This window comes from Equus przewalskii, unplaced genomic scaffold (genome assembly GCF_037783145.1).
Source record: "Equus przewalskii isolate Varuska unplaced genomic scaffold, EquPr2 ChrUn-13, whole genome shotgun sequence".
NCBI lineage: Eukaryota > Metazoa > Chordata > Mammalia > Perissodactyla > Equidae > Equus > Equus przewalskii.
In genome coordinates, this window is record NW_027228750.1 from 8412185 (window position 1) to 8484273 (window position 72089).

At 42.9% G+C, this 72089-nt stretch overlaps 1 long non-coding RNA gene across 1 annotated transcript; it reads left to right on the forward strand.

Annotated features, from left to right (window-relative positions):
- Positions 1-25383: 25383 nt before the first annotated feature.
- Positions 25384-39115, forward strand: LOC139081587 (uncharacterized). The gene is made up of 3 exons (XR_011536714.1): positions 25384-25672; positions 30550-30627; positions 33813-39115. It is a non-coding gene; the product is annotated as an uncharacterized lncRNA (long non-coding RNA).
- Positions 39116-72089: the final 32974 nt, after the last annotated feature.

Genomic DNA, 72089 nt, shown 5'->3' on the forward strand with positions numbered 1-72089 from the left:
CAATGGAACAGAATTGAAAGCCCATAGATAAAACCACACATCTATGGACAGCTAATCTTTGACAAAGGAGCAGAGGGCCTACAATGGAGAAAAGAAAGTCTCTTCAACAAATGGTGCTGGGAAAACTGGACAGCCACATGCAAAAGATTGAAAATTGACCATTCTTTTTCACCACACACCAAAATAAACTCAAAATGGATCAAAGACCTAAAGATTAGGCCCGAGACAATAAGTCTTTTGGAAGAGAATATAGGCAGTACACTCTTTGACATCAGTTTCAAAAGAATCTTTTCGGACACTGTAACTCCTCAGTTGAGGGAAACAATAGAAAGAATAAACAAATGGGACTTCATCAGACTAAAGAGCTTCTTCAAGGCAAGGGGAAACAGGATTGAAACAAAAAAACAGCTCACTAATTGGGAAAAAATATTTACAGGCCACTTATCTGACAAAGGGTTAATCTCCATAATATACAAAGAACTCACACTGATTAGCAACAAAAAAACAAACAACCCGATCAAAAAATGGGCAGAGGACATGAACAGACATTTCTCAAAAGAAGATATGAATATGGCCAATAGACACATGAAAAAATGTTCATCATCGCTAATCATCAGGGAAATGCAAATCAAAACTACACTAAGATATCACCTTACACCCGTTAGATTGGCAAAAACATCCAAAACCAAGAGTGACAAATGTTGGAGAGGATGTGGAGAAAAAGGAACCCTCATACACTGTTGGTGGGAATGCAAACTGGTACAGCCACTATGGAAAACAGTATGGAGATTTCTCAAAAAGTTAAAAATAGAAATACCCTATGACCCAGCCATCCCATTACTGGGTATCTATCCTAAGAACCTGATATCAGAAATCTCAAGAGTCTGTTGCACCCCTATGTTCATCGGAGCATTATTTACAATAGCCAAGATGTGGAACCAGCCTACATGCCCAGAAACTGATGATTGGATAAAGAAGATGTGGTATATATACACAACGGAATACTACTCAGCCATAAAAAACGACAAAATTGGCCCATTCACAACAACGTGGATGGACCTCGAGGGTATTATGTTAAGCGAAATAAGCCAGTCAGAGAAAGACGAACTCTATATGAGTCCACTCATAGGTGGAAGTTAGTATATTGATAAGGAGATCTGATTGGTGGTTACCAGGGAAAAGGGGGGGTGGGGGGAGGGCACAGAGGGGGAGGTGGTGTACCCACAACATGACTAACAAAAATGTACAACTGAAATCTCACAAGGTTGTAATCTATCATAACATTAATAAAAAAAAAAAGCAAAAAAAAAGATATGTATTTGCTGATCAGCTCCTATCATCTACAACTGACTCACCTCAGAATCAATCCCAAAATTTTAGGCTCATTAAATAGATGCAGAAAGAGTGAATCCCCAGGACCTCTATAAAATAGGGCAATGATACTCAATGTCTTGGTTACTGCCTAGTTAGGGATGCTACTTCCAAAACTGTGGGTGGATTTCACCCCTTACCTTGTAGCTTGAATTTAACAAACAAAAAAAACCTCTCTCTATGGGGTTGGTCCCATGGCCTAGTGGTTAAGTTTGATGTACTCCACTTTGGTGGCCCAGGATCATGGGTTTGGATCCTGGGTGTGGACCTACACCACTTGTCAGCCATACTGTGGCGGTGACCCACATATAAAGTGGAGGGAGATTGGCAAAGATGTTAGCTCAGGGCTAACCTTCCTCCAACAAAAAAAAGAGAAAGATTGGCAACAGATGTTAACTCAGTGCTAATCTTCCTCACACACACACACACAAAAACCCTCTCTACTCCAGGATCTGAATCTCCCACACAGCCAGTTTCCTCTCCTCCATAACACCAGGAAGTATCTAAACTCATCCACAGAAAAAGCAGCAATAAATGAAGATACCAAGATAATAATGAAAATGGACTTGTAACCAACACAGTCATTTTCTTTTTTTAGAATTATCCTCCTCATGTGTCCAGCTGAATAACTTGCATCCAGGAACTCATTTTGAAGGCACTTCCTTGGCCAGAGGGGGAAGATGCAAATCCTGTCAGCCACTGGGATTCCATCTCTGTGTCTTAGTCACCAGCATTTCGCTTTCAGGTCAAAGTTAGCCTGTGATGATTAAAGGGGAAAAGCAACTGAACCACATGAGGGCCAAAGGAGGAAAACCAGACCAAGAAGAAACAAAGAGAAAAAGGAGGTAGAGATGATGGTGAACATGGTTTTAAGTGAGTTGTTCCACAGTCTCCCTCAGACTGCTCTATTCTTTTCTTACCCTCCAAAATCTGGGAAGCGTCTCCTCCTCACTGATTCTTGGCTAGAAACACACCTCTCCAGTTTGAGATTTTCCCACAAAGTAATGAGATATTGCCTTTTTGCTTATAGGAAAATCTAAATTTTTATATGGTGAAAAAGCAGAAAGGGCTTAACTTCTCTTCAAGATTGTCTAGAGTATTAGGTCTAGGTATTTGTGAGATGTTCAGCCTCTTTTTGGCTCTAACAGAGGCTCTAGGCAGTATAGCATAGTGGTTAAGAGCCCAAAGCCAAAACCCAGACTAACAGGAATCAAATTCCAATTCTACCATTTACTAGGTAATGGGTGGCCTTGAGCAAGTTACTTAACCTCTCTTTGCCTCAAATGCAACCTCTGCAAAATGACAATGATAGTAGTACTTACCTTGTAAGGGAGGTAAAGTTTAAAAGTTTGACAGTTCAACAGTTGGCAAGCACATAAAGGTAATCTATCATTATTATGTCTTTTTCTCCAGAAACTGTACTTTGAACCCTTGAATCCCATCAATGGTCCTCTAGGGAAGTAGTGCTGGTCCAAGTGGGCACCCTGAGGATTTTTTAATTCTTATTATTTTACTCCTTTTCTTTCTTCTGACCCAGAAAGACAGCCAGCATGGTGGTTAGGGGAATGAACACTGGAGACACATTATCGGGGTTGAAATCCTCATGCCCTCCTCTGTGTGAGTGACCATAGGAAAGTTATTTAACCCATGACTCAATTTCCTTAACTACAAAATGAAAATGGTAATGTTAACAACACATCACAGGGATGTTGTGAATGTTACATGAGATAATCCATGGGAAGCCCTTACAAGACTGCCTGGTGTGCTGTAATTACTCAGTACATATTAGTTACTATTGTTATCCATTCTACATCCTGAAACCATTTACTATGCACCTACCACGTGCAAAGCACTGCTGGATGCTGATCACTATTAAAACAATCCTTATCCTCAAGGAGCTTAAAAGTTTCCAAGTTAAAATTTGTCAAGCCTTGAGTGATGTCAGCAACGTGGCAGAGTGAGTTGTTCCCCTTGTCTCTCCCACTTTTCAACTACAACTAAATGGACATTCACTGACCAGTGGAGGTAGCCCACACAGCACAACAAGACGCCTGAGAGACATACGCAGCTATACATCTAAGGGTGGATTGACTGGCCCTCCGAGAAGTGGTGGAGATAGGTGAGCACTCTCTGCCCTCCCCCAGCAGCCCTGTGCACATACACGAGTGCTTTCCAGCCTGGCATGAGCACCCCAAAAGTGGGAACATGCACCAGGGTGACTGTACGAAGAGGTGATGGCAGCCCTTAGTCTGCTTCTGATCACTTTCTAGGGGGGAGCCCACCATGCCCCTGCAGCCCCAAGGAGTGACCCTAGGTCAGTCCCAGCTAGGAAGTCCTGCCCACCAAGGACAGCAGCCGACAGGACTGCAAGCAGAGCAGCAGCAGATCTATATGCTGGGGCAAGTGCACTCCAGGCCCATGCAAGTGCCCACAGTACCACTAAGCCCTGAAAAAGGGAATGTGCCATGGGGTGACTGTAGGAAGAGGTGGCAGCAGCCTTAAGCCTGCTTGCGATCTCTTTCCTGGCAGTGAGGGGGAGCTCACCGTGCCCCTGTGGCTCCAAGGAGTGGCCCTAGCTCAGTCTTGGTGAGGAAGCTCCACCCAAAAAGCACAGTACACACAAGTGCCTGAATGCTCCCCAAGCTGGTGCAAGCACCCACAGTACCCCCACAGCTTCCAGCAGATGGGGTGGGACCAGAGACCCCGCTCCTGCTTCCACCTAGTGGTAACAGGTGGAATCACAGACCTACTACCACAAATGCCCCGACAAAAGATCAGTTCATCAAAAGCCATGAGAAACTGCAACAACAATTCAGACCAGAAGGAAAAATGACAGTTCTCCGGAATCCAACCCTGAAGCCATGGAAAATTACAACCTAAATGGCAGAGAATTCAAAATAGCTGTTACAAAGAGACTTAATGATTTACAAGAGAACACAGACAGACAGTTCCATGAGCTCAGGAATAAAATGAATCTCTTCACCAAAGAGATCAAAAGTATTTTTAAATATCAAGCAGAGGGGCCAGCCTGGTGGTGCAGCAGTTAAGTTCACACATTCCACTTCAGCAGCCTAAGGTTCACCAGTTTGGATCCCAGGTGCAGACCTGCACACTTCTTATTAAGCCATGCTGTGGCAGGAGTCCCACATATAAAATAGAGGAAGATGGGCATGGATGTTAGCTCAGGGACAATAGTCCTCACAAAAAAAAAAAAAAGAGGAGGCTTGGCAGCAAATGTTAGCTCAGGGCTAATCTTCCTCAAAAAAAAAATCAAGCAGAAATTCTTGATATGAAAAACACAATTAATGAAATAAAAAATAATCTAGGATCCTTAAGAAATGAAGCCAATGTTATGGAGGAAAGAATTAGTGATTTAGAGGATAAAAATATAGACATTCTACAGGTAGAGGAAGAGACAGAACTAAGATTTTCAAAAAATGAAGGAATTCTTTGAGAAATATCCAACTCAATTAGGAAAAGCAACATAAGGATTATAGGTATCCCAGAAGGACAAGAGAGGGAGAAAGGGAGCTTGTTCAAAGAAATAATAGCTGAGGACTTCCCAAACCTGGGGGAGGATCCAGATTTACAAATACATTAAGCTAATAGAATGCCTAATTACACCAATGCTAAAAGACCTTCTCCAGGGTATATAATAGTAAAACTGGCAACAGTCAATGACAAAGAAAAAATATTAAGGGCAGCAAGGCAGAAGAAAATAACCTACAAGGGAAACTCTATCAGGTTTTCAGAGGATTTCTCAGCAGAAACTCTACAGTTTAGGAGAGAATGGAATGATATATTCAAAATACTAAAAGACAAAAACTTTCAGCCAGGAATGCTCTATCCAGTGTAAAACATCAGTTGCATTTCTATACACTAATAATGAACTAGCAGAAAGAGAAATCAAGAATACAATCCCGTTTACAATCTCAGCAAAAAGAATAAAATATCTAGGAATAAACTTACCCAAAGATGTGAAAGACCTATACACTTAAAACTATAAGACTTTATTGAAAGAAACTGAAGAAGACATAAAGAAATGGAAAGATATGCCATGCTCAAGGCTCAGAAGAATAAACAGTTAAAATGTCCAACTACCTAAAGCAATCTACAGATTCAATGCAATTCCAATCAGAATCCCAATTACATTCTTCACAGAAATAGAACAAAGAATCCTAAAATTTATATGGAACAAAAAAAAGACCCCGAATAGCCAAAGCAATCCTGAGAAAAAGAATATAGCTGGAGGCATCACAGTCCCTGACTTCAAAATATGCTACAAAGTTATAGTAATCAAAACAGCATGGCACGGGACAAAAACAGACACACAGATCAAAGGAACAGAATTGAAAGCCCAGAAATAAAACCGCACATCTATGGACAGCTAATCTTTGACACAGGAGCAAAGAAAACACAATGGAGAAAGAAAAGTCTCTTCAACAAATGGTATTGGGAAAACTGGACAGCCACATGCAAAAGAATGAAAGTAGATCATTATCTTACACTGCACACAAAAATTAACCCAAAACGCATTAAAGACTTGAAGGTAAGACCTGAAACCAAAAAACTCCTAGAAGAAAACATAAGCAGTACACTCTTTGACATTGGTCTTAGCAGCATCTTTTCAACTACCGTGTCTACTCAGGCAAGGGAAACAAAAGAAAAAGTTAACCAATGGCATTACATCAGAAACTAAAAAGCTTCTGCAAAGCAAAGGAAATCAGGAACCAAATGAAAAGACAACCCACCAACTGGGAGAAAACAGATTTCTCAAAAAATCAAAAATAGAAACACCATACAATGCAGGTATCCCACTGCTGAGTATTTATCCAAAGAACTTGAAATCAATGATCCAAAGAGATTTATGCACCCCTATGTTCATTGCAGCATTATTCACAATAGCCAAGACGTGGAACAACCCGAGTGCTGTTCTACAGATGAATGGATAAAGAAGATACACACACACACGCGCGCGCACACACACACACACACACAATGGAATATTACTCTGCCATAAAAAAGAGAAAATCGTCCTATTTGCAACAACATGGATGGAACTTGAGAGTATGATGTTAAGCGAAATAAGCCAGGCGGAGAAAGACAAATACTGCATGATTTCACTCATATGTGGAAGATAACAAATACATGGATGAAGAGAACAGATTAGTGTTTACCAGAGGGGAGGGGGGCTGGGAGATTGGTGAAAGGGATAAAGTGGCACATATGTACAGTGACAGACAAAAATTAGACTACTGGTGATGAGCACGATGAAGTCTATTCAGAAAATTGATAAATAATAAGGTACACCTGAAATTACACTATATTATAAACCATTATGATCTCCACAAAATTACTGGAAAAAAATTGTCAACCCTTGACTCATCTTGGGAAAGCCATTGTTATTAGAATCTTATTTGGAGACAGACCCTCGGGGGGTCCATCTCAGATGACACTTCCCTGACAGACTCTGTTCAGAGAGGCCACTCAGCCTTTGACTTCCTCCCTTTGTGGATCCAGAAATCCTACTGTTCCCTCAGGCAGTTCCAGCCTCTAACTCTAGCCACCTCTCTGCACCCAGGCTCTCTGCCTCCACTAACCTACGATTTTGAGTCAGGAGAAGTAATAGAAGAAGGACAGTATAGTAGTTAGAGATGTTCTAGGTTCAAACCCCAGTTCTGCTGCTTCTACCTGACAGCCTCTCTGAGCTTGTTTCCTCATCTGTAAAACGGGGGTAAGGCAGCCCTACCTCATAAGGCTGTCGTGAGCAGTAAATGAGCAAACATATGACAATTGCCTAGAATATTGCCTGGCACAGAGCAAGCGCTATAGAATAATTTGCTATTATGGTTATCATTAACTTTAAAGAAGGTCAACATAGCAGGGAATCTACCTGACCAACCTGGAGCATTCCTCCCACAAATGTGGCTAATGATCGTGTTCTTCCAACCCACCAGTAGCTTTCTCTGACGCCATCTTGACAAGTCCTAGTCCTAGGAGACAGAAGAAGAGAACCCAAGAGGACTGAGAAGATGGAGGGGAGGAATAAAATGTCCATATGAACACGGATAGCTAGGAACATTCACCTCCCTCTGTGGCACCACAGGAGTTAGAGGAGACTGCTTCTTTAGGCAAAGCCTGCCATTGTTTATACAACAGTGGAGCTGCATGTCCAGGTGCCCACCTCCCTGCGTACCCCGTCTCTCCTGCCTGCCTGCAAGAAGCCAGTGGGAACAAGGCTCTCCTCTGGAAGCTTTCAAGAGAACCCAGCTCAAGTTTGGGGCTCAAGTCCCAGATGCTCTTCCAATCAGGCCGCCAAGGAGACGTGAATTTCTACAGATCCACCACCAGAGGGCAGAGCGTCACCGCAGCAGATCTTGAGTCAGCAACCGATGAGCCCACCTCCAAGAGCGCTGGGAGGGGAAAATCCTCCAGAACGTCTGTTTGCACTTCTTCCCAATTCAGTTTCCCTGGGGCTAGGCCCAGGATCTTGGAGATCACTTTATGATTACCGACATTCCCCCTGCTCTGGGTCCTCGCATCCGGCCACGCCCACAGGTGTCCAGAAGTTTCTGTCCCAGGCACCATTTGCTCGATGGGGAGAAAGCAGCGTGAGGAAGGAGGGTGTGTGGGGGATGGGGCAGAGGGACCCTGCTGTTAGCCAAACATCATCCCAGGCCAGGAAATGTCACTCCCTGGTCCCTCTGGATGTTGACCATTTTCATCTGATGCAAAGGAAGGGAGAGGAGGCAAATCCAGATGAGGGTCTAGTTTGCTCCTCTCTGTTGCTGCTACCTTTTCACATTTGGGCCCCCGAAAGTCTCCCCTCTAGTTGAGGGCCCTTATCAGGGCAGATTTAGTTGTATTGCATTTGGGCAGTCCTTCCTTAGCTGGCATAAAGTGGTTTAATTCCTAAAACAGCATCCCGTGTCCCCCATCCTCCTCACTTACTTTACCTTTTAAGTCACATTGATTGTGAAAACAAAGGTCAGAGTGGGGTTTGGGGTGGAAGGTTACGGAAGTCTTTGCACTCCAGTTCCTCTGTAGGGATTTAGTAGGTGGGTTATCCATGGCCTCACAGACAAGGCCCAGGGTGGTCCCACACAGGTGACGTAACTCTCGGCTTTCTCATCACGTCTCACACAGGCAGCATAAGACGACACGTTCACCCCAGGCAGGCACAGGGCAAAGCATCTTTGACCAGGGAACAGGGAGCCAAGTTCCAGCTCCAGATTCCACCCTTGCCTACTGCCCTCTTCTGGGGAAATTACTAAACTGGTCTAGGACTTTCGTTTCTCACATTTGAGAATGATAGTTCCTCTTGCAGGGCAGTACTGCTGGGGAGGAGAGGTTTTTTTAATCTGGGATTTGTCTTTCCCATTTCTAAATGATTCCTGCTCAAGCCTTAGGGAGAAATATGAATGAAGAATGAGGAACCAGGATTCAATGAATAGAGATTGTCTGCCAAGGTCATGGACAGAGTGTGAAATGTCAGATTAGCCTGATTTCACTGTCTGTTCTCAAACACAAACACTCTCCACCCCTAGAGTTTAATTAGTTTCTTCTGGCACAGGAAACGTGGCACATCTGGAATATTGTTGATTGCTCTGCAAATAACTCATTTTAGTGTATTATTAACCTGCTATGCAACTTCTCTTATTGAGACAATCACCTTCAGCAATGTCTCATGGGAAAATCTCTTGTGGGCAATCTTGAGAGCAGTGTTTTAGCCGTATTCATACCCACCTTGCTCCCAACACACTTTTGGGTCGTTTTTTTCCAATTGCAATCTTGAGCAAATCACTTACCCTCTCTGGTCATCATGATATTTACAGTATTTTTTTTTTAAAGATTGGCACCTGGGATAACAACTGTTGCCAATCTTCCTTTTTCTTTTTTTCCTCCTTCTTCTCCCCAAATCCCCCCAGGACATAGTTGTATATATTCTAGTTGTGAGTGCCTCTGGTTGTGCTATGTGGGATGCCGCCTCAGCATGGCCTGATGAGCGGTGCCATGTCCGTGCCCAGGATCCAAACCAGTGAAACCCTGGGCCGCTGAAGCAGAGCACGCAAACTTAACCACTAGGCCATGGGGCTGGCCCCAATACAGTAGTTTTAAATTGCAAGTCAGAAGAAAGTTCTTTTCTGCTCCCTTGCTTCTCCTCTTGGTGCTCCCTTCTTCTCCCTCCTTGCCCCTACATCTCCTGCAGCAAAGTTCTACACCCAGCCATTCTCGATGGCTTGTCTTCCCTGACGCAGCTACTCTTTCTTGCCCTTGATACGTGCAGTGCCCTCTGCTTTGAATTCCCTTTCTTGAAACATGAATTTTCCCACTGACTCTTACTGATCCTTCAGAACTCGGTTTTGACATCATCTTCTCCAGGAAGATCGCTCTGCTCTCTCCCTGACACCACCTCACCTGGGTTTGATGTCCCTGTTCTATGCGCCCATAGCACCTGCACGCCCTCCACCATAGACTGACATTGTCTAACCAATTCGTCTGCTCTTCTGGACCAACAGCTTATCTTTGTGCATTCAACATCAAGCACAGTGCCCTGCTCTTCATCGTGCTGTCTTTCATGCTGGGTTCAGTTTTTAACAGAGGTTTACATGCTTCTCCCCCAGACCCTGATTTGTATGTCAAGTAGAAAGTCATGGCTAGGCTCTTAGATACTCCTGCCACTGTGGCAGAACTGTACCCCTGGGAAACTAATGCTTTAAGTCTCCGTCCCAAAGACCAGAGGTATGTGTAAATCATTTCTGTCAAGCACTGGAAACTTCCCAAGAAGAGGAAAACCACATCTATCTCATGAAGTTGACAATGTAGAAGGAGCTGTCACAGCCCTTTAATACTCCCACCTAGCCTCAGATACAATTGTCTTCTTTAATAGATTACGAAACCAAGGCCCTGAGAGGGACTGACTCAGTGTTCCAGAGACAAGAAGTAGTGAAGCTGTGACTAGAGTCAGTGGCTTCTGTCCCTGGACTGCAGACCAGGGAAAATAGTTCTTCTTCACTCTTCTCCCCTCCTCCCACTGTCCTCCAGACAATGGTGTCAACACTGGGCCTGCAGAATCCCCAGGAAGAGTAACAGAGGCAGGTGACTGAAGCAGACAGCTCTGCAAGGGCCTGCCCTCTGTGGTCTCAGGAAGAACACCATGTACTCTTCCCCTCTCCATCTCAGCAGTGCATCGATCCCACACTTGGAAAAATCAATGTTGGCGAGGACAGGAGAAAGATTTGCTCAGACACATTTGTCATTTGAGGTGCCTACAAATATACTCACACAGCAGTAGCCCATAGCCTCTGTTCCCCCATCACAACCACCTACTCAGACCAGAGCACCTGCTATGGGCAGGGCTGAGTGTGAGGAGTCAGGACCGTGGGATATCAGGGTCAGAGGACCCTTAGAGGCCCCCGGGCCCAACTCCCTTCTGCACAGTGGAGGAGTCTGAGGCCAAGAAGTGAGTGACCTGCTCAAGATTACACAGCTGGGAGGCGACAGGGCCAGGATATGAATTCAGATGTCTGGATGGCATTCCCACACCCTCAAACCTGGATCGCGTTGTACACATATGATTGGTGATGGGAGGCCTCCTTTCCTGCCCCACAGACAAAGTGTCATCCCATCCTTGCCCCCAGTGCCCAGCGTGCCTCTCTCAGGATTCAGTGGCTTCAAGGAGGGAGTTAAGAACGCAGGCTTGGGGTCAGACGAACCTGAGATTGTGACCTATTCCTACCAGACGATTATGTAGCTTTTCTATCTCATCGTTGCCATATCTGTAAAAATCACATCCTGCGCCAAGAACTGTTTAATTCCATGTATTAACGCCTAAAATCATTAAAACAATCCCATGAGATCGGTCTATTGCCTATGGTTGCTTTAGGCACAGAGAGAGATTCAGAAGCTTGCCCAAAGTTGTACACCCAGGAAGTGGCAGCAGCGGGCCTTGCACTCTAGAGCACACGCTTTAATTACGGTGCTGTCATACTGCACACCAAACTCTCATCTCCTTCATGCCCACCCCACCCAATCCAGCAAGCACAGCCCCTGCTTGCAGGTGACAACACACCTAGATCATGTGTCCCCTGCTGCACACCAGGCAGTTGGTCAGTTTGTCCCATCGTTGGCCTGTGGGTACAGAGAAAAGGAAAACCATTGGCCACCTTGGCTTCGTTGGGATGCCACAGACCATGCTCCTTGAATGTGCATTCCCAAGACATTCTGTTATCACCAGAGCCTGGTTTGCTTTGGGCTGGTTTATTTCTAAAGCTGAAGGATTCAGAGGCATTTGGGCATATCCAGGAAAGGCCTAACAAACAGATGACTGCTTTTGACCCAACAGAGTCCCACAGTAATTTGGTGCCACAGTGAGGGTGGCCCAGGCTGGATACTCTCAAACACCTCTCCACTCAGCATGTTAATTATTCATCACGTCCTTAAATAATCTTCTGTGAGGAAATGCTAAGTGACACATTAAATATTCATCAGGATGCACCTAGCACGAGGCCAAGGGTGGAATTAGGCAGAACAAATGTGATTTCTGATTACGTCTCTTTAATTCTAGGCACTGAACACCCCCAGGCAGCTAGGACTCCATCCCATTCTGAAAGAAAGCCAGGAAAGTAGATTCCACAACATCCCTTTATGTTCTGCCAAACTATCTTTAGAATCTTGGCAAGAAGTTCTTTCCTTTTTCTTTCTTTCTTTTTTTTTAGCTTTTAAAAGCTGAGGTATAACTTATATGCATATATGTATGCACCCACATAACCACCACCCAGATCAACACATAGAACATTTCTAGCAGTCCAGAAGTTTCCCTCATGCTTCTTGCCAGTCAATACCACCCCACATACACGTATAAGAAATCACTATTTTGACAAGAAATTGTTTTTATCTTTAAGTATAACTCACATCCTTCCTTCTGTCATTTCTGTTCACTTCCTCTCATTTTCAGTTTGAAGGCAAAGGCCAAGCAGTAATCTACTGCCCATAGATTTGAAGTTCACTAGTGTGGGAGCATGGAAAACAAGAGGCAGTCCAGGGAGAGGAGATGCTGGCTTGGTCTGGAGCAGGAGTGGGGAAGATGGAAAGGAGGAGAAACTTGTGGAATGTATTCTGAAGGTAGAGGTGACAGGATTGGAAGCGACAGTGAGGGAAAGTGTGGAATCAGGCATGATATATAGGTTTTGAGTTTCTTGTTGGAGGGTGCTACCATTTGTTGAAGTAAAGAAGATGGAAAAGGAGCTGCTTTGGGGGCAGGGCAAGATCAAGAGCTCAGTTTGGACCTGTTATCTTGAGATACTTACTAGGCATCCACACGTAGAGCCCAAGTCATCTAGAGCTTAGGGAAGATGTCAGGCCTGGAAAGAGATATGTATTTGGGATTAATCAGCCTACAGATGGATTTCAAAGCCTGGGGATGGCATGGAATTACCAAGGGTAAACAGAGCAGAGAGCAGGACCCATGATAGAGCCTTCTAATGTTCTTGGTGATGCTGATACTTGCCTTCAAGCTCTAACAAATGTTAGAAAGGAGAAAATAAGCATCGTGTAATATATAATTCAGTCTCAAAATTGAACAAATTTATTTTCAGCTTGGAAAAAATATTTTTAAATGTTCTACAGCCTCTCATGACAATACAATGGGATTCTGATGATTAATTTTGGTCAGAGCAGCCATCCCTTTAGGGTCCCAGTGGCCCTGCCCCAGTGAACACAGACCTCTAGTTGATCTCACAAGGGCATTTTGTTATTTCAAAAAGCTTGATTGAACTTGTATGCTTACCTACCATAAAGACATATATGCTAACCACAACATCAGGTTTTTCTGCTTTCATTAGAATTATATCAACTGGCAACACTGTATATCTTGTGATGATCAGAACTTTGACAGTAACATGTCTTCAGTTATTTTTTAAAATGGGAAAATGTACAAGTGCCTAATCCGTGCACTTTTTAAGGAAGACAGTTATTTCAAAGACTCAGTTAATTAATCCAAAAATGAAACGAATAATAGTTTCTACCTCTTTGGGTTACTATGCAAGATTAAATGAGAATGCATGTGAAGGACACATTGTGAGTGCTTAATACATGGCTGTGGTGATTATTACTATTGTGAATATTCTTGATATAACACAGACTCCAAAGGGAACAAATAATAAAAGCTGCCCTTTGTATGAAAGGTGTGGAGACCATACTACTGTTCTCTTCAATGATACATCCTTTGGTGCCGATCATAATAATCCACTGCACGGAGTCAGAGGGCCCTTGTTACCAGTTCACATATTTCTGCTTATGTCTGAGGGCATGGCCCTATCCCTACTCAAAGAATCTTTCTTCCAGAAAGCTAGACAATTAGCCTGACTCCCTCTCAGCTGGGCCCCCGACTGCGGGAACAGTCAGCTGCTGTAACGAGGAAAAAATAATCCAGTCGTTCCTGAGCCAGCTCAGATGGTCAGCCAGAGATAGAGGCAGGCTGACGTAATCTGGCCTTTTGAAGTAATTTCAGCTGATTTGTTCATTTGTTTGCCAATAATCTTGCTTTTGAAACTCAAAAATAACAACAACAATAGTAATACAAAAGGGGACATTTTGTCCTTCTACTGTCAGAGCCATGCCTCAAGCTCCCCACACAGATGGAAACATCACCTACAAAGTCTGTGAAAGGGTATGGTAGGGTTGAATTATGAAGGGACAAGAAGGGAGGCAGGTGTGTCCAGCCCCCAGGTGAGAGGAGTGGCATTTTAACAAGGATATCTAATTAATGCTTTAAAGTTTTCAAAGCACTTCCACATAAATCATCCCATTTGATCTTCAAAATGCCCTTGCCACGTCAGTAATATTATATTCATTCCAGAGATGAGGATTCTGACGCTCAGAGAAATTAAGAAAGTTGTCCAAATGCTGGAGGCAGTTCCCAAACCCTGCCTCTCTTCCTATCCACTGTCTTGCATGGAAAATCTCCTCTACTACCCGGCAGCCTGTGGATACACCTGGCTCCATCAGGGGTGGGTGTGCATGGTCTTTGTCTATCCTAGCCAAAGGAGTGGGTCCACAATCAAACAGGGCGTGGCCCTCAGGGGCCCAGGATAATCATTTAAGTCATGCTTTCAATGTTTTTAGGGATTTGTTTTATGAATAAAAACATTCAGTCAGACATCTGGATATTTTACTCTAGCTGGAGTCAACTACCTGAATACTTTTTGTTTTTTTTTTTAAAGATTTTATTTTTTCCTTTTTCTCCCCAAAGCCCCCCGGTACATAGTTGTGTATTCTTCGTTGTGGGTTCTTCTAGTTGTGGCATGTGGGACGCTGCCTCAGCGTGGTCTGATGAGCAGTGCCATGTCCGCGCCCAGGATTCGAACTAACGAAACACTGGGCCGCCTGCAGCGGAGCGCGCAAACTTAACCACTCGGCCACGGGGCCAGCCCCAACTACCTGAATACTTTTTAAACGAGTATCTATATATGAATCTCTATTTTTCTTCCATTTTCTTCCAAATGTTTGATATTTACAACTAAAGTAATTCTCAGTCTCATTTTTATTTTGGCAGAAACATAAGACTCTGGAAAATCACGGCTGTTGACTGAGTTTGATTTGAACTATCGAATGGCTATGTGTTCCAGAGCAATTTACTGAACTCTCTAGGCTGTCGTGGTCCAATAGAACTTATGGAAACATTACAGATCTGCACCGTCCAATGTGGTAGCCAATAGTCACGAGTCTATTGATGAAGTGAAATGTGACGAACGTGACTCAGAAACTGACTTTTTAATCTTAATTAATTTAAATTTAAATAGCCGCATGTGGCTAGTGGCTATTGTATCGGATAAAGCAATTCTGGGCCTATATCCTCACCTATAAAATGAAATGTTTATGCTAGAATCAATCTTCCCAAGATTCCTACCATAATTCCTAGCAGAGTGGCACATATTAGACAGTCACTAAATATTTGTTGAATAGATATTTCTAGAATGAAAGAATAGCCAAATGAATAAAGAAATGAATGAATAAATTACTGAATCTTAAGGGAACATCATAAATGGAATTAATTTAGGATGACTTCCTGGAAAATCTAGAGTTTTGAGGGATGAAGAGAAACTAGCATTAGCTGCAGCGGAGTGGGAACCCCTGGCCGCTGTTCCCGTGGGGACAGAACCACTAGAATCCAGATCACATTTGCCTTTCCACTTCCTCCAGACCCAGAAAAGCAGCTTCCTGCCTGGGAGTATTTTCATAACCTACGTCTCCCGGTGAAGAGTCTCAGTGCTAGAGCTGTGGGCAGGGAAGAACGTCAGGAAAGAGGGGACAGTTGTCAGGAAGCCCCAGGGAGAGCTGCCAAGACTTCCATTGGAACCATGGGAAAGCCTGCCTTCAGACAAGCTTCGAATAGCCACTGCCCCCAAACACACTGGTTAAAATAAGTGGGTGCATCAGACGCATCTATCTTGGCTTTGACTCTTCTCTCTCAATTTCTGTTCTGAGGAGTTTCTCCCTTCCAGGTGAGGCCCGCTCTCATGCACACTTTCTCTTCTCAACATGGATTATGGTGGGTGCCTGAAAGTTTCCAGGGCGGGTGTCCCATCCAGGGTGCATTTTCTCTGTTGCTAGAAGACCCTGCTGAAGAATGTGCCTTTGTCAGGAATATGAGTGTGATGACCTGGGGTGACAGTGGAGTAGCGTATTGCCTGCACCTCCTCCCTGAAGGAGCACTGCACCTGCACCACTCGGAACTCTGCTCAGAGCCGAAGCTTGCCGGCTTGGCCAGGTTTTCCCTCCCTCTCTCTCTTCCTTTCAGTTAACAAGATGTTCTTCTAATCTGTGAAGTTATTGCTTTTATTTTTTAATTTTGGGGGGAGATGTTTTTATTGTGGTAAAATATGCACAGGTTGTCTAGTGGTTAACATTCCGCGCTCTCACCGCTGCAGCCCTGGGTTGGTTTCCCGTCAGGGAGCCACACCACCTGTCTGCCATCTGCCGATTGTCATACTGTGGCAGCTGTGTGTTGCTGTGATGCTGAAAGCTATACCCCCAGTATTTCAAATACCAGCAGGATCATGCATGATGGAGAGGCTTCAGCAGAGCTTCCAGACTAAGACAGACTAAGAAGAAAGATCTGGCCACTCACTTCTGAAAAACATTGGCCATGAAAACCCTATGAATAGCCCAAGAGCACTGTCTGATATAGCGTCAGAAGGTGAGAGGATGGTGCAAAAAGACCAGGCAGGGTTTCGCTCTGCTGTACACAGGTTCACTAGGAGTCAGAATGCACTCAACAGCACTACCAATAAAAAAAATATATGTAACATAAGATTTACCGTTTAGCAGTTTATTAAGTGTATAATTTAGTGGTATTAAGTTCAACATTCACATCATTCTTCACCCATCACTATTATCCATCCCCAAAACTTTTTCATCATTCCAAACTGAAACTCTATACCATTGAACAACATCTCCCATTTCCCCGTCCCCCCAGCCCCTGCTAACGGCCATTCTGTTTTCTGTCTCTGTGAATGAGACTACCCTAAGTACATGACATAAGTGGAGTCAGACAGCATGTGTCTTTTTGTGACTCACTTATTTCACTTACCATAGTGTCTTCAAGGTTTGTCCATGTAGTAACATGTTTCAGAATTTCCTTTCTTTTAAAGGCTGAATAATATTCCACTTTATGCATATACCACAGTTGGATTGTTTCCACTTTGTGGCTATTAGGAATAAGCTGCTACGAACATGGGTGTCCAAGTATCTCTTTGAGACCCTACTTTGAATTCTTTTGGATCTATGCCTAGAAGTGGAATTACTGGGTCCTGTGGTAATTCTGTGTTTCACCTTTTGAAGAAGTACTTTTATTTTTTAAACCATTTCTAAATTCTTTTTCTTTCTTTTCTACCTTCCGGTTCTTGAGTGTTATTCCTAATCCTCTCTATGTGTATATTTTCAGCTTTTCATATCCTGGGTTGTAGCTTTTCATTTGAAATCTTAGTCTCTTATTTCTTTTCACTTTTTTAAAATCTCAGCTTCTAGTCTTTTATCTTTTTATTTTGAACTTTGTCTATTTTGTCTAATCTAATGCGTTTATTTTGTCTAATCTAACATGTAACCTATAAGCTTTTTGCTTTAGTTTATTTTTAAACCATCTCCAACTAATCCTTTTTATTTCTATAGTTTAATTTGTTTCACCTAGGAATTTATAGAGCTGACTTCATGTATCTATAATGCATCTCTCACAAATTTATCATATTTCTGGTGGCTATAAATGTTTCTCTTCTGGGATACTGTGTAAGGAGTGTCGGGAAGGTTATGTTGCAAGGCGGCTGGAGGATAAGTGCGACTGAAGTCTGTCCTGGGTCAGGTTCCCTGGGAGACAGCCTGAGGCAGAGATTTGGATTCAGGAGGTCTATAGGGGAGGGCACTCAGGAGAAACACTTGTGAGGAAGTGAGGGGAGCAGGACTGGGTAGAGGGAGTTGAACTGGGCCTTCAGAGGCAGTTTCAAAGGAGGCCTTAGTCCCACAGGGAGCTGTGAAGCTGGAATGGACTCAAAGTGAGACGGGGGACTGGGTCTGCATCCCCTGGAACCCCGCATGGACCAGGAGGCATAATCTTGGGTGAAAAGTTCCTTCCTTGAGGGTAATGCTGGGGAGGGACTCAATGTGTGCTGTCTGCAGGTGACACTCCTGGGGGCAGGGTGGGAGATCTGAGTGATGCACCACAGCACCCACTGCAGGTTCCCAAGAGAAAAATACTATATTCTAGGGAGGTAGGGTCCCGTAATCCAGCCCAATGGTGGTCAGCCAATTTTGAGGCGTGTATTAAAATTCCCTGGGTAGAGGGAGGTGGCCTGGTGGCGCAGCGGTTAAGTGCGCACCTTCTGCTTCGGGGGCCTGGGGTTCGCCGGTTCAGATCCCGGGTGTGGACATGGCATCATTTGGCAAGCCATGCTGTGGTAGGCATCCCACATATAAAGTAGAGGAAGATGGGCACGGATGTTAGCTCAGGGCCAGTCTTCCTCAGCAAAAAAAAAAAGGAGAATTGGCAGCAGATGTTAGCTCAGGGCTAATCTTCCTCAAAAAAAAAGAGAAAAGAAAATGAAAATGAAAATTACCTGGGGAGAAAACTTGATGAGGCCCCTCCTACAAAGTGTGTATAGTTTGAGAAAGAAAATCTGATCATTCCAATATGCCTCCAGCACCCCTCCAAAGTGGAGAACCACTGACTTAGACCAAAATGACAATACCCCAACTTCTTGTAAATGGCTTTTACACAAGTTATGTTGAGTCTATTTAAAGGACCCTACAAAAAAGTGTATTCTCTCTCCACGACAAGTCTGATGTAGGGGTGGATTTAGGTTTTGTGGAGCCTATAGATTATACAATTGGGGGGACCTCTATAAAAAAAAAATACAAAATTATTCATATAAAATTGCCAGGCATTGCCAGCATCTTGGAAGGGGCCGACGTGCTGAGGGGCCCCAGAGCTAGGTTTTGCCAGCTTTGCTGTAAATCCTCCTCTGGTCCAAGGCCGTTATTGCATAAGCTGACCAAGGAGCCTCCCTGAGTCTGAGGGAGGGACACTTTCCCTGGAGGGCTACACTCATCAGCTGTTTAACTACCTTCTCACTTTCAAGAGCCCTTGGGAATTCTCCCTTGGCTGAATCCCCAATAAGTCTCACCTTGAGGCAGGTGACCTCGCCTGGACACCCTGAAGATACCCTATTTCCAGGAACTGGTGGGACACACTCTACCTTACACCAGAGGAATGGGGCTCAGCAGATGTGGACCATGATTCTTTACTGGGAGCAAAGGACAAATTATATAATGACAAAATTAGTGATAGTGATAAGTAACAAGTATTAAACATTTAGCATGTGCCAGTCCTAGTTCTAAGCACTTTACATGAATGATCACATTTAATCCTCATAAGCACACTAGTCAATATATATTATAATATATATATATATTATTGCTATTGCCATTTTACAGAAGAGGGAATTGAGGTATAGAAACTTTAAGTAACATGCCCAGAGACTCACAGCTAGGAAGCAGTGTGGCCAGGATGCAAATCCAGGCTCTGACTCCAGAGTATTTTCCCCACGACACTCCCCCCACCCCCTGTACTATGCCACTCTACAAAAAGCCCTGGGGTGATGTGTGTGTTCGTTGCTCCTTGTTAACTAAAGGTCTTCGCTTGAAAAAAGGCCAATTTAGTTCCTACAGAAGGACTCTGTATACTAAGTTCTTCTGAGGGTTTTAAGGTCTTTTGCTGAAAAGTTTTAAATGCCCAAGTCAAGTAAAGCACTCAAGGGATATTTAAAAGGGCAGACACTGCACTTTTGCTGTATAGACCCCTCTGATCAGATCCAGAATATAGTCTAAAGCATGCTTTAGAAGGTCAATGCTTTGTTCCCCTCAAACTGAAATACCCGTAGGCACCTTTCATTTTAGAACATCCTTTTTCCATGGGTATGGACCAGTTATTTCTGTGACCGTCAAAAAAGAAATTTTGATAGTAGCTATGGTGGATGGGCCACTCATATCTCAGTCAACCTTTGCTCCACAGCGTGGGGGAACAGAACTCCTTGCTTCTGGCCTTCCTGACAAAATGAAGATCCTCTGTCTCACCATTCACACCGCCCTGTCTGCTCAGACTAACGGTCTCCTTTTGATGATAATCTGTATTCATTCTCCAGGCTCAAACAGCATCTCTGGACCTAACCACCAGAATTGGCAGTGATTCCAATGGGCCCCTGTTTCAAGTTTTTATAGACTGAGTGGATTCCCCTGGACAATTCTTTCAGAGACAGATTTATTAATCTTAGTGGGAAAAAAAAAAAATCCTTGCCAAACGTACTTTCTTTGAAAGACAGTGGTTCTGAATGATAGTACAGGGAATAAATCTCAGAGGAACTTATATTTCTATCTATCTCGTATATTATATGTTGTGGCCAGCCCTTTTGTGCTGTGGTCTGCGTAAAAAGTGTACGTTTTCCCTCTCACTTATCTTTGCATGGCTCTCTGGAGCCTCCCTGTACTTATGATTGTGCTGGGGCAATCAGGGGACTGGCAATAAATACACCAGGTTTTTTTCCAGCTCTATTTCAGCTGTTACTATCAAAGAATCTTTTCAACCTTGGATGCCTCAAAGGAAAGGTTTCTCCTCTCATCTCCTCTGAATGGATTCCCATTACCTTAAAATGATTTTATTCACATTCTGTTCTAGCAAATATAGGACTTACCCTCCTGGTACCTCACCTGACAGGGAAGGAGCATGTAAAGCAGAAATCACAACAGGCCATCCAGGAATTTTTCAAATGAATTTATCATAGATTTCTCATTGCCTAAAAAAACTCAACGCCATAGGAAAACACCTCAGTGTGCCTGTTATATCCTCTGTAGACAGGAACTGGATGTGAGAAAGTTACATGGTCTTGATATTGACCCCTGATTATTGATGCTTGTGCAGAACACACCTTTCACTACTCTAAGAGTTGGAGGAGTTGCAATGTGATTTTGATGCTTAATAGCACCCTCCAAATGGAGTGAGATAAACAGGGATGTGTCTTGGACTTTTTAAAAAATTGTATGGAAATGACTTGATAACATTGGTGTGGTATCCACAGATTCCCACTACAACAAAGAGAATACAAAGATGACATTCTCTTATATTAAAATGGCAAAGAGATGCTCAGCATCACTAATCCTAGGGAAATGCAAATCAAAACCACAATTAGATACCCACCACATCCATTGGGATGACTGCTATCAAGAAAGCAGAAAATAACAAGTGTTGGCAAGGAAAGAAATTGTTGAAGAAATTAGAATCTTTGTGCTCTGTTGGTGGAATGTAAAATGGTGCAGGTACCATGGAAAACAGTAAGGTGGTTCTTCAAAAAATTAAAAATAGGATTACCATATGCTCTAGAAATTACACTTCTGGATATATACCCAGAAGAATTGAAAGCAAGATCTAAAAGAGATACTGGTACATCCATGTTCATAGCATTAGTCACAATAGCTAACACGTCGAAGCAACATAAGAGTCCATCAACAAATGAATGTATAAACAAAATGTGATATATACATACAATGCAATATTATTCAGCCTTAAAAGAAAGCAAATTCTGACACATTTTACAAGGCGGATGAAACTTGAAGACTTTATGCTAAGTGAAATAAGCCAGTCACAAAAAGACAAATACTGTATGATTCCACTTACATGAGATATCTAGAACAAATTCATAGAGACAAAAAGTAGAATGGTGGTTGCCAGGGGTTGGGGGAGGGAGAGAGTTATTGTTTAATAGGTACAGAGTTTCAGTTTTGCAAGATAAAAACAGTCTAGAGATGGACGGCAATGTTTGCACAACAATGTGAATGTACTTAGAACTACTGAACTGAACACTTAAAAATGGTTATTGAGGGAAATTTTATCTTGTGTGTATTTTACCACAATTAAAAATTTTTAAATGGCATTAATGTCATGACTTAGCAATTGCCTTCATAGGTGATTGTCCCTACGTCTAATTACAGACTAAAAGAAGAGTTATAGTTCACCTGTGTTACAACAAAAGTCACTAGTTTGGGCAGGAATCTTCTGGCATTTAACTGCATCTAGTTGACACCCATATGGAGCAAGTTAATTCTTCAGTTCCTGAAGCTTATGTGTTATAATCGATTTATCTAAAAAGAGGCATCAAGAAAGTTCACTGTTTAAGGTAATTGTTCCACGAAAGTCCTACTAGGAATTGTTATGGCTGAGGTGGAAATTTCACCTACTTTGCTTTTTTCTCTACTGAATTTATTATGGCTGTGCTCAATGACATTGTGTCCTTGATTATTCAGTTGGTAGCTCAACAGGACCCCAAATTACTATGAATAACAAACACCTGAAAAGCAGAGCTAGAACGAGATAAAAGTCCAAAGATAAGTAATTCAGGACTGATGTGGCCTCTGCATGGTCAGAGAGACCCACGCTTTTTCAGGCTCTCTGGTCCATTATCCTTGGTGTGTGGCCCTCATCTTTGTGATCCAAGACAGCTGCTGGAGCTCCAGGTATCACACCCACACTCCAGAGGGCAGAATGGGAGGAAGGAGAAAAAAAAGGTTAACTACTTCCAATATAAGAAAACTTCCAGAAACCCCGTACAACATTTTTACCCATATATCACTGGCTAAAATTTAGTCACATGATCAGTCTTAGATCATCAGGGATGTGTCAACACAAAAGTCAGTATTCTGTTATTTCTAGATATAGGGAGAAGGGATATCCAGATGACACCTAGAACTCTCTTCCACAGCTGGGGAGACTAGAAAGATACAAATCAATTTAATTCCACATTCCATCTATTTTCCATCTCTTCACTTCAGGATGAAGAGATGGCATTGGCTAACACCCAAAGGTGTGAAATTTGAGGGCAGTTCAGAAGAAGGGTGAGAGGCTCAGTGTGGCAGGCACACCTGGTGTGTGGTTAGATCCAGTGGAGATGACCTTAGGAAGGTAGGCAGGTGTTAGGGAGAACCTTGAATACCAAGGGAAGAAGCGTGGATGTTCTCTATCCAAATGTCAGTGGGAGTCACTGCAGGGTTTTGAGGCAGGAAGGAACCTCTGCTTCTCAACGGTTGCTGAGGATCCTGAGGATGTGGGAGGGAGTCTCGTGTTTGGCACCTGCCTTTATTATTTGGCCCATCTCTAATATTAGGCAAGTTGCTTAACTTCTTTGTGTCTCATTTTCCTCATCTGTACTAAAGTTAATGTAAGTAAAGTGCTGAAAACAGTACCTGGCATGTAGTATGCCCTACAGAACTGTTGTTGTTGTCATTATTTTTAAATTCTATGAAGTCAAATAGCAGGCAAAGCAAAAGGCATTCTCTTGGGGCTGAGACATAGGAGAAGAGAGGCAACTAGGGGCTTTAACAGCCCCACACAGTTTTACAGGGTAGGGTCACTTCAAGGGGGACTCCTTCCAGAAGCTAGAAGAGGTTTGGGATTTTGATGAACTTGGAGCAGCACTCCACGCCAGGTTTTTCCTCCTCCCAGATATTCTTTGCTCCCTTGTGCATGGGCTCAGACTCTAGGCCAGACGCCTCCAGGCTCAAGATCCAATTTGTTTTTTTTTGAAAGTCATATCTGGACTGAGTTGTGACAGCATCACTTTAATGTCCCTGCTCTGTGTCTACTCCCAGGGAAAGGGAAGCTCATCTTGCAGCTAGAGTTCTGCAGCAGGAAGGTTATTTTCCCTCTCTGGCAAGAGGCAGACAGTCCCCTGCTGTCTACTCCTCAGGACCAGAGAATTTCCATGGGATTCTCCCAAGAGCCTCAGAAATCCCAGCTGCAGCTCTCTGCTTTAAGGAAGTGGAGCCTAACCCCAGTGCAATTTAAAAGAAAAATATCTTCCCAAGAGCCTTTGAAGGAATTAATACAACTTGGAAAATAAAATTTTTTTTCAATAGCATAGCCCTTTCCCCAGATAATGCTTCTATTAGTTTAATGAAATTATCGCCAAGAGGTAAAACTGGACACCAAAAGTGATTTCTTACTCCAGCAAAATTGTTACTCTATATTTCATGAATGCTGCAGCAAAAGGATGTTGTGAGGTTGGTATCATCATCACCATTTTTTAGGTGAGAAACAGCCACTCAGAAGGTGATAGAGCTGAGTGAGACTCTGTCCCATGACTTCCAGTACCAAAGCCTGCACAATTACCCAGTCACCAGCAGGTGTTGCTATTGGCCATTACCTCCTCCGGTAACTCTTTCCCTTTGACTTCTATGATACTAACTCTCTCTCTTTCTCCTCCCCAAATAACTGATTATTCTTGGCTCCCTTTACTGTCCTCTGTTGACCTAAGCAAACAGATAGTCTCTTATTTCTCCAGCAAGAATGAGTTTATTCAGGATCAGCAAAAAATTGCAACTGAGGCTGTGCATGCTATGGTGAACCATAGGCAAATCTGGAGAGACAAAGGAAGGGGGTGCTTTTATAGAGCAAAGGGGAGTAGGGAGGGGCTGTTCTAAACGAAAGTCCATTGAAGGAAAGTAACAGTCCGGGGTGGCATGGCTTCTTATTGGCTGAGCTGTGGCACTCACTGACTGGGCTGTTGCCAGGAGGGGAGAAAAGTCTTCCTTCAGTAGTAAAGTAGTTGCACTTCTTGCCGGAGACGCAAGCACGTGTTTCTTCCTGTTTGGAGTAATTGAGGATGTATGATACAGCAGCAGAGCCCCGCTACAGGCCTTCCAAAGCCAATTTAATTTCCACACTCCTTTTCATCCGCCTGACCCTCAGAGGCTGCCAAATCCCAGTGAGCTATTCCAGAAGTATGACTCAAATCCATCCTCTCTTTTCTTGCTTATTTTAGATTTTTAAAAAATCAAACAATTTTAAAAAGCAATTAATGCTAAAATGTTTATAACTGAGTAGAGCAGTCCTGGCCTCACATCAATGTGCCCCACTGCTGGTCCTGCTCCCGAGAGGCAGAACTGCTGGGTAAAGCTGTGCAGGTTGTGCAAAACTCAACCATTTAAATGCTCTATGATGGGAATGGCACCCTCTAGAGTTGAGAAATGCACAATCTTCACCACCACATCTAGTGGCCTAGCAAAGTTGTAACCACTTTCAATTATTTTAGCTATTTCTTCTAGTATTTATCTTTATAATTCTAAATAAGCTTGTACAGCTTTTTCTTGATTCTCCAATACTGCTTGTTACGTATTGACTTCCTTTGATAATGAATGAACGCTTAGCTCTCTCAAACTCTCTCAACCTCTCCCCGTGACTTCGCTCCTCTTTAATCTTTTTATCTGTATTGTTATGTCACAATTTTATTTCCATCAATATGTAATATTTTCCTTATTGAAACCACGTAAACACTGTTTACTCCTATGTCAAGTAGTGTACTATTATTATGATTACTTCCTTGTTCAACTTCAGGTTTTTCACGTGGTTAATACTTGCCTTGTTGTTTTCTTTTTTTTTCTCATTTACTTAGTATCCTATGTACCAATGAAGGGCTCAATCTCCTTATTTTCTCCAACAACTTCTCAAATGCAGTTTGCTATCATACCATCTATTTTTTCCTGGAGCATCATCTCCTGAGCCTTTAATCTTTCTGTTCTATGGGCTGTTTACTGTCTAGGTCTGCTACACAGCTGTTGTCCCGAGACTTTCCCTCACCACTAGCCTGGGAATTCCCTTCCCCTCTCTCTTGTGTTGGATACTGTCCTCCTCGGACTTCGTACTTCCTCTTTTCTTGTTTGGTGGAACATATTGCCTGATAGCTTCTTGGGACATAATACATTGGAGGTAGGTTTGTTGAGATTTTTGTATGTCTAAAATATCTTTATTCTGTCATCACATATCTTGATAATTTAGCTAATTGTATATTCCTAGAGTTAAATAATTTTTCTTCATAATACTGAATGTAGTTCTCCACTGGCTTCTAGCTTACAGGGTAGCTGCTAATTGCTAAACCTTTGTATATGACCTGTTTTTCTCTTTGGAATGTTTTTCTATTAATTTCTTATTCCTGGTGTACTAAATTTCATGAGGATATGTCTTGATGTAGCCTTTTTAAAAATTTATTTTGAGAGGAACACATTTTGGACTTCCAATCTAGATACCTTTGTACTTTGGTTTTCCAAAATTTTATCAAATTATTTCTTTGATAATTTTGTTTCATCCATTTTCTCTGTACTGTATTTCTACAACCTCTATTAGTTTGATATCAGAGGTTGAATATTCCAATTTCCTTATCTTTTCTCTCTTGTTATTTGTATTTTTGTCACTGTGTTCTACTTTCAATGAGGTTCCTTCAACTTAATCTTCCAATTCTTCTTTTGAAATTTTAATTTTAGCTATATTGCTTATTTATGAGAGCTTTTTCTTATTCTCTTATTGTTTCTTTTTTATAGCATCCTTGTCTGTCTGAGGATGCTAATTCTAGTTTTCTTTAAAGTAAGTTTTCTTCTGCCTTTTGTTTTCTTGGAGTTCTTTACTTTTCTCTCTGCTTTTTATGTTGTAAGCCTTTCTCAAAAATCTGGACCCTTTACCTTCCACTTGTTTTTGAGAGTGAGACACTAAAAGACTGATTGGAATTCCTTTGTGATTGGGCAAGGCAGATCACTGCTGGAATTCAACTTATACGCTGGATGTTTTCCTTGGGAATGTGTGTGTGTGTGTGTGTTTCCTTCCCTCCCCACCTCTGCAGGGTCATTGAGAGTCTCCAGAGAAGAATGAGCAAATCTCCTCTCATGAGAGTATAAGTGTGGCAGCTGGTCTTCTTGGGGATAGGGAAAGGGGCTGAGTGCTTCACCATTCAGCATGCAGCCTTTCATGTAGTTCTTCTCATTTCAGTTGGTCACCTCACCCAAGCCCTCTTCCATGTCTGGTGTCTCTGAATTCAGAGGCCCTCTGGTTCAGTTGCTTTAGAGAATAAATCTCTTCTCCCCCATCAAAGTCAGAAAGGGATAATCGTCTGGATGTGCAGAGTGGAGTCCTGAAGGTCTAACTAATCCTTTTACAGACTTTCAATCAATTCCCCCATTTTTAACAATACCACACCTCCACCTTCCACAGCACCTGGTACCTCTAAGTTTTCAGTCTCTTCAGGATTCTTCAGAGTGAATAGGATTAGTTCTCACTGATATACACATGCACAGACACTTAACTTTAATCTTTTTAAGCTTTCTCTGTTCTGCTAAATCAATTCCCAACATCCCATGTAGTTTTTGTCTTTATATACTGTGGTTTGGGATTATGTATGTTTTCTTAGTTTCACTAGTGATGGAATGCATGTTTTATTCTAGTCTTTTCTTATTGCTTAGGTGATTTTTTAAAGTGAAGTAGGCAGAAATGTCAACTTAAAACCAGAAGACCCTCATCCTTTCCTTGTCCCTTCCACTTCCACTGCTTAATAAGCACCCTCATTGACTCTCATCTGTACCTATCATCTAGCTGCTTTCCTAGTCTCCAATTTCTTTCTCTTTCAATTCATCCTTCACAGACAACCTGATCCAATTGCATCTCTCTGCAACTCAAGAACGTTCAATGGTACCCACAGCAAACAAAACGATGACCTTCTCAATTTGGTTTCAACCATCCTTTCCAGTCTTATTTACCTCTATACTCAAGAACTTTATTTTCCAGCATGCATCTATTGAAAAGTTACCATATGCCAGGGCCATTCTAGGCATTTGTAGATAGAAAGATGAAAGTACAGTTCGTGCACTCAGAAACCTCAGAGTCACAGACAAGTAAAGGAAGACAGCTATTCTCTCTATCTGGCATCTTCTTCCCATCTCTATATCTGTCTGTTAAAATTCTATCCATTCAAAGTCAACCTCAAGCAACAAGCCTCCTTTATCTCCTTGTTGGAATTAATCTCTTCCACCGCCCATGCTCCCATGAGCACTTTCTCTGTACTGCTATTAGAACATTAAATCCAAACTACCTTGAATGTCCTGTAGATACGTCTGTCTCCTTCACCTAATAGAGAACTCCTTAGTGGTAGGGGCCATAAAGATCTCCATTATGTCAGGAAAGTTTTTTATGTAAAGCAAGAGCTCAAAAAACTGTATTAGAAATATCAAGTTTTCCTGTTACTGAATTCAAAGAAGAAATATTCACTTGGTGTTTGTATCAGGGACATTGAATTGCTTTATTTCTTCTTTTGACATTTAAAGCTTTCTTAACCTACTGTGGCCCAGGCCCTGTGCCCTACGCTGCAGTTACAAAGATGAAAAAGACACAGTCATGTCCTGAAGTGGCTCACAGTCCAGCACGGAGACAGTAGTGCCAACAACAGATAAGATGTGACTGATGCTGTAATAAAGGTGGGAGCAGGGCAGAAAGAGCTTAGTAGAACCCCGCCTGGGAGTGATGGGGGCACTGGAAAGAAGGTGACATCCAGCTAAGATGTAAAGGATAAAGAGTAGTTCCCTAGAGAGAGAAGAAATAAAAAGGAAATTCTAATGAATGTTTTCACTTATGGGTGTATTGAGGGGGGAAAAAGAAATAAACCTTGTTCAAGCAGATTCATCCTTTTAATATTCAAATACTCATTAAGAACCTACAATGGGCCAGGTTCTACGCTAGGCAGATATTTTTAATATAAATTCTTTAAAAGGTGGATAAATAAGCAGCATATTTTAATTCAACAAAAGATTTTATAGAGAATTGCAATAATATAGTGCAAGTAAGTATTCCGATAATTTCTTAATTCAAAGAAAAAGCTTAAAAGAAGAATGCATGTAAATCATATATCTATTAGGCAGTTTCTCTCAAGTATCAACTTTCCCCAGTAAGCATTTGGCAAGAGCTGCATTGCAATCAGTTCCTGGTTGAATTCTTTGATGAGGGTCGGAAATGCCATGATTCTGTGTTGTTGATTAAAGAGAGATTCACTTGCTTTACACACCAGATGTGCAGGAGGTGGGGCCGAGGGCCTGAGCTGAATGATTAGGAGCCTGATTTATATTCTCTCTCAGAAGCAGGGGGAGTGTACTTCTCACAGCCGCTGAGGAAGGAAATGCGTGTGTATGTTGTGGGGGTGGGTGTTTAACACTAACCTCATGCCGGACACCATGCTAGGCACTTTACTTTATCTTCTTTAATTTGCATGTGATCCTTTTGAGATAGCTGTGTTATGGAGATGCCTGGTGAGACAGAAAAATTTTTTTCTCTATTATTATTATTATTTACTTTATAATTTTAGCAGGGAAGTTCCCAGCCAATTCTCAGCATAGGTAAACACAGTTGCCTTGGGACATATCTCTCTGTCTAGGGAAAAGTTACTTGAGTAGCTTTTCTTGCTTTTGTAAACGTAAGACAAGTAGGCACTCCATGCCCCAAGGAAGGTTGTAACAGCACCTGTTTTATGTGACTGTTTTTCCCTCTTAATTTCTCTGAATCTGTGGAGTTCCTAGGTAGAAAGGGACTCTGTACATTTGCGTAGGGCCAAGAAGCTCCATGAAGCTAAGGGATGAAGACCCTTTTGAGATTCAGCGTTATTAGAACCTCCTTGAATGGATGCTCTCCAACTTAAATGTCAGCTCCACAAGGGCGGGGTCCATCTCTATATCCACAAAACCCAGACAGTGGCAAGCACATATTAGGTGCTCAATAAATACTAGTTGAGTGACTCTTATCCCCTAATTCTTGACCCCATACTCTTGTTCCCAAGTTTTCCAGACTATATTTTTACTCTTCCTTTTTTATTAACTCTTCATTCACTAACCTTCCTGAAATAATCAACCAAAAGTTTCAGCAGCTTTTGAAGTCTCTTCGTATATTCACACTCAATTGAAAATTATAAAATCAAGTCCTCAAATACAAGAGAATGTTTGTCTTCTTGTTTGTTATAACCAGAGAATGTGCAACCAGATTATTATTAATGCCAAGTTGTTTAAATAAACAAACTAAAAAGAGGTAGTAGATAATAAGAGGGTATTTTAAACCATTTAATATTGGAATTGTATCCACTATTAGGCAGATCCTACTTCTGATTTTAGTAGTAATATTTCCTCACTGGAAGCTAATGATAAATTTATTGTTTTGAGATGACACGTTGTTTGTAAAAAGATTTCGATTGAAGTCTTTGAATGGCTTTAGCTAAATTCCATTCAAACTGCTTTCAAATGACTTTGTCATCATTATTTTGATGTTTTTAGAAATCTTTATAAAACCAAGAGTTAGACAGATTCGGTTTTAGCCAGTCAATAATCTTTTCATCTAGAATTTGAGAGGAAATCAATGCCTTCTCAATTCAACTCAATAAACAGACATTGAAAACCAGATATGTGCCAGGCATCATAATATGAACAAAAGACAGAAAAATGCAAAAGCAGGTGACAGCCTCTTAGACGTTTATAGTCTCCTAGGGAGAGAAAGATGACTAAGGAAATGGTTATAATGCAGAGAAAAGAGATGGAATCGGATCTAGGGGTCTGCTCTTTTACAGGACAGAGGCCGTGTCTGTTCACTTCAACAGGAGAAGGCAGAGGACACATTTACAGATATTAGTGGTTTCTGTTCTGAATTGAAGAAAGGTTCACTTCATCTTAATCTTCTTTATCCCCTTAATCCTTCTATTACTACTATGTGTGTGGTCAGATTTAGCACAATAATATTTATGTTTAGGATAAGCTCAGAGGAGAAACACTGACCCTTAATCTTGTCTACAGTATCTGTCTGAGGATTGATGTAAACAGTGAAGGGTGGACAATTAAATAGCCGATGATGCTGGCTCCTACGTTAAAGACGTGAGTGACGTTTCCTCTCAACTTATTCTAGATTATCATAAATATTTCTAAATTGCTATAATAAATGGTCTTGGCTGTATTTTCATCTTTTGCTCAGGTAGCTATCTTTGAAAAAGAGACCAAGAAAGAGTAACCTTCAGACAAGATATCCCAGAAATTACTGCTATTCTGGCAGGCAACTCTCCTATATTATTATGTAGTCAAGAGATGTCTGAAAAATATCAAATTCAGGAAGGTGTTTGCATTTTCTGTGACATTATTACTTTTTAAATAAGTTCCAGGGGCACTATGCTAAGCACCTTCCCTATTCTATCCCAAATACTCTCACAGCAATCCTATAAAGAAGGCTCTATTGTTTTTCTCATTTTAAAGGAAAAAGTTGAGTCAGAAAGCCACTAGGATGTAAGGTCCATGTGGGAAGAGATTATTGTTTCTTTTGTTCTCTGCCGTATCCTCAGAGCCTGGAATTATACAGATGCTCATAAAATGTTTGTTGAATGGATGACTTAAATGATAAAGGTCAAGGTCATGTAGCTAATAAAGGGTAGAGTCAGGACTCCAACTCAGGTCCATTTGCAACGCTTCTGATTCTAACTCCTATGCTCTATTACCTGCCCATGGCTTGAAACTGCCTTTGCAATCAATGCCAGACAGATGAAAGATCAGAATGTTTAATATTTCCAGAGGCATCAATTGATAGGTTGACCCAGTTAGTCTGGCCAAGAAGCTAGACTGAGAGTGGAGGGAGCAGTCCTTGTTTTAAGAGGACCCAGAGGCAAAGACAGTGATGGTTAATTCACCCTTAGAGTCCATCAAAGTTGGACTCTTCGAAGATAAGTTGTGAGGGTTAAATAATATCGTATATGTAATGGATTTAGCCTGGTACTTGAGACTTAGTAAGCACTTAGCACATAGCTGCGGGAACTAAGGAGGCGAGTAAATATTATAAAACATACTAGTTGCTATTATTTTAAATTTTTGAAGGCAAATTATGGTTTAGAGCGACTTTAGATGGTAAAACCAATACTCAGCATGGTTGCATGACTCACACTTAAATAATCATTTGAATGACTGAATGAGACTCCTATTTGCCTTCCTATTTTAATATAACAAGGATATTGGGAAATGCATTTCTAAAATTCTATTCTGAGCACTTTACAATCGTAACTCACTTAACCTTCATAACAACCTTTGAGATAGATGTTATCATCATAATTGATTCCACTTTATAGATTTGATTTTGAACTGTCAGTAATTGGTTAATCTATAAGTTGAGAGGAAACAGTGGCACAGAAAAGCTAAATAATTTGCCAAGCTCACGCAGTTTGTTAAATGCAGAGGTAGGATTCAAACCCAGATAGTCTGGCTTCAAGTCTTCGCTCTTACTGAGTGTGCTCTAGCCAAGAGAACAGTGTAGTCAGGCCTGACTCCTAAGCTGTCTCGGACCTGTAACTGGCTCTCTCCATGGCCCCAGGGTAGAGACTGTATAACAAACAGGCAACAGCTTCCAATGGAGCCAGAGTGGGTCATGGATACACGCTAAGCCTGTTCGCACAGCTGGAGTAACAATACCTGTGCTAACTATTTACTACTGAGAGCAGTAAAGGATGTCAATATATATGAAAGTCTTTTGTCAATTTTAAAGTGTTATACAAAAGGAGAGGATTGTTATTCATTATTCTTCTCTAATTTTTCCCTTAGAGGTTTTAGATTACTCAGCCTGAATATAAACTTTTTAAGGGCACAGTCTGAACCCTTGTTTCTCTTTACATGTCTCAGGGGCAAGCACAGGGCTGTGTACTCACAGAGATCCCATAAGTGCTCATCAGCCATTCCTCACACGGCTCTCTGGAAAGAATACTTGGAATCCCAGCAGTTTTGATTAATGTCTCTCTGGCTTGCAGCAAAACCACCTGTCTGTCTAATTTGATTATATTTATATGAAACCCCAAGGCTATAATGTCTAATAAGCTGGGAAAGAATTAGTTGCTGTTCACCAGCTTCCTAGAAACATGTCATCGGACAGGGCCTGGATATTGTCTTAGTTCCTTGTTAAGACTTTTAGAGTTTATGTCTTTGGGAGACAAGTGCCTAACTAAAGCAAACAAACAAGAACAAAACCCAAGTAGTCCCTTCACTGAAGTGTGGGCAGCTTTCGCACCTAGGATTTTTTTTCTTGATTCAAATGGTGACAAAAGATATTTAGGATCATAGGCAAGCACATCTGACAACAAGCAATCCTCCATCATCCTGTTGACATCTTCCCATTCCTTCAGAAACCCATAAGCTCCTAATATCAAAACTTTAAAATAAATGAAGCAAAAATTGAAGGAATTAAAGGGAGAAAGAGGTAAATCTACAATCCCAGTTGGATGTTTTAATACTCATCACACAGTAATTGATAGAATCAAGTAGACAAAAACAATAAGAAAGATATCAAAGATTTGAACACTATCAACCAACTAGATCTAATTGACATTAGTAGAATATTTTACTATATCCAAAAAACACATAATACATATTGTTTTCAAATGCACATGGAATATTCATTAATATAGACTATGTTCTGCACTATAAAACAAGCCTCAATAAATTTCAGAGGGACAAAATGACACAAAGTATATTGTTTGTCTATGGAAAAGTTGAATCTAATCAACAACAATCTGGACAAACTCTAAATATTTAGAAATTAAGCAACGGTAACCATGGGCCAATGAAGCAATCACAAGGAAAATTAGAAAATATTTCTAACTAAGTGATGATAATTTCACAACATATTAAAAGCTATGGGATGTAGGTAAAGCAGCGCCTATAGGGAAATTTGTAGTTTTAAATATCTTTTTATTAGAAAAAGAAGAAAGGCATAAAATCAATGATCTAAGCTTACTTCCACCTTAATAAACTAGAAAAAGAAAAGCAAATTAAATCCAAAGTAAGTAGAAGAAAATAAATAATAAAAGTAAGAACAGAAACCAATTAAACCTTTAAAATGGACAAACAACAAATAAAATCAACAGAATCAAATATTGATTATTTGAAAGGATTAATAAAACTGATGAAATCCACGTATACTGATTGTGAAGGTTAGGAAATGTGAAATTTTATGCCCTTCCCGTCAAGAGGTGGAATATATCTTCCATCCTTTAATCTGGGCTGGCCTTAGTGACTTTGTTTGTAATCAACAGAATTTGGTAGACGTGGCACTACTTTACTTCCAAGATGTGTCAGAGGGCCAAGCAGCTTCCACCTGTTTCTCTTGGGATGATCGCTCTGGAGGAAGACAGCTGCCGTGCTGGAGAGACTATTGGAGACACTCCATGCTAGCCCAGCTCCCAGCCGACAGCCGGCACCAGCTGCCAGCCTGTGAGGCAGCCATCGTGGACAGTCAGCCTGATCGTCTCACAGGACTGAAGCCCCAGCTGACAACTGAATTCAACCAAGCTAAAGACCCCAAGCAAGAACTGCTCATTTGAGATCTTCTCCAAGTTCTGACCCACAAAATCACAAGTAAATTAAATTGGTGGTTTTAAGCTGCTAATATTAGGGATAATTCGTTATGTAGAAATAGTAACCCAAACATTGATCGAGAACAAAAAGAGAAAATATCAATTTTCAATATCAGCATTGAAGGAGAGGACCCACTACAGATATTACATGCCTTAAAAAGGAAAATAAAGCAACATTAAGAACAACTTCATGGGGCCGGCCTGGTGGCGCAGCCATTAAGTGCACATGATCCACTTGGGTGGCCTGAGGTTCGCCAGTTCGGATCCCAGGTGTGGACACAGCACCACTCAGCAAGCCATGCTGTAGCAGGCGTCCCCCATATAAAGTAGAGGAAGATGGGCATGGATGTTAGCTCAGGACCAGTCCTCCTCAGCAAAAAGAGGAGGAATGAGAGCAGTTAGCTCAGGGCTAATCTTCCAAAAAAAAAAAAAAATGAAAAACTTCTTACCAATATAGTAGACAATTTAGAGTAGGCAAGCAAATTTCTTGAGAGACATAAATTACCAAAACTGATACAAGACATGGAAAATCTAAAGCCATGCCTGTATAATAATAAAAAGAAATTAAATTCATATTCAAAAATCTTCCCACAAGGGAAATTCCAGTCCCAGAGAGTTCAACAACAAATTCAATCAAATATTTAGGGAAGAAATAATACTAATATTACATTAACTCAGAAAGCATAGAGGGGCCCGCCCAGTGGTGCAGTGGTTAAGTTCTCACATTCCGCTTCGGCAGTCGGGGGTTTGCCAGTTTGGATCTTGGGTGTGGATCTACACACCGCTTGGCACGCCATGCTGTGGCACACATCTCACATATAAAGTAGAGGAAGATGGGCATGGATGTTAGCTCAGGACCAGTCTTCCTCAGCAAAAAGAAAAGAAAAGAAAAAAGAGGAGAATTGGTGGTAGATGTTCACGAAGGGCTAATCTTCCTCAAGAAAAAAAAAACACATAAAAGAAGGAAAATATAGAGGCTAATTAGGAACATTTTCCAACTCATTTTGTGAGACCCACAGAATCTTGATATCAAAGACAAAGGCATTATAAGAAAACAAAACTTCAGACCATCAACATAAGTGCAATTATTAACAAAATGTTAGGAAATTATGTCTAGAAATCTATAAAACGGTAACACAACCTAAGTGAGTTTATTTCAGGAACACAAAGTTGGTTCAACATTCAAATGTAAATTAAGTTCAATACATAAAAACCAATTGAACTTCTATATAGTAGCCACAAACAAATGAAAAATAAAATTTAAAACTACCATTCACAATAGTAACAAAAATATTAACTATCTAGGAATAAGTCTAATGAGAAATGTGTAAGATGCCTACACTGAAAACTACAAAACATTTTCAAGAGAAACTTAAAAGGACTTAAATAAATGGAGATATATGCCATATCCACGATTGTAAGAGTCAATATTGTTAAGATAGCCGTTCTTTCCAAATTAATCTATAGATTCCATGAAAAACCAATCAAAATATCACAGACTTTTTAAAAGAAACTTGAGGAGCTGCTTCTAAGATTTTTATGGAAATATAAAGGATCTAGAATAGTTAAAACAATCTTTAAAAAGTTGAGGAAATTTGGAAGATTTCTACTATTTGATTTCAAGAGTAACAGTAAAAATATAGCAGTCAAGTTGTGTAGCACTAGATAGGGATAGACAAAGATCCATGCAACAAAACACAGAGTCCAAAAATAGTTCCACACACACAGAGTCAGTTAGCTTTTGACCAAAGCCCAAAGTTGACTCTATGGGGAAAAATATTCTTTTTAGAAAATAGTCCAGGAACAACAATATCTTTATGGAAGAAAGAAAACCTGAACCTCTGTTTCACATTTTATACAAAAGTAATTTGGGATGGATCATAGACCTAAATGTGAAAGCTAGAACCATTAAACTTCAAGAAGAAAATTAGAATTTCACCTTCATATTCTCCTATACCTTGAGGGAGGCAAAGATTACTGTGGACACAAAAAGCACGAGGTGTATAAGAAAAAAATGATCCTGCCTAAATATTAAAAAATCGTTGTACTTCATAAACATTAAAAATTTCTGGGCCGGCCTTGTGGCCGAGTGGTTAACTTCGTGCATTCTGCTTCGGCGGCCCGGGGTTTTGCAGGTTCAGATCCTGGGTGCAGACATGGCACCGCTTTTCCGGCCATGCTGAGGCAGCATCCCACATGGCACAACCAGAGGCACTCACAACTAGGATATACTACTATATACCAGGGGGGCTTTGGGGAGAAGAAAAAAAAGAAGATTGGTAACAGTTGTTAGCTCAGGTGCCAATCTTTAAAAGAAAAAAGTTCTGCTCATCAAAAATCACAATTAAGAAAATGGACAGGCAATCCACAGACTGGAAAAAATATTTGCAATATATATATCTGACAAAGGACTCATATCCAAATATGCAAAGAATTTCTACAAATCAACAATAAAAGGTAAGATAATTTTTTGAACAGACTCTTCACAGGAGACGTATAAATGGCCAATAAGCACATGAAAAAATGCTCAACATTGTGAGTCATCAGGAAAATATAAATTAAAACCACAATGAGGTACCACTTTGCACCTACTAGAATGGCTAAAAATAAAAAAAAATTTGTTAACACCAACTCATGGGAGGAAGATACGGAACAACTAGAACTCTCATGTGTTGCCAATGAGAGAGGCTGAAATATCACAACCACTTTGAATAACTGGCTGTCCTTATAAATTTAAATATGCATCTACCTATGACCCAGAAATTGTACTCTAGATATTTATCCCCAAGAAATAATAAACAAAAAATATCCACAAATGGCTTCTACAAGAATGTTCAGAGGAGCCTCACTCATAAGAACCAGAAACTGTAAGTAACTCTAATGTGCACTGACAAGAGAATGGGTAAACACGTCATCTCCATACAGTGGACTGCTACTTAGCAATAAAAAGGAAGGTGCTACTGATACACGCAATAACACAGACAGATCACAAAAAACATTTCGTTGAGTGAAAGAAGTGAGACGTAAAAGAGTATGTACTTCATTATCCTGTATGATTCTGTTACTACACAAAACTGGGCTTCTCTTGCTCGATGCACGTAAGTAAAAAAGTCATTTAATTACGGCATCAGCTCTTGGGGGAGAAGTCAGCTTTATTCTGTGAGATTGATCTGCAGGGAGGCAGGGTGTGTGTGCCCTCAGATCTGTCTCCTGGATTCAGGATTTGGGGCGAAATTGAAGAGGTTAGGGAGAACAGGCTGACACATGGAAACACTGGCAAGCCAGGTTTTGTTTTGTGGGCTTCAACATTTATGGTAAGGTTTTAAACATTTGTGACAGGGTTCTAAACTTTTATGATGGGGTTCTAAACATTTTTGATGAGGTGGGGAAGGAATTTTAACACCGGAGCTTCCTGAATGAGGGACCTCTCACTCCTGATAAGGGTCCCACTTTCAAGTTTCGGTAGTGTTCCTGTCCTTGGGTTCCTTGAGAAGGAGGGTCTTTGATTCCATGGTCACTTCAGGTCACGATTTCTTCTTTTGTGCATCTTCTGGCTACATGACTTTGGAGTCTTTCTGATAGACAATTCTTAATCACTTAATCACTTTTGTTGATAAGAGATGGGGTATGTTCAAACTCCTCTAAATGGGCCAGTAGTTACAATTCCACTTATGAAGCCCAAGAACAGGCATAACTAATCTATGGTGATGAAAATCAGACACTTCTGACCTCTGGGTAGATGGGGAGAAAGTGATTGACTGGGAAGGGACACATGGAAACTCTCTGGGGTGATGAAAATATATCTTGTTCAGTACATACACAGGTGTGTGTATACACTTGTCAAAACTCATCAAACTGAACACTTCAGACCTGTGTGTTTTATTATACGTAAATGATACTTCAGCTAAAGATATGCATGTGTGTGTAAACACGCACGCACAGTACACACACACACACAAACACACAAGTACGCTTTTGTGAAAGAGAAAACCACAGGCCCAAAATGGTGCTAGTTGTACTAAAGTGCATAACACCAAACCTAGATTTGATACCCAATCTAATTCTAGTTTCAACTTTCTCTAGAAATATAACCTTAATCAACCAATCTGGGATTTTCTGGTCAGTACTGATGAGCTTTCTCCTTTCCCCACCTCCCCACCACCGTCCCCACCCCAGGGGAAGAAGAGGCAATCTGGGAGATAAAATCCTTGCTATTCCCTTCCCCCTAAAGGGAAGAAGTCCTTGCCCAAAATAATCCTTTCTTTTCTTTTGCTAATAACTTCCTTGCCCCCACCTTCTTCCCATAAAAACCTTCCATTTTGTATAACTCCTCTGAGTATCTCTCTTCTTGCTAGATGAGAAGCTGTCTGATTCATGAATCATTGAATAAAGCCAATTAGATCTTCAAATTAATTCAGTTGAATTTTGTTTTCTTAACACTTCGTATCCCACAGAGAGACTCCCCAACCCAGTCTCAACCCTTGGTGGGGGAGGAGGATTCAGTCTAAGACTCCAACTAAATGAAAACAAGAGAATTCACTAACCCCCTCTCGCCGCCCCCCCCCTTCCTACCCTTCTCCCCACCACCATCACCCCCAGGGCAAGGTCATGGGTAGCTTGAGTGAGTGATTGGGCAAGTCTGGGGATGAGATCTGACAGGGCAGGGCTGGGAGAGCTGTCACTTCACCGAGTCTGTTTAGGCTCCTCTCACTGTGCTGGGGTGGGTGCCCTGCATTTTGATCTGAGCTCACACATTGATGTTTTCCTCTTCTCTGTGAACTCCCTGAGTAATTCTGCAGCTAAATAAAAGCCTTCCTCCCTTTCTCCCATCACCTCACCACAGTAGTTTTCTAGTTATTTTCTTGATAAAATTCATTCCGTTTCACTTTATCTTGACGGACAGAGCATCTTTTTATTGTCTTCAGCGTCTATTCTTCCCTGCTTCTCATTTCACTTTCAGAAATGTTTTTAAGACTACTCTATGCCCGTGCTCCTCAAATTTTAATGTGTGTGAGTCACCTATGGCTCTTATTAAAATTCAAGTTCTGATTCAGCAGATCTGGGGTGGGACCCGAGATTCTGCCTTTTTTAGGATGGTGCCAATGTGTTGATCTGAGGATCCCACTTTAAGTAGAAGGTTCTCTGTAACTTGCTGGCATTGCAATGCTGGCTCTGCTGTTGGCAGCTGCTTTCTCTTATTTGCAGGGTAGGGTAAGTAAATGCAGAGTGTGGCATCATAGATGAGGAAGAAAAAAAGCAGTTCTGATTCTCTTTCACTTTTTCTCCATCTCAAACCCTGCCCTTCTTGCTACATGTAACAAGTGGCTCTGTTTTCCTAAGAGCTATACACATCCACCCCCAGCAACGGCTGTCTTCTTCTAAAGATGTATTAGAGAAGGAGGGAAGGCAGGATTACTCATTATAGTCATGATCTGCTCCATCCCACATTGCAGATGGAAAAACTGAGGCAGGAAGAGGCAAATCCTCTGAACTATAAACTAACACAACACAACGAGCTACTGTTTACAACCAAGACTGTATGAGATTAGAACTAGGTATGTTGGCCAGGATTTTCTTAGTGGTTAGGCGTTGAAATTAGAACAGCTTCTTTCATACAGTTCTTAGATTAAATCTTAGGTAAATCTAACATTCTAGGGGGGCTCTGGATAGCATGACAACCCACTTCTTTCCACCTCACATCTCCCAGTCTCTGGCCAATGTTTATTGTTTTCATTCCATGAACATTTGCTGAGCACCCACTAGTCCAGGCTTCATATAGTTTTTGAGGATACCAAGAAGAATAAGTTCATTTCTTATCCTGAAGGGGAGAAACACGCAAATAAAGAAACGCTGAGATAAAGGAAGAGAATAGTTATCAAGCAGCTACCACATGCCAGAGATTATGCAGCCTTTTTCAAGTGGCCTTAATAGAGGTGGGCACAGAGCACTTAATTCTGCCAGGGGGATGGAGATACTTTAGTTTCATTTGAGCTCAGCTTTGAGAAAAAACTGGGAGTTCAGAGGCTGGGAAGGCACAGAAGGGCATCCTGGGCAGTGGGAGGACAGCATAAGCAGCGATGCAAGACCAAATGGTGTGCTCAGACTTCTGGGTGGTCCTGGGTGACAGGAGTATGAATGTGTGCGGGATAGGAGCATCCCTGTCATTTGCAGGCTTTACAGTTTAGGCACTGTCTTCACACACATTGTGTTACTTGATCGGTGCAGCCTGTGCCTCCCTCCCCGGCCAGATTGCTAATTACCTGTCAGCTGGAATGAGGGAGGCTTAGGACACACCTAGGAAGGGCTAAAAAGAATGTTAATCAAAGCCTTTCTGAGAAAGTGATTAAAATTTCCAATGTGTTCTACAAGGCTTCTGCTTCTCTGGAATTTTCAATGCAATTATTATCTCATTCTTTGGGAGCAAACAGATCTCCAGAGAGGCTTCCTAAGCAGCTCTGACATTTCAGAATCAGAGCCTGCTCTCCTGGCCTGACAGCTCCCTCTGCATCTTCAGTAGCGCCCTGGCTGTCCCTGGCGATGCCCTTTGTTTTGGACCCGAGGCTCCCACGCTCCTCCACTGGAGCCCTCAAACACATCTGTGGCGTCACACACCCACACTCTGAGGTCCTTGGGCCTCTGGATGCCTGAGGAATGCAGAATTCTCAAGAGCAGCTGCTTAAATACAATGATTCCCAATCATCCATGTGCATTTCATGCTGCCAAGGGGCTTGTTAAAAGTACAGGTGGTCTGTTTCTGGACCTGGATATTCAGACTCAGAGATTCTGAAGCCAATCCTGAAAACCTACTCTTTTTGTGTGTGTGTGTGAGGAAGACTATCACTGAGCTAACATCTGTGCCAATTTTCCTCTATTTTGTATGTGGGATGCCGCCACAGCATGGTTTATAAGTGGTGTGTAGGTCCATGCCCGGGATCCAAACCTGTGAACCCCAGGCCACTGAAGTGGAGTGCATGAACTTAACTACTATGCCACTGGGCTGGCCCTGTGAAAACCTACTTTTTGAAAACAAAGCTTCCAGATGACTAGGATATAAACCAAGGTTTGAGAATACCAGCATTAGGATCTGGAAATCGCGAAATGAAAGCATCTGGACCCCCTCTACTCACTTTACAAGTTGCCTTCACGCAGACCTGAGCTCGGTCTCTGATGTGAGACAAAAGGTAAGGTTAATGTGAGACAGATTAAACCTCATCAAGTTCCCCAGCCCACACCATGCCTCAAAACAGGGGGGAGAGAATGATCTTTGCTATTTTTCTTCCAATCCCATTTGCTGTGACGTGTCCTTCTTGCCTCATCCTTTCTGTGACATACTACTAAGTGACCCAGGAGATACTGAGGGCCTCTGACCCTCCCCACTCTTGCCAATTCTGGGGACAGTGCAGCCACAGAAGGATGGTCTGAGCCTTCCCACAGGACACAAAACCCCCGGCACTGTGCTCTGTTCACCTACGGCAATCTGTGCCCCTGCTTTGCCTGCTCGCACAAAGGAATGTTTGAAAACCATTTCCAGCCTGGCTAATGATGCAGGGCTTCAAAAAGTGCCACCAAGATGAAAAACGGCTCACGAGTGGGGAGTCCTCATTATTTTACCACCACAGCTGGCAAGAAGCACCTGCCAAACAAGATCAAACTTCTCGGGAACGTTTCGAAAAACTGATGGAAACAAGGGCCTCTGTCACACTTCTGTCACACCTCACCCCGGCGTGTGGGGAAAGCTCTCTTGGAATGGATGTTAGTCGTTTTCAGAGACTCACAAAATTGATGTCTCCAGCAGCATTGCCACTTTCACTGCAGTCTTAAAGCAGCATTCTCTGGTTTCTAATGCAGAAGGGGAAGGGTTAGAGAAACCTTCCAGGTTTTTTCTAAATTACTGGAGCAGTTTGAAGATGCTGTCTAAAAAGATGCCTCCCAAACCTTCCCTGCCCTTCCCCCCGTGAGCCTGAGCTGAGCACTGCCTAATTACCTACATAATTTCCCTGGCTTCCGTGCTGGCAGTCCAGGTGCCCTCTCTGTCCACTGGAAGCTGAGCCACCTGTCAGACATCTCTCTCTGGCCTCCTCTGACTTCCCCCTCACCTACACAACTCCATTAGTTTGCAACTCCATTAGTTTGCAACTCCATTGCAACTCCATAGCAGACTGACAGTTCTGCTATGATATTTGTTTTACCTCTCAAAGATTTTTCAGCCAAGTAGAAGGGAGGGGATTCCCCTGCCCAGAGCCAGCTCTGGCCTTCCGTGGTTCCCCTCTCCAATCTGTTAGGAAAAGGAGCCTGGATGCACTTAGAAAGGGAGGAGATCATGTTTTCTTAGCTGTTGGGTAATGAAGGTCAGGTCCTCCTTGCCAGCCACAAAGCAGAGAAGTCTTCGTTTATTTCTCTAAGTGGCACTGGTTTGTCACTGTGAGCAGCAGACAAACCTAGAAAAGGGAATTCATACTATGGATCAGACCAAAAGCAGGGGGAAAAAAATGTGTCCTTTGGAAACAAAATAAACCAAGTTGAATAAAATGACCATCTTTAATCCTTTAGTCGTTCTTTCCCTCCACCACCGTCATCCCCAATTTGAATTTTCTGGGATTTAGTAAGGTCTCATGAGAGAAATGAGATATAGCATACAGAGATGAGAGCAGTGATGGGGATTGGAGTGGAAAGGGGTGCACTCATCTATAGATCACTCAAATAAACCACTTAGAGAGTCCATGCCCAGATTAATGCATCCAATGAATCAGTGAGAGGCAGAATGTAATTGCAATACAGTCAGAGCCAGAAACCTGGGAGTATCCTTGACGCTTCCCTCTCTCTCACCTTCCACATCCAACCCATCATCAATCTTACAGAATTTGACTCCTAAATATCTGTCAAACCCACCCACTTCTCACGGTTCCCACAGCTACTGCTCTCGTTCAGCACTGTCACCGCTTGCCTGAATGACTATAACAGCCTCCTAATTATGCTACCTGCCCCTTCAGTCTACTCTTCACACAGCATCCAAAGAGACCTTTCATAAGTGCAAATCTCATGCCACCCTCCTGATAAAACCCTTCAAGAAGGTATTTTTCTTATCTCTTTCTCAGCGCCTGCTCTTATCTCCAAAGCCCAAGATCCTTCATAATCGGGCCCCTACTTTTTTCTTCAGCCTCAACCCTTGTGGCTTCTTGCCTCAAACACTAGGCTCCGGCAAACTAAACTTCTCTTTTGCAAAATAGACCACATGCTTTTTCACTTTGGGGTCATGATGCATGCTGCTTTTTCTGCTTGGAACAATCTTTCTGGCACTTCTAAGCCCCCTTAATTAGCTATTAAGTCCTATCTGAACTTTAGGTCTCAACCAAAATGTCAGTTCCTCTAGGAAGCCTTTACTAACCCTCAAGGCAGCTGGGCAGTCTCTCCTCTGTGCTCCCATAGCACCTTATAGATCCACACTTCTATTCTGTAAGCTCCAAGAGAGCAGGGGCCATGGCTATCAGGGTCACCATTGTATCCTTGGCTCTGGAGAGGAAAACAAAATAGATTCAATAAAGATTTTTAAGATAAATAAATGTCTGTGTCTGACTTTTTCCTACTTAATGCTGGAGATACTAAACCATAGTTTACTTCTGCCTCACAATGATAAAATTTTTCCTCTTACTTCATGGGATTCAGGATAAACTAATATCTTTCTCTCTCTTTTCCTCAAAGCCTGCCTGCAAGGGGATCTCCTTCATTGCATTTTGGAAATTTTTGTTAGTGCCTCTCTATGCCAGTTTACCCCTTGAGCTATACCCAGCCCAATTCAATCTCCTGGAATCAATGTATAATATCTCAAAACCATAGCATTCTTGTCCGCACCACTTATTCAGCAATCAATCAAGTGCTGCCTTCTGATAGCTCTTCTACTCCTGTCTTAAATTGTTCTTATTATTACTCAACATTTCACAGCTTTATAGCAAGTCTCCGAACAAAACTGTTAGTCCCTTTAGGATTTAATCATTTTTGGGTCCCCTCACAGCTTCCCCACAAGAAATCAAGCACACCTAAGAAGGGAAAAAATATTATTAAATGTTGAATGAAGAAATGAGTGTTAGGTACTCAATACAGATTAGATATGTTTATTTTTTGGTCATTGTTGAAAGAGTCTAGAGCAGTTGGCCTGAATTTAAGACTGACCAAGACAAATAAGCAAAACTTTAAAAAAATTATACGCGGTGGTGCAGCGGTTAAGTTCGCACGTTCCACTTCTCGGCAGCACAGGGTTCACCAGTTTGGATCCCAGCTGCAGACATGGCACTGCTTGTCAAGCCATATAAAGTAGAGGAAGATGGGCACAGATGTTAGCTCAGGGCCAGTCTTCCTCAGCAAAAAGAGGAGGACTGACAGTAGTTAGCTCAGGGCTAATCTTCCTCAGAAAAAAAGAGGGGGGGGACCAGCCGGTGGTGCAGTGGTTAAGTGCACATGTTCAGCTTCTCAGAGGCCCGGGGTTCACCAGTTTGGATCCCAGGTGCGGACATGGCACCACTTGGCAAAAGCCATGCTGTGGTAGACCTCCCACGTATAAAGTAGAGGAAGATGAGCATGGATATTAGCACACGGCCAGTCTTCCTCAGCAAAAAGAGGAGAATTGGCAGTAGTTAGCTCAGAGCTAATCTTCCTCAAAAAAGAAAAAAAAATATATAAAATAGCCTGGCTTGAAGGTAGGAGGTGTAGGGGAGGAAGACATTTCCTCTACCCTCTTTGGGTTCGTCTGGCCGGAGAACGAATTAAATTCACATGAGACAGAATAGCAGGAGAAAATTAAACAAAGCTTTATAACATATATACATGGGAGAGGCTCAGGCAAGCTGAGCAACTCAACAAAATGGCTGAAGCCACCACCTTAAATATCATATCCAGCTAAAGACAAAGGAGGATGTTGGGGGTGGGGGAGTCAGTTACAGGAGGTTACCAGAAACAGGAATAAGATTATTATGCAGATTTAAGTCCTTGCCTTTGGCATTGATTAAGAGTTTCTAGAGATAAAGTCATCCCTGCTGCCAGTTCTTCCTGGTACAGAGAGGGAGGCACCTTTACAGATGGAGATTTCCCTTACAATGTAAATGTCTCCTAACAAAGGGCAAGCAAGTTCCACCCCTCAGAGCCTCCTTTCCTGTCTGCATTTTATTAAAAGCAATCAGCCCCAAATAATCCTCATGCCAAAGAGGTATATCTTGGGGTGGTCAATTCCAGGCCCCCACAGAGGCAAGAATTATCTAGAATAAATTAAGCCTGCCAGTAGAATAAAGGCACACACATATAATTCTGCTGTTTCAGTTAGCACTCATGAAAGGAAGAGCATCTCTGTAACTTGGAGGGGATGGTTCTTATCAGGAGACTTCCCCCAAAGGTCCCCAAACCTCCAATGACTCTATGAGGGCTGCTGAGTGAAGCAGATAAGATTCTGAGGCTTTTGTCTTAATTTTGCCCTTGCCCTCTATCAAGCAATGGAAGGAACACTTGCCTGGAAGTCAAGAGGTCTCAGTTTTACTTTCAAGACCTGCTATAACTTATATTGCTTTGTTGGCCAAGACATTTATTATCTCTGACCCTCAGTCTTGTATATTTACAAGGATTCTAATGCTTAGTCTGTCTACTCCATATGGATGTTGTGATGTCAACTGGAGTTGGATATGATGACACTTCAGAAGAGTTCAAAGAAAAACATAAATGTGAAATATTAACATCTTTATCTCAGACCCACTGGTTAACTTTCTTAGGCTTTGGCTTCTCACTCCACCCACAACCATCAATCTGATAGAACAGTGATGGGGTTAAGTATTTGGTAAAGCTTTGATGTGATTTACCATTTTAAATAATTTCTTACCAAGGAGACAGTGTAAAGGAAAATGGAATCCTTCTTAGTCAATGGTATTTTCTCTAGATCTTTTCCATAGATAATCAAGTGTTAACTATGTTAATTTATGTTTATTTCAAAAAGAATTCCTTGAGAACACATCAGTGCCAATATTGTACAAGGTATTGAGATAAGATGAATAAACCCTAATAAGACTCATGATGTGTGGTAGGAAAGGTCCATAAATGTGTCCTGATTCCTCCAAATGTCAATCACAGTCAAAACAGCATGACAGTTGCAAGGAAGAGAGAACAGAGCATGACTTTAGAGTCAAGCCTGATTTTTATGGTTTCAGAATATAAGAGCCATTGAGATATGCACTTGCTATGTCAGGGGTATAAAGGAGACCAGAGGAGCTAAGGCTGACTCCCCAAGCCACTCTCAGACATCTGTGTCAACTTCCCAAGCCACTCTCATACATCTGGGACATTTTAGTATTGATAACACCATCCCCTTCTCAGTGAAAGTGATGTGGAGAGCAATATCTCATCACTCCCTGCAACCCACCACCACACCCCATGGACAACAGGCACTTCAGGGAGAAGGGCTCCAATGTATGGGCTTAGTTTCAGCACCAAGGACAGAGGCACAGTGCAAGGATTTCTCCAGCTTCAGAGGTTGACCATGATCTGGGGACTGAACCTAAGACTGTTGCACTAGTTAGTTTAACCTAAAATTTATTGTGTTGATGTTCTTTCTTCACTAAGCTGAATAGTCATATAACTGAAGCACTGGATAACTTTGATATTGCGTGGTCTTACTGACCAGGACCCTGATGTAGGAAGTACGTGCTTAGTGGCCATTGCTAGCTTTAGGACTGACATTCTTGCTTATCTACAGTTTAGCTGCCTCACCCTAAGACTACTGTTTAAAACCCATCTGCTTGCCTCAAAAATTGCCTTTTCATGCCATGGTTTATTATTTTCTGTTCTACTTTACAAATCACATTTTCAGGGGCTAATCCAGATGAATCCTATCACCACAGTAGAGCTTAATTTATCCCTGAGACCAGAGGAGAGATTAGATGTCTGGATTATAACTGGACTGACTAGGTAAGGATTAATCAGTAAGGCCAACAGAGCAAGATGAGAGAAGATACAGACTTGGTGAGCACTCTTACATGAGAAGTTTTGTAATAGATCAAGAGCTTCTTGAGGACAGGAACTAAATCTTTTTGCTGCTCTGTTTCAAGTACCTGACACTTGGTAGTCATTTATTAAATGACAATCAAATAAATGAATATTTGTAATATATATCTCAGAATCCCATATAATTTTGGTGTCATTTGAGTAAGATGTGGCCCTACTTTCAAGGAACTCACAGTCTAATAAGGTAAATAGAGTCATCTGTATGCAAGTATAAAACAAGATGTAAAATACAGAGCTATGCATAGGCTTTACAGAAGAGTACAGTACCCCATCTAGAATGGGAGTACAAGGCAAGGGAGAACTGAATAAATGGGAAAAGCAGTGACTTTGAAATCAGGTAAAATTTCCACCTATATGACTTGGAAAAAGTTAATTAACTTCTGGTCTCCACTTCATTATATATAACATGGTGGTTCACAGAAGGCAAACCATTCCTGATTCACTGTATTCCCAGAGGAATCAGAGAACTTTATTCCCTTCGAACCAATTTAACTGGCAGGTTGTCTCTGGCTCTCACCTTATTCCTGCCTTGGTCACTGGGATTTGACCAGACAGAGAAAAGTCTCTGGCATGGCTTCCTCATCCTGTCCCAGAGCTGCTATTCTGATCTCAGGGGCCTCATTCCTTGACCGTGCTCCCTGATGAGATCTACAAGTCAGGAGAAGTACATTCTGGTTCTGGCTTTGCCAGTGCTTTCTGTGTGTTCCTGGACAAAGCAGTCTCCATTCTATCTTTCCTGTCTATCTCCCAATACACTCCAGGTGCTCTGCAAACTGCACAAACCAGGCCAGCTATCATTTTTTTTTTTTTTGAGGAAAATTAGCCCTGAGCTAACATCTACTGCCAATCCTCCTCTTTTTGCTGAAGAAGACTGGCCCTGAGCTAATATCCGTGCCCATCTTCCTCAACTTTATATGTGAGACGCCTACCACAGCATGGCATGCCAAGCAGTGCCATGTCCGCACCCGGGATCTGAACCAGCGAACCCCAGGCCGCCAGAGGGGAACGTGCAAACCTAACCACTGTGCCACCAGACCAGCCCACCAGCTATCTTTTGACTATGTCTCATGTTTTCTCACCCTCATGTCCTACTCATGTGGTTCCTCACACCTTGGAAGCATCCCCCATCCCAAATTCCACCCACCTATGGGGATCCCAACCATTCTTCCAAGCTCATTAAATAAAACCTTGAACTTTCCTTGCTCCCCTTTATGGACCTTTACTCTCCACTCCTCTCTGCTCCCCTTTGCAGTGATTCTTAACCCTGGCTGCCCTTGAGAGTCACATGAGGAGATTACAAAAACACCAATGCCTGGACCTCACCCCAGACCAATTAAATCCATGCCTCTGCTCAGTGGAATCAATAGAGTACTAAAGCTTCCAAGGTGATTCTAAATGTGCAGCCAGGATTGAGGACATTGCTGCCCTACTATGGCTTCATTTCTCCTGTAGTGTTGGATTTCAAATCATACGCTCCGTGGTGGCAGAGACCACCCACTCATTTTCTGACTCTAAAAAGATCCCTTACCCAGAGTGAGTGCTCAATAATTAATTGTTGAATTGAATTGTACTAGGTTGAATTAATTGTCATTGGAATAAAAAACGATTGGGCTCTGGGCCCAGATCTGCAACTAACCAGCTATACAGACGTGCGCAAATCACTTTCTCTGACACGTTTTCCAGCACCACCAAGCAACTCTCTAATTCTCAGCAGATGCTGAATGGGGGTCCCACAAATTTAACTGAATCCTTACATTATGTCTACCTGGAGATAGCATCATATCTCACAGGTTAAGACCCACAAGACTGCCAATCACAAGTTCAGGTTGTTACTGGCTATAAATCAGAGGTTCCCACACCCTCCTCCTCAAGTCTGATTAATTTGCTACAGAGGCTCACAGAACTCAGAGAAACACTTATTCACATTTACCAGTTTATTATAAGGGGTATTACAAAGGATATAGAAAAATAGCCCAATGAAGAGGTACATAGGGCAAGGTCTGGGAATGTCTCAAGTGCAGGAGCTTCTATCCCTGTGGAACTGGGGTATACCACCCTCCTGGCATGTTTGCCAACCTGCAAGCTCATCAAATCTTCTTGTTCAAGAGTTTTTATAGAGCTTTATTCTGCAGCTCTCACCCTTTCCCCTCCCAGAGGTTGGTGGGTAAGGCTGAAAGTTCCAAACCCTCTAATCACTTGATCCTTTCAGTGACCAGCCCCATCCCGAGGCTATGTAGGGATCCATCCTAAGTCACCTGATTAGCATAAACTCAGGTGTAATTGAAAGGACTTGCTATAAATAACAAAAGATATTCCCATCACTTAGGAAATTACAATAGTTTTAGAAGCTCTGTGCCAGGAATTGGGACAAGACCAAACATATTTCTTATTACACCACACCTTTCTTCTTTTGTCCTCATGGCAAGGAGAACACTTGGCTCTCTCTCCCCTCACCCACCTCTCTGCCCTCCTTGGTTTTTCTTCTTTTTTTTCAAGATAATAAACGTTATTGTTGTTTTAAGTCACAAAATCTGGAGTAATTTGTTTTTATACAGCATTAGAGATTAATACATTTTTTATTAAAGTCTGTGATCATAATTGCTATTATATATTATCCTTACTAATTTGTGAGATATGTATCAAGTCTTCTAGATCTCTTTAAATGTGGTGATTTGTTCTTTTTTTTAATTGAGATATAATTGACTTACAACATTATACTAGTTTCAGGTGTACAATGTAATGATTCGATATTTGTATATATTGTGAAATGATCACCACAATAAGTCTAGCTAACTATCTGTCACCAAACATAATTACAGAATTTTTTTTCTTGTGATGAGAAGTTTTAAGATCTACTCTCTCGGCAACTTTCAAGTTTCAAATATGCAATTGTTGGTGCAAAATAACCAATAACCATCCTACAGATTGGAGAAATAAGGTGTTTACTTGAGCTAGAGTGAGGATTATATAACCCGGGAAGGCCTTAGTAGGTGTTCCAGAGAAGCATGGGTTTCAGTACAGTCTTAGATCTTCTTAGAACAAAGAACACACATTAAATACACCTAGGATACATTTCCATCAAAATTTCAAAGAGATATTCAGTTGCAAATTAGCAGGTCAACATGACCCTGATGTCAGGAAAGGGACTAATCTAGGCATTACCAATAGGGCATAAGAGGGGAAGTATGCATTCTTAACAGAGTGCATTCTTTACTTCTGTGGTTAAGCTGATGTACAATGTATGTTTGGTAGGCCGTAAGTCAGGCTTGTTAGTTCAAGCCAAATCAGTTTTGAACTCCATTAGTAACCTCATGTACCTCAATATGTGACAATCTCTTGTGACAATACAGTATTATTAACTATAGCCACTACTCTGTACATTACACCCTCATGACTTATTTATTTTATAACTGGAAGTTTGTTCCTTTTGACCCCCTTCACCAATTTCTCCCACCCTGCAAACCCCACTTCTGGCAACCACTAATCTATTCTGTGTATCTGTGAGCTAGGTTTTGCTGTTGTTTTTGTTTTAGATTCCACATATAAGTGAGATTGTATGGTATTTGTCTTTCTCCGTCTTACTTATTTCACTTAGTGTAATGTCCTCAAGGTCCATCCACATTGTCACATATGGCAAGATTTCATCTTTATGGCTGACTAGTATTCTACTGTATACATATACCACATCTTCTTTATCCATTCATCCATCAATCTGCCTTCCTTTCTGCTCACCTCTACTCCTTGCTTCTCCTCAAAAGGAGGGAAAGCTACTGTGATTGGTGATGAGAGACTAAAATGTTGATTGGAATACATTTCCCCATGGGCAGAATTGCTGTATGTTTAAAGGCATCACCCCACTCCTCTTTTGCTTGCCTTTCTTCTATGCATCTGGAACGATATGTTGCAGCCAGACCTGGCAGCTTTGGGCAAACCAGATATTCATTCTCTGTCTCTCTTTCTCTTCTTCCTCTGAGGTTCCTTTCTCTAATGTGCTGGCTAGAGGGTGGGAATATCCTAAGGTTGCATTCAGACTGTGAAAGGATATTGGAGGTTCATTTGAGGCAAAAGCCATATTCTCCAGTTCAGAATTATGGGAAAGGTCTACAGTGAATCTAACCATCTTGTGACACTCTGTATCCCATATGGCTACTATTCCTTGACTGTTTCTCTCTCCACACCATCAGGAGGAAAGATGATTGGAGAATTCTCCTGGTCCTGAATCCCTGCCCACAATGCCATCAAAACTCATCCTCACTTGTAATAGGACTCAGTTTTCTCTTTGCAAAGTAAGAGAGTTCTCCTAAATAGCCAGAGCTTCTTCCTGCTCTAGGATTCAATTATAATTGCATAAGAGATAATAAGCCTTGAGATCGAATGGAAGGAGGAGAGAGACAGTTCTTTCTTCCTCTTCCAAAAAATTCCTTGCCCTTCTCCTATCCCCATGCTGTGTATCACACGCAGCGCAGCCCTCCAACACCTTCTCTGACTGTGGGAGGTGTGAAAAGAGCTTGAACTTCTGCAGAGATATTTTGGTGCTGCCCAGAGGGCACATGAACTTGAGAACAAAGTAGCTGAGACTGAAACTCAACCACATCCTGCTTCTGCCCCCAAATTTAGATAGAAACAAGGCAGGGCTTCTTCTCCACAAATTACATCACCCATGGGAGGGTTTTGACAGCAGCAACTATAACCTTTCTTTTATCTTAAAACCAGATCTACTCTCCAAAAAAGAAATGCATAATTGTAGCAACAAGCTAATTTAAGGCTAAAAAACCCTCAAATGTCCTGCAGGGGAGAAAATGCTTAATATGTTTGTTATTGTAGTTCGGTTTTATTTTTTCATCATGCATAAGCTTATTTAGCTGTGTATTTTGTTACTTTATTATGGTCAAGTTTGTACCTTATTGCAAATTGTCTTATGTTCCTCAGAAGATTTTACCAGTTCCACATTGCTAGGAAATGGTTTATTGTTTTTTTCTACATGTACACCATATATATGCATTTTTTCTCTTTGCTTATGTATGATTATGTTGTATTAGTTTCCTAGGGCTTCAGTAGCAACATACCACAAACTGAGTGGCTTAGACCAACAGGAATTTCTTGTCTCTCAGCTCTGGAGGCCAGAAGTCCACAATCAAGGTGTTGACAGGGCCATGCTCCCTCTGAAGAAGATAGAAGGATATGTTCCTGGTGTCTATCCCAGGTTCTGGTAGCCTCAGGCATTCTTTGGCTTGTAGATGCATCACTCCAGTCCTCTGTCTGAAGGTGGTATCCTCCCTGTGTCTTCACATCATCTTCCCTCAGTGCATGTCTGTCTCTGTGTCCAAATTTCCCCTTTTAATAAGAACACCTGTCATGTTGGATTAAGGCTCACCCTCATGACCTCATCTTAACTTGATTACCTCTGTAAAGATCATATTTCCAAACAAGGCCACATTCTGAGGTACTGGGGGTTAGGACTTGTGGGGGACTGGAATTGGCTACCCCAAGATACGTCTCTTTGGCATAAGGATTATTTTGGGCTGGTTACTTTTAAAAACCGCAGACATGAGAGAAACTCTGAAAAGTAGCCTTTACTTACCCTTTGTTAAGAGACATTTACATTTGTAAAGGAAGTCTCCAGCTGTAAAGGTGTCTCCTTCTCCGTAGCAGGAGGAAGGGGGGATGACCTTATCTCTAGAAATTCTTGTCAATGCAGAAGGCAAGGACTCAAGTCTGCGTAATAATCTTACTCTTGTTTACTGTGCTTTTCTGGTAATCTCCCATAACTGACTCCCCCACCCCCAACATCCTCCTTTGTCTTTAGCTGAGGGTGGTATTTAAGGTGAGAGCTTCTGCCATTTTGGCGAGTTGCTCAGTTTTCCTGAGCCTCTCCCATGTACACATATTATAAAATTTTGTTTAATTTTCTCCTGTTATTCTGTCTCATGTGAATTTAATTCATTGTCTGGCCAGAAGGACCTAGAGCAGATAAAGAAAATGTTTTCCTCCCCTACAGACTCCAGTGTATTTTTGTGGGACCCAATTTAACCCCATAACACAGTCAATTCTCCACTTCTTTTGTACTAGTATAGAAATAACCAAAACACTTTAAGTAGCTGGCTGAATAATGAATTCCAAAGTTCCTTTTTTTCCTATGCATTCATGTCATTGCTAGTAATCATGCAGTTGCATCTGCTTGGGACCAACCATGGCGTTGGTGAATATTAGAATCCCTCAGTCCTCAGAAACCATCTGTCCCAAACACCTATCTGTGGCTTAAATCTCTCCCATAACATGCAAGACTTATGGTCACCCAGGCTCTACTCACATACCTTCATGACAGGGAAATTGTTGAGGTCTATTCCTTCTATAATCAGTTCTATCTGTGAGAAAGTTCTTCCTTATACTGGACCCAAATCTCCCAAATTCTGACCCAAAGAGTCAGACCCTTAGTCTTGGGTATACAGAACGCCTTCAGATATTTCAAGGGTGTGAGGTGGCTGTGTGTCCCATGTGTTCTCCATCCCAGACTAAGCAGCCTCAGTTTCTTCTACCTTGACAGTGCACAGGACCAGAGGGTTGATCTGTACAGAGCAGAGTAGAACAGTTACATCCTGTTGTATTTCTACAAATGAGGCCTGAGGTTACATTAACTCTCACGGCAGACACCTCTCTAGCTCCAACATCTCTTTTACACAGTTAGGTTCACTTCCTGTTTAAGAGCGTGCATGATCAATTTGTATCATGATTGATTCATGTACTTAACGTTTCCTGATCTCAATAAAGCCTTTTGTTAAATGCTTTCATTATCTTACCTAGTCCTCATAGATTGTCTGGGAGGCACAGTAGTTTTTTGTCCTACTTAACTGATAAGAAAACCAAGAAGATTTTTTGTCACAGGCCCATTGCGGGCAGAGCTCAGGTTCAAGTGTGTCTTTTATGTCTAAGCTGTTGAAAAGGCAATCTCAAGAATGCAGTATTTCAACTCCTTCTTGGCCATATAAGAAAGGGCCTTGGTACCAGAACATATTTTTTTCTTTTCTATTTTTTTTTTTTTTTTTTGGTGAGGAAGACTGGCCCTGAGCTAACATCTGTTACCAATCTTCCTCTTTTTTCTTGAGGAAGATTGTCCGTGAGCTAACATCTGTGTCAATCTTTCTCTATTTTTGTGTGTGGGATGCTGCCACAGCTGGCTTGATGAACGGTACATAGGTCTGTGCCTGGGATCCGGGCCTGAGAACCCTGGGCTGCTGAAACAGAATTTGGGAACCCTGGAACATTTTCTTACCAAGAGATAGAGTCCTCACAGCCTGTGCTGGACTTGTCACCTTGTTGCAGACTCAATGTACACTCTTGTTCTGCTGAAGAGTATGTGTCATGTGGCACCTGGCTAACCCTACTGCTATATCTGTCCTCTGTGAGGACAGCTTCTGTTGCAGAACAAGGCAGGTGCATGCAGGCCAATGGCCCTGCGTCGGCTGCAGGGAGGGATCTTCCACTCGTGGGAGACTGATTCCCGCTACTGAAGCTGATCTCCTTCTGTCTCTTTTCTGTGTGAGTAAAGCATTGTTCCATCCAGTGCTTGATTGCATTGTGTTTTCCTTAGTGACTATGATACCAAGACTCAGTGGGTAGAAGTGCTCAGACTTCTACTCCTGGTAATAAGCAACAGATGCTACTTGTTCAACGCAAGCCAAGTGCACTGTCCATTACATTGTGTTACTGCTCAGAAATGTTATTTATAAGCCCCAGTTTGTTGTTGCAATGAGTTGGATACTGTACAAAGCAAAGATCCAGCCCTTGTGGATCTTTGGCTATGTCCACAGTGCCTAAGTAAGTAAGCAGGCAAACTGTTGGATTTGTGCCATGGTAGATAATTTAAAAAAGAGTGATTTTTATCTTTCAAATTAATCTTGCCCATTGGTCAGATTCAATAAATATTGTTAACGTCTGGAAACTCAAGATGCTAGTTCCACTTTGCAGTGATATGCACCTACTCCTTCTGTGCTTGTTTTCTGTTCATATCCTTAACTCCGTGACTCGGCACTACGTGCAACTTACAAACACTAGAGGTGTGGATACGAGGCATAAATTATTTATGATCATCATTATTTGAGTTCTTTAAATACTATGGCTACTATATTCAATCTTTTCCAAATAAAAACTCACTTAATCTTTATAACAATTCAATGAAGTAGGTGCTGTTATTATCCTTATTGAAACTATGAGGAATTGAGACTTGATGAGGTTAAACAAATGGCCTAAACTGATTAAATTATGGTACATCAGCACACTCTGCACCAGTTAAGAAGAAACAGGTATATTTATGTACTGACACAGAAAGATATACAGGATATAGCAAAAGGAAAAAGCAAGTTGAATAATAATAGTGGTAATAATAATAATAAATAATACACAACCATTTGAGAAAAACATTTTTATTTTACAATATTCATTGAAAAAAAAATTGGAAGAATATCCAATAGGGTGATAGAAATTTTAAATAGTTAACTTTTTATTTTTCATGTTAAGTTTTTCTGTAATTTTTAAATTTTTTTCATTTTTAATGGGTGTCACTTTTGCAGTCAGAAAAAAATGATTTAAATAAGTTGCCCACACAGCTAGTAAGTGATATAGTGAAAGTTAGGGTCAACTGTCTTTAAAACCTGAACTCTTAATTATAATGTTGAATCAATAAATGCCATTAAATCACAGCGTTAATGCCCCATTTTTCTGAGTTGAGTCTACTTCCTCTATTAAAGAACAAGAAGCCATGGATTAAGTCCTCTCCCCCACGATCAAGTTAGGACAGTCAGGCTCAGGGCCAGGGCAGTGCAGAAGTCTGCTGGAAACGTGGGCAGGTCTCTGAGTTCAGAGGACAGTCATAAATCAGGATTCTAGATCCCCATAGAGACTGTGATCTTGGCATTCTTCCCTCTCTTCCTGGAAAGGGCAACATTGGGAGAGATCCAAGAAAAAAAATGGATGAAAGCAGGTCAGGATCCTTTGGGTCATTTAACATAACAAATCAGCCTCCAGGAAGAGCTCTCCCCAAATAAAGGGAAAATATAAATGCTACTAAAAATTCATAGGTCAAACTTTCCAACTTCATCGTGTCTCCCCCAGGCCCTTTGTGGGAAAAATAAGTAAAACTAGTTCCCCCTTACTGGAGGGGCCCACGCCTCCGCAGATGCCTGCAATGCCCTCTACAGGGAAATGGCTCTTCCAGGATCCTCTTCACAGAAGCCTGAGAGTCTTCAGCCTGGCTGAACCTGCTCAGGCCTCACCACTCCAAGTCCATTGGCCCGCAACATCCGCATCACCTGGAACAGGGGTCAGACACAAATCTAGCCTGCCATTTTTGTCAGTCACTGCCCTTTTTTTCAATAAAGTTTTATTGGAACACAGCCTCACCCATTAGTTTAGTATTGACTAAGGGTTGTTTTTGCACTAGCTGCCACAGCACAGTTGGATAGCTACAACAGAGACCACACAGCCCGTAAAGAGGAAAATATTTGCTATTTGGACCTTCACAGAAAAAGCTTGCTGCCCCTCGCTTAGATGCTTATTAGAAATGCATAATCTCAGGCCCCACTCCTGATCCCAAGGGGTTCCTAAGCACATCGACATTTGAAAAGCAGCAGGGGGGCAAATAGGCTTCCAGCAGCATCCTTGGTGTTGAGGAGTTGGAGGTGGAGTCATCATGTGCAGTGACTCAGCACACGTCAAGGAGAAGGAATGTGCTCAGGGTCAGAGGCCCATTGGCTTCTCCGTCTGGCTTGGCTCCCCTCTGCACATGGGCACCTGACCCAAGGGGGAGCCCCTGCAGGGCTGAGGTAAGGACAAGGCCTCACCTGGAGGAGGTGGAAAGGTGGCCTGCTGGGAGGTGTGTCCAAGGGTCCAAGCTTCTTTAAGGAGGACCTACTTTGGCAGCCATGCTGCCAGTGACCCCTTAGGGGTGGGCTTTCCTTGTCCTGGTGAGGGAGCTCCTAGGGACCTCTGAAGAGTAAAACAGAACCTTTTTCTAAGGCAGGTTTCTTCCAGAAACAATCGTATCCAGATTGACAAAAACAGGCTGTGGGGTCAGTTAAGAGGGGTATTCCTCAGACACTCACACTCTGGCCTAGACTCCCACTTCCTGGACAGAACCCCAACTAACTAGACCCTCTGTGCTCCTCATCCCACCCCACCCCACCTCCACTGTTTACCTCCACACCCCTCAGATGACCAACTCAGGCCTGGCCTTGCCCTTCAGTTCAGATGTGCTCCATTGCTCACCTGGGTATGACGTGGCTCTTTCTGACCATGGTGTCACCTCTCGCCCTGGCAATGTACCTTCACTGGGCCTGGGTAATTCCCCTGCTGCCTCAGCAGGCCTTGGAGATCCTCCCACTTGGGCACCAGCTTCTGCAGCATTCCCACCACCCCCAGAAGAACAGAGAGGCCTGGGTGGGTCCTAATTTCAGGTTGTCAACAATGCATGACCTGTATCTCCATTCCCAATTCTGAATCAGGTCTTCAAATCTGTTACCTTGGTCTGTCACCTCTCTTCTGGAGAATTTCCCAGTGCTGGCCCAGCCAGGAGGAATGTAAGAAACAGTGAGGCTCCCTTCCCAGGAACCTGGATGCCCTGTAGCGGCATTGGAGAGACACACGCAGAGCTTCTGGGAGGCTTTTTTTATGAAAATGACTGAACTGTCCTGTTCTTTCAGATATTTGGAGAGTGAATGGCCTTTTAGCTGGTGCCTCCTTGTGATTCCAGGTTGCTGGCAACTGCTGGTCATTTTGTGGGTTGAGAGCAGGGCATTTCCTTTGATTTATCCATTTCTACTCCTCTCTGGCCTCTGACCAATTATCCTAACTCTAGAAAATTACTCTCCTGGTCAGCTTTTATGTGTGCTCAGCTGTGTGCACCCTGCTAATTACTTGCATCAAAACACTCTTGTGCCAGCATTTTGGCCTGCGGCTCCACCATTTCTTTGGCCTTCTGCCTCCTTTTGAGTAATTCTTGAGTTCCATATTCTTTCACTGACTATTCTAGCAGGCCCTCCTTTCCCCTTTATACTCTCTATCCCTTCCTGTTAAGACCCGTAGGTGGGGTCTAAGCCTGGCTCTGGGGATGTCTCAGTTTTGGTGGGGCCTGACCAGATGCTGAGATCCCAATGGGAACAGGAAGTGAAAGTCAGTCGCAGTGAGGACTGCAGGGGAGGTTGAGCAAGGCGAGATGGGGCCTGCCTTTCTTCTTTTAATTCCGAGCAACTCTTGCCCCTAATTTGTAAACAAGGGAAAACAAGCAAACAAAAGAGCACCCTGAGGTAAGGAGCTGGTTCGCACTTGTTCTTTGTTTCATTTGGGGGATGTTAATTACCCTCTCCAAGGATCCTACCTGAAAAATGGGAAGAATGCCATCCACCCTGTAGGACTGCTGTAAATGAGGAGGCATGTAAAACACGCCATAGTACCTGGCCCATGTAAACCCTTAAGGAAGAGATGCTTCTTCTTTCCTGGGGAGTCTGTCTACTTCTCTACAGTGCTTTCCCCAGGACCTAGACTCCTTCAAAGAATAGCGTGGGGTTGAATATATTTATTTATCCTGGGATCCTCACCCTCTCACCCCAGCCTGACCCCTGAGTCACTTCAGGAGTGGGAAGCAAGGAAGGTTTGGGGAGCAGCAAGTGGTTGGTAGGTGAATCATACCAAGAGCAATCATTTATTGAGGGCTATTGTTAACCCACACAGCACCCCAACAGTTAAAAAGTTGAGGACGCTGAAGCTCTGCCCCAAATCACACAGCCGAGGCTTGATTTGAATCTGGCCTGACTCCAAAGCCTACTAGCTTCTTTATTACATCTTGATGCATCCTGAGAGGATGGAGAAGTAAGTTAGAGAGGCGGCTTAGAGGAGATGGGAGTAAGCATCTGGAGAAAGGGAATGTGAGTGAGATGGAAGAGTACAGGGAGAGTTTTGGGGAGGAGAGAGTTCAGGGGAGTGGAGAGCTCAAAGCTGTTCCTGCTCCCTGTGCCCAGAGCTGGGGGAGGCAGGGAGGCTGGTGCACACCCTCACACGTGGGTGCACGTGCACACACATGCTCCCAGCATGGCTGACAGGGTGCAGCAGTCCAGGGCTCTCAGGTCCCCAAGGCTCCTGGGAACAGAGTGGGTGTACAGAAAGAAATGGGTGACTCCTCTTTAGTACTTCTCAGAAACAGGAAAAAGAAAGAGATCCATTGTGCAGGGTGGATGGTGGGAAAAGGCAGGACCAAGATGACACCCCCAAGAGTGTGAAATGGAGGAATCAGATTTTAAGACTTCTCTGTTATCCCTGCCCTCCTTTAATTGATGAATCAGGGAGGAGCTTCTTCTGTATTTCCTGCTTTTCTTCTCATCCCCCTGCTTGAAAACCACCCAGGAGGTCTCCCATCTAAAGCCGGAAAAGGCAAGAACAGCCGTGTAGAGCCAGCTTTCCAGACCCACCCTGGGGCACTGCTCCCCACCTGTCAGCCTCAGTTCGAACCAACCTCCTTTGAGACCTAACTCCACGGCAGCCTCCTCACCGAAGCCTCTCCTAACCCAGGGCAGAGTTAGTCTGGCCCTCAATCACTCAGCCTTATGCACTGTTTGTATTTGTTCTCAGGTCTGTTTCCTCCATTGGACTCTGAGCGTCTTTAGGGCAGAGTCTGTATCCCATTTATGTCTGAACTCCCAGCACCCAGCTCGAAGTCAGGCTCGGAGTTGAAGCTCGGCAGGTGAGTGTGGAAATGGCATTTACTGACTACCTACTCAGGACCAGGCACTGAGGACACAGGCATAGAGGCCACACCCTAATTTCAAGTTGCTCTTGGTCCACAGCAGGGCCCCTAGTAGGGAGATTTTGTTACCATCACTATCGTCATCACCAATGTCCGCCTAGCTCCCAAGAGTTCCTCCTGGACATTTGTAGAGAACTCCAGCTCCTTCCCCTGGAAACAGCAGCACAGCCACTTCCCACCTTCAAGTGCCAACAACTCTACAATTCCCAGGTCCCAAGCCCACCCTGTTGCTTAAGGTGCCCTGAACACATGCCCGCACACCCTCTGAAACTGGTTCCTGGCTTCCCACCCCCACTTCAGCCACGAGCCACTTATTGGGTCGGAGCACAAACCATCCTTTTGCCTGGCCAGTCACTGCCCTTTTCTTTCCCTGCCACCTGAAATGAGCCCATGTCACCGTCTCTGCTGCCCATACCTGCAAACAAAAATTACCTAAGAGCAGACCGTGATTAAGTAGGACAAGGAACTAAGGACAACTGGAAGGAGGACTGCAGGGTACTAACCAAGGAACCCCAGATCGTGGCACAGAAATGTGGAACCTAGGAAGAGCATTAAAACATTGTCACGGGGGCCGGCCCCGTGGCTGAGTGGTCAGGTTCGTGCACTCTGTTTCAGCGGCCCAGGATTTCACTGGTTCAGATCCTGGGCGCGGACCTAGCACCGCTCATCAAGCCATGCTGAGGTGGCATCCCACATAGCACAACCAGAAGGACCTACAACTAGAATATACCACTATGTACTGGGGGGCTTTGGGGAGACAAAGAAAAAAAAATAAAAAGAAGGTTGGCAACAGATGTTAGCTCAGGTGCCAATCTTTAAAAAAAAATTGTCATGGGTTCTGGGCCATGGGGAAGGGCAGGATGACCCAGGGACTGGCTGCAGCTGGTCAGGCCTGGGCTCACCTTCTGAAAGGGACCAGAAAGGGCAGAGGACGGAAGCATCACTCCCTGACACCAATGTCCTCAGCAGACTAAAACAAATTGTCTAGCACTGCCACCCCACTCGGTGTCCTCCTCTGCTCTTTCTGGATATGACCAGAGGGGGCAAGATGGAGGATGATCAAGTGAGTGAGTATTTCTACCCTTTCCAGCAGTGATGGCAATGGATGAGGGAGAGCTGAGAGAGAGAGAGAGAGAGCTTTGGCCCTGAGCCAACCCTACTGACAAGGCTGTGGCAGGGCATTCCTGTCCTGATGTACATCATGGAGCTCCAGGCAGCCTCACAGGAATGAAGAGCTTGGCTATGGCCCTAGCCTATGAATCTATCCTTGATTTCAGAACTAACTTACCCTTTCCCTGCAGCATGGTGCCTTCACATAGGAGCATCCCTCAGGGCTACACCAATCACAGACTCTTCCCGTCAGCCCTTTAGCCTGAGCCTAGTTTCCTGATTCTTCCTGTGCCTCTGAGCTTGATCACACCAGTCCTGACCCTGGAAAATCCCAGGACCAATGACCCAGTCCTGCCCCTCCCCAACCCACCATCCATGCATAGCAGCAATGCTCCCAAAAGAGAACAACGAGGCAAAAAAAAGGGAGCAGGAATAGGGTAGGGAGAGTAGAGTTCACATTTATGAACAGCTTTCCGGCCCCAGTGGAATTTATGAGCCACAGCTGAGCTAACTTCTAGTCTGGTATCTGAGATATATCTGCTTTGGGAGGAAAATGGAGGGAAAGGGGGTCAAACTCTTGCTGGGAGTCAAAACTCTCCATTTAAAAGCCCTCAAACATATTTATAGAAAGATCTGCAGAAGAACTATTTTGAGGCTTTGTCTCCATTTCCTTTCAAAGAGAGGCTGTTTTGGGCACAGAAGTAGAAGCTGCCCAAAAGGCCGGAGACACGCCGTGAAGGGTCTCACTCTAGGGGTGACTCAGCAGCTGAATAAAATACTTGGAAAGAACTGCTTGGGGTGTGGAAGGAGACTGAAGCAAAATTAACATCTCTCTCTACCCCCACCCCTCCCTTCAACGTATGCAAGTTATTCCAAGATCCTGGGAAGATGAAGCATCAGCAGCTCTTGCTCTGCGTTTATAGATTAGGCTGGAAAGAGGAGAAGAGAGGTAGGAGGTGTCTAGAGAATGCCTGGAAGAAGAATTGGAAGAACTCCATGCAGTAGAGGCTTGTTAAGGACTCAGGCTCTGAATTCAGGGAGATGTGGGTTCAAACCCTGGCTGTGCCACCTATGGATTGTGTGACATAACCTTCTCTTTTGCATCTGTGAAATGGATTGTCTATCTTATAGAATGCCTTGAGGGCTATCTGAGATAATATAGTTAAGATAGCACATGCCAGCAATAAGCAGTTGTTGCTATTATTATCTGAGATATTAAACCTACTCTAGATCTAATTTACCCCATATGGTGTATAGATAAAGAGCATTTAGGAAGAAGGTCCCGGGACCAGAGGGCATTGGTAGGTTTGCTGGAAAGACTCAAGGAGCTGGTCTTGAGTTCTTAGCCCCTGGGGGGAGGCAGTGCTCAGACCTGTCACACTGAGAAAAGTGAAAAAAGTGAGGGGGTCTGAGACAGTGTCTGCTCTCTTTCCCCTTCCTCATCAAAACTTGCTTGATGACAGCTGTTTACTTGTAAGTCAAAATTTAAGCTGATGTGTTTTGCCCTATGACCACTTGCATGTGAATTCCTTGGTGTTTTGTTTTGGTTTTTGGTGGAAATAAAGGGTTGGTTGATTATTAAAGAAACAAAAGGTAAGGAAACATTAAGTGGGGAATAATAAGCAGGGAAAGTATCTGAAGGCAGGGAGAATTCCCTCCCTGAAACATCCTCTGTAGTTAATGGGATGTGTGTGACCTGAGATCAAAGGAAAGTCAACTCAGATTCCCAAAATCAGGGGAGGCACCTGGATGGCCTCATTAAAAGCTGTAAAGAGGGGGAGTAGTAAGATGGGCCTGGGGGAGGATTGGGGAACTCAGGCAGTCTCCCTCCGGTTCCCGTCCATCACTGTTCCTCTCTTACCCTAGTATATCACCCCTTTCACTGTATTTCTTATCCAGTTTTCTAGCCAGTGGCTTTGAAGTTACCTTGCAAATATTTTTCAGATCTCATTAGGCAGCAAAACATTCTCTCTGCCCACTGAGTGAGCATTAAGCTGACATTTCTCAGTGCCTTCAGTGTCCGCTCCATCCTCCTCATCCCTGAGCTCAGAGAACAGGCATCTGCCTGCAGCAAACACAGATCTGACCTCTGCAGATTGAGGGTCTCAGGGTGAGACAGAAAGGAAGGAGCCTGCTAGATTCCTTTTAGGGTTCCCTATGTGGTTAATGAACGCTATGGGCAGGCTACAGAAGAGAAGTGGGGAATTGAAAGAAAAATAGTGACAGGAAAAAATATCACCACTTAGTGTTTACATAGCACTTTGTATTTTCCACATTTCTTATCTATTTTGCTTTCACATCTATATGAGTTCCCTTGGGCTGCAGTAACGAAGTACCACGAACTGGGTGGCTTAATGCAACAGACATTTATTCTCTGACAGTTCTGGAGGCTACGAGTCTGAAGGAAGATGTCAGCAGGGCCGTGTTCCTTCTGAAGGCTCTAGGGAAGAAGCCTTTCTTGCTCTTTTCCAGCTTCTGGTGGCTCTCAGAAATCCTTGGCTTGCCTTAGCTTGTAGCTGCATTTTTCCAATCTCTGGCTCTTTCATCACATGGCCTTCTTCCCTGTGTGTATCTCTGTGTTCTTTCCTCTTCTTATAAAATCATGAGTCGTCAGATTTAGGGCCCACACTAATCCAGTATGATCTCATCTTAACTAGTTATACGTGCAAAGACCCTTTTTCCAAATAAGGTCATATTCTGAGGTTGTAGGTGATGCATATTTTGGGGGGACACTACAACCCACTACAGTATTACTCCCAGGGATCTCGTCTTCTAACTAGCCCTTCTTAGACAGGTTTTCATCTGTGAGGAGAATACCAGCCATTCACCTCCCTTCTCCCACCTCTGCCTCGAACTGCTCTGTAGTGGAAACTTCCTCCCCCACCTTGCAGATCCTATTCAAACATACTTACTACAGATTGTGTCTTTTATGTTACATTCCCCCAAAAGCAGACCCTGAAACAAAGATTTAGCTACAAGCAGTTTATTTGGAAGGCAATGCCAGGAAGCACCTGTATGGGAGTAAGGAACAGGGAAGGACAGAATGTCAACATAGGGTTTGCTGTTGATCAAGAAGCTGTGGGCAACCAGAGCTCACTTCCACTAGGAATCTCTGGGAGACTGCAGAACCACCTTAGAGTTCTTCCACCTGAGGGGGTTTGACAGTCTCTCTTCCTTTTTTTTTTAAAGACTGACACCTGAGCTAACATCTGTTGCCAATCTTCTTTTTCTTCTTCTTCTTCTTCTTCTTCTTCTTCTTCTTCTTCTTCTTCTTCTTCTTCTTCTTCTTCTTCTTCTTCTCCTTCTCCTTCTCCTTCTCCTTCTCCTTCTCCTTCTCCTTCTCCTTCTCCTTCTCCTTCTCCTTCTCCTTCTCCTTCTCCTTCTCCTTCTCCTTCTCCTTCTCCTTCTCCTTCTCCTTCTCCTTCTCCTTCTCCTTCTCCTTCTCCTTCTCCTTCTCCTTCTCCTTCTCCTTCTCCTTCTTCTTCTCCCCAAAGCCCCCGAAGTACATAGTTGTATACTCTAGTTGTAGGTCCTTCTGGTTATGCTATGTGGGACACCACCTCAGCATGGCTTGACGAGTGGTGCCATGTCCATGCCCAGGACCCAAACCAGGGAAAGCCTGGGCCACTGAAGCGGAGCACATGAACTCAACCACTTGGCTGGCCCCAACTCCCTTCTTTCACTAGCTGAAGACTGCTCCCAGGAGCACTTGCTTGCTGCCCTTCAATCCTGCACTGTGCACAGGCTGAGCATGCTCCTGAGACCGGAGAAAGCCCTAAGGCAGAGAAGTCACAAATGCTTCCAATAGGGAGCTGGTGGCTTCTTCAGGAAGCAGGAGTGTCAAGGGGACAAGAACACAGGAACTCAGTATCTGCTATAACTAGGAAGACATGTTCCTTCCTGGGCCTTTCCAGGTTCCTCTTACATAGTATGTCCTCAATAAATATTTGTTGAATTGAATTGGCACAGGTCACTTGAATAAAGGGATAAAGAACGAAGAACATTCATTCAGTCATTAAAGACTTATTAAGCATTTACAGCATTCCATGTACTGTGCTAGACTTTGGAGATGCCAGCCCTGTGTAATTTTGAGCTTAGTACAGAATTATTACCCTTAACAACCAACCAACCAATCCTAGCCTTCATCCATTATTATCAGCCAAAGACCCTGAGGTCTTCCAGAAGACCTAACTTTGGCTGAATCAGCAAATCAAGCTCTGTGTGTCTCTGATAGTGAGAAATCTTTGTTTCACTGGGGGATGAGACTATCCTTCTATGCTTCCACGTTAGGATCTTATTCTTTCCAGTTCTCAGATTTATAGAGCAGAAAAGTCCCTTACTGGGTCATCTGACCAGCTGAAACTTACTACCAAGTAGACACAAAAGAAAATCTTGACACTCTTGACATTGAGACCTTATCCATCCGTCTTTCTTACACTCCAAACTATCATAGACCAATGGGGCTTAATGTTCTTTTTTTAACAAGATGTCCCATTACAGAAAGTCTCTCTCTTGCCTCACTCTCCACTGCAGAACAAATTATTCTCTCAAAGTCTCAATAATGCCATTTCTTTCTGCTGGCATTCTAGAGAGAGCCAAGCCCACAGTTCAGACAATTCCAGAAACACCCCCCCTTCCAACAGCAGAGCAGTCTAGTGAGCAACATTTCCCAAGGGCAGGCTTGTCAGAGACCAGAGCAGATTCGGGCAATGGATCCTGCCTTGAGTCAAACTCCGCACCTGTCCCTGCATACTGAGGAGCTCCCTGTCTCCCCGTCTCCCTCAGTCCCTTGATGTGCGCTTTTAATATTCATCTCCTTCTCCCTCTCTTGATGGAAGTAAAAGAGCAACTCACAAGGCAAACAAGAGGAAAATAACAGATTGCTGCTGCTCATTAAAGCTTCAGCTCAATAGAGTCTGATAAGAGCTGTGAGATTGGATCCCCCCCACCCCAAATCGCAGGTGGAGGAGGTGGAGCACAATAATTACAGTACCTTGGATTTGCTCTGAGCTTAAGGAATTTTACGGATGGAAATGCATTTTTCTTCCTGAAGCTTTACTGCCTGGTGGAACCCCAGGGTCTAGGCTTGTCTCTCTCATTCTCCTGACACATAATCTTAGAGAATTCACTTTCACTTTCTGAGTTTCATGTTGTGTCTCCACCTGGAAATGAAAAAAAGACTAATAGCCTTCTAGGTGGACTGTAAGGCTAAACAAATGAATAAATATGAAAACATTTTGGAAGAATTATCTTTTGTGTTCTCTCTCTTCTATTTCCTTCTTTCTATCAGCATTTAAACTTGCTTAAATAACTTCCATCTTAAACATGTAAACTCCTCCTCTAACCATAGGTCCCACTTTAGCTACCAGCTATTTCTTTTCCCCTTTTGAAGTCAAATGTCACGAAATGTTGTCTATATTTATCTTCGTTTCCTCACCTCCCACTCTCACCCCTCAGCACACTACAATCTGGCTGCTACTCCATCACTCCCTGGAAACTGTTCTCACCACGACCACCAATGACCCTATTGCTAAATCCAATTAATACATTTTAATTGTATTAATTACAAAACTTTAATACATTGGTTATTATCTAATTTGACTTTCTTTTTTGAGCTGGTCATTCTTTCCTTGTGTTCTTAACTCTTTCCAGAGCATCCAAACATCCCTCTCTCTAGGTTTTTCTCCTGTCTTTGGCTAATCCTTCTTAGGCGACTTCCTCAGTTCCCCATTAAACGTCAGTGTTTCCCAGATCCTGCTCTCATCACTGGTTTTTCTGGGAATAACTCCTATGTCTCCAGTCCATATCTCCAGCTCAAATCTGTCCCCAGAGGTTTAGACCCATAAACCCAGGTGCTTACTGAATGCCTCAAGGTCCCTCAGACCCAGCATCATTTTCTCCCACTCCATGTTTTCCTTTCCTGTTCCTACTCCTGAGAATGACACTACTATGAGCCCCATTCCCAAGCTAGAGGCCTGGAAGTGGTTTTCGATTTCTCTTTCTCTCTCCCTGACCCCATATAGCCAATCAGTGCCTGAGTCCAGCTAATTCTTCCTCAGTTCCATCACCTTCTTTCTCCCACCACGTAATCTTCCCCTCTGCAGTCTTCCACTCCCATTTCTTTGCCCAAATGGCTTCAACAGTCTCCCAAATGGCCTCCCTGCCTCAGCCTTACCATCTCCCAATCTGTTCTCAACACTGCTTCCAGAACCATCGCTTTATTTTTTTAATTGCACTGTTTCTTTTTTTTTTCAAGATTGGCACCTGAGCTAACATCTGTTGCCAATCTTCTTTTTTTATTAATTAATGAATTAATTTATTTGCTCTTCTTTTTCTCCCCAAAGCGCCCTTGTACATAGTTGTATATTCTAGTTGTAGGTCCTTCTGGCTGTGCTATGTGGGATGCCACCTCAGCATGGCTTGATGAGCAGTGCTAGGTCCTCACCCAGGATCCAAACCAGCAAAACCCTGGGCCGCCAAAGTGGAGTGAGCAAACATAACCACTCGGCCATGGGACCAGCCTCCAGAGCCATCTTTCTAAAATGCAAATCTGATCATCACACTCCCCTTCTTCAAACAATTCAACGACTCTTCATGGCCATCGGGATAAAGTTCAAACTCATGAACATGGTATCAAGGCCCTTCTTGTTCTCACATCTCTGCATCCCCGGAACTCTATAGTCCACTCACTCTGCACTTACACGTCCCCAAATATAATATACATGCACACATGTACATTCTCTCCTCTGAGCCATTGCACCTGTTCTTCCCTCTTCCGGGAGTGATGTTTTCCTCTACCACTTATTTCAACAGTCTAGCAAACTACCTTCTGTCCTTCAAGAGCTCAGCACAGATATAATCTTTTTTAGGAATCCTTCACAGTTGGGTTTGAGTCCCTCTTGAATGCTCCTCAGCCTCCCCGAGGGTCCCTCCTCATAGCATCTATCATATGGCATTGTAGCCACCTATTTTCCTGTGTGTCCCTCACCAGACTGAAAATTCGCTGACCACAGTAACCGTGCTCTTGTTGTTAGCACCTAGTCTGGTGCCTGGCATGAAATAGGTTCTTAATAAACACTCACTCGAAGAGTGTGCGGTACGCCGAGGAGAGAGATCACCATCACCGTGGAATGAACAAGGCTCAATTTTTCCTGATGGTTGAGTGGAAGGTTGAGACACCAGAGATTTAAAAAGCACTTCCAGGGGCCAGCCCCGTGGCCGAGTGGTTAAGTTTGCATGCTCCACTTTGGTGGCCCAGGCTTTCGCGGTTCGGGTCCTGGGCACGGACATGGCACTGCTCATCAGGCCACACTGAGGCGGCGTCCCACATGCCACAACTAGAAGGACCCACAAGTAAAATATACAACTATGTACCAGGGGGCATTTGGGGATAAAAAGCAGGAAAAAAAAGATTGGCAACAGTTGTTAGCTCAGGTGCCAATCTTTAAAATAAAATAAAATGAAATAAAAAGCACTTCCAGGAAGACTCCCACTCTGCTGGATCGAAGAACAGACCAACAGCTAGTTTCACAATCCTAGAGCACAAGCTTGCTTCATTTTTCTATTCTAAAGCCCACACCCCTCTCTGAATAGGCTATTTCTCCCTCCAAACAAATGAATATTTATTAGCTGTATTTGAATTGAAAATCTAGTGGAGAGGTGTTGGCATTATCTATGTCTGGTCGGGCAGGATTATCGAACTTGCTTATGCTCTTTTTGCTTATCTTTATATTTTTATATTGAGCACATATTATGTTTAATAAGAAGCCAGCATAAGCAACTTTATTTCAGGGTTACAACTGGCAGTAACATGAAGTGGAGCTGATAACCAGGAGCAGAGTGATGATACTTTTAAAAGGAGATTACAACTGGGAACATGGAGGGAACAAAGACACAAAGGAAGTTTTAATTTAATTCAATTCACAGGCATTGATCACCTGCCAGCCACAAGGTGTTGCTCTAGGTGCTGCAGCGAAGAGGCGTGAGCAAGCTTGGTGTCCAGCTCCAGCAGTGGGAGGAAGGTGCTGGGTGGGGAGCTGTTATCTAGTGCTAGGACATGCCAGACAGCGTGCTAGGTGCTTTGCTGATTTTATTTCTTTTCCTTTTCTTTTCTTTTTTTTTTTTTGAGGAAGATTAGCCTGAGCTAACATCTGCTGCCAATCCTCCTCTTTTTGTTGAGGAAGAGTGGCCCTGAGATGACGTCCATGCCCATCTTCCTCTACTTTATATGTGGGACGCCTGCCACAGCATGGCTTGCCAAGCGGTGCCATGTCTGCCCAAGGGATCTAAACCAGTGAATCCCAGGCTGCTGAAGCGGAACGTGTGCACTTAACTGCTGTGCCACCAGGCCGGCCCCAACTGATGCTATTTCTTATCATCTTCACAACAATCATATGAGGTAGTTATCTTAATGCTGTTTTTGTGGATGGGGAAACTGAGGAACAGAAAGCTTTATTGATAGGCCCCAAATCATAATAAATAAGTGAGGATTTAAACCCAGATGTGTCTGATTCCATCCTCTTTGCACTACGCAAAACTGGCTTTGATAAGTATCTCATGAGGGAGGTATGAACACATAGGGCTTCTGATAGCAGATTGGGGAAGGCTTTCTGAAAGTGTCCTGTGGGTTAGCTTTGAAGAAGGAGGTGTGAGATAAGAGAAAGGCCATGATATAAGCCTCAGGGAAAGGCAGAGTCCTTTGCAATATTATGCCAACAACCTACCAGTGAAGCCAAAGGCAGCCACAGCTGGATAGGGTCCAGGAGCCAGGTGAGGGTGCTTAGGTATCTTGAGCCTGTTATAGGTGAATGGGAGCAGAGCAGAGGGGCAAGCTAAGACTGGGAACCAAGAGTTACCTGGCTGAGGAGGGAGCTGAAAACAGGGACCAGAGCCAGAGCGCATGCCAAGGTCTGATGATGCTGACTGATGACAAAGAACAAGGCAGGACAGGCAGGAAGCAGCAGGCCGCAGGCTGCAATGTGCTGGGGTGAGCTCCTTGACAGTGGTCTTCACTCCTGCAGGCCTACTCTCAGTGCTCTGAAGGACCAGGACTTGGAGCCTGGCAAGTGACAGGAGGAACATTCCAGAAAGAAGGAAGAGCATGGGCAAAGCATATTAAAACATGGAACAGTTTATGCTTAACCAAAGCAGGAATGTTGGATGTGGTGGGGTGTTTAAAATCTCTCAGAGGAAAGATCATAGTTTCCTGGGAATTATTTTCTTAACTCCCCACCCATGGCCATTGTCACCAATGTCAGGGAAGTGTTTGGTGATAACCAAGACTTGTGTGCGTCAATTTATTGGTGACTCCTCCCTGCTCCCTGTGGTCCCAGCACTACTCTTTGGCGCTGGTCATATAAACACAGCCAACCCCCCCACCTGGAGCTGGCTACGTACTTTGCAGGGCCCAGTGCAGAATGAAAATGCGAAGCCCCTTGTTCAAAAACCAGGGTGAAAAAGTGCTGTTAAAAGTCACTACAATGTGAAATTTTTCCTTTCTTCCTTGACCTCTCTTTTGACTTGTCATGGTGATCTTCATTTGATACTTAACGCCATTCTAAGTAAAGAAAAATTTCAAATTTTAATTATTAGTATGGATTTTTCATTCTTTATATTGTATAATGTCAGTTTTAAAGGAAAAGATAAGAGCATCCAACTTATATGGAATCATTGAAATTACACTATTTATATTTCCTAGCTCTTCACGAGTATGCATTCCATTCTTACCAGAACAGTAGGAACACTGCACAAAACTAACTTAACTGTTTCCATTTTACTTCTTGATGTGTGTACCTTCTATCAATACTCTCTGCCTTCAGCTTACTGATGAGTAAGAAGAGACTGAAAGGAAAAGGAACTGTGGGTTGTCGGGTTTTTCCCTCTCCTCCTGTGCCCTCATTTTCAGCCTAAGTGATTGGTTGATTCAGGGGAGTAACACATTTTAAAAAGGACAGGATACAGTTCCTTGGTCATTTGTGCCTCTTAAAACGTCACTGCTATCTTTCTGCATTGGAAGCAAGTTCTAGTTCAATTGGAAAGTATAGCTTCTCGGGGTTGTCCGCACCCCTGATTACTCAGTCACATATGTAGCACATTCACCCTGTTTCTGGCTCTGAGTCTCGTGGAACTCCCACACATTGTGGTTCCACTGGAATTCTGTGTTCATGGGGCATCACAAACGCTGTATGCAACTGGGTGGGCAAGGAACCGAGGCGGACACTCATATTACACACACCTCCTCTGCTCACACACATGTTCCATTGTCCCGTGAGACTTTATTTACAAGACGCAAGTTGTAAGATAAAATTATTAAGAGTTTCAAGATGGTGACAACAGGACATTAAACCACGTGCAGGGCGCTCTCATCGCAGAGCCCTGGGTGACTGTGTAGGCTGAGTGCTCATGAAGCTGGCCCTGCTCCTACCAGTCACGCTGTGGTAGATACACAAAACCAGCCCTGGACAACTGCCCAAGTCCATCTGTGCCAGACCGTTCTCTTCTTGCTCCTGGGCCCTCCCCCTTCCTTGAGCATATCCTGGTTCTCAGTCTCTGGCTCTTTACCTTCGGCTTTCAGTCTGTGATTCTGGCCTCTGAGGCTTGGCGACTCATTCTAATCCCCCTGCTTGACTCTTGGTTCCTAACTGGGGCATTTCCCTCATTGTCAGGGAAGAGAATTCCTCCTTCCACTTCTGCCCCACAGGACCCATCAGCTGTGCAACCTTCCCCTCAACTCAGCACCACCAACTCGCAGTCATCAGGAGACTTCAGACATCAGTGTTCAGTATTCAGACAAACACCCCCCACCCCACTTGATTGTCTTTCCATCTCTATCACTTTACTAAAACTGCACTTTTAAAGATCATATTACAAATCCAACAATTGTCCACATCCTATTCTTTTGATCACTTTGGGGCATTACTACAATTGGCTAGTCTTTTTCTTCTCAAAATCCTCTCCTTTGGTTTCCATTACACTGAACTATTCTTGTTCCCCCATCTCTGTAAGTGTATTTTAGAGTGTAT